The following is a 71,565-nucleotide window of genomic DNA, read 5'->3' as shown; positions in this document are numbered from 1 at the left end:
GCAGATAATTATAAGAAATGGGATCTACAGAACTGGCTTTAAACATGATAATGGTGTGACAATTTGTCTACAGGACTTGCCTTGCAAGTGTAATCAGAGAGGGGTCTCACCTCAGTGATTTTGGCTGTTCCATCCCTGAGCTATTGCTCTGTCAGCCAAGCAGCAAGAGCTCATCTGGATTTTGTTTGGTAAATATTAAACTAAACTGATCAGATATTTTATTTTCCCTATCAAGGACTCCCAAACTCCCAAGACATGGATGGGAAACCTCATCCTGCCTGTATTGTCTTCACATGCTGTTTGTGTATTAGAAGTACATCCCTCACTGGGAACAGGAAGGTCCTTCCCTCAGACATCCAAATGTTTCTGGTGGTCCAACATGGACAAAGCAGCGTGGGCTGACAGGGGGTCAACGCCCTTCCCTGAGTGATGGGACAGACATTTTTTTCTTTCATAAAGATGAGATGAGATGAGATGATGAGATGAGATAAAAAAAATGCAGCAAGGGCCAAGGAATGCAAAATGCTGAAGATGTGGAGTGTCTGCTGGGGGATAGAATTTGTTTTTCTGCAAAGCAGCGACTTCTGTTGAGTTTGAAGGTCCACAGGAGCTGCTGGAGAGAGTCTTTAGATGCTCTGGTTGCCAGCCCAACACTGCTTGTGCTTCCACAAGCGGAAGATTTATGGATCTCTCCAGGGAGTGCTCAGTTTCCCAGACAAATGATGTGTCCTTATTAGTTGTGGTTGTCCCATCCTTGGATGTGTCCAAGGCCAGGTTGGAGCAACCTGGTCTAGTGGAAGATGTCTCTGCCCATGGCAGGGGGTGGGATTGGATGATCCTTAAGGTCCCTTCCAACCCAAACCATTCCATGATTCCATGATTCACATGGAATTAAATTGCCTCTGGTATGGGACTGCAGAAGCAGATACAACCTTTTCCATGGCTGGGCTTCCTCAGCAAGGGAAGTATTTGCTTTCCTCCACATTTGAAATTTCTGGAAAAAAACCCAAAACAGAGAATAAACAAGGGTACCCAAAGGGGTGGTCTGGTATCTTGATCACCCCACTGTAGGTTTTTCCTCTAAATCTCTACAAAAATACATTCCTTATCATACCCTAAGGTAATTTTAATCCAGGGACAAGAAGTCCAAAGGTCTGATTCATTAGGGAAAACTATACCTTTATTTCTCTGGTTTTATTTTCTCCATGAAGGAGACTTGGATGTATTTATTAAGCTTCTGTATGACGGAATTTTACAGGATCACATCCTTGGAGGTCCACTGGTCCACATGAACCTGGACTTTACCGATACACTGAGCTACAAAAATGCAGCTTCCTGCATCCAGGTCATTCCTGCCCTTTGGAATTTGGAATTGAAAAGGTTGGCTTTCTGATATAAAATGCTGACCATCCTGTTGAGCATAAACTGGAACTTATCAAGAAGGAGATAAGGAAATAACTGTAACCACACACTAAGAACAAATCGATAAACAAAGGAAAAACAACGAAAAAGAGATGATTTGGGTTCTTTTTTTCCTGTGTAGAATGTTTCAAGCAGTTCCTTTTTCACATTCTGTTACTAGTTTTGAGCAGCAGAGACTGAAAGGAGAATGTAGGTTGATTTTGGAGTAGGATTAGCATAGTGAATCAATTATTGAGGAATCTTTTATAATAGCAGTGAGTGCTTTTTCCATCTTTAGATTTCAAAAGTGCTCAATGCACGTAAGAAAAAACAGCATTTTAAGAAGCTCACAATGGGATTTTCAGCTGTGCTGCCCTGGATCTATCACTTGATCTTGCAGTTCACATCCCTGTCGCATATCTCCATCAAATCCTTGAATAACTTTTGGCAATAAGAGCATATTTTTTTCTCTTTTACTCTGTGATTCACTTTTTACCCCCAAAAATGAGCACCAGGGAGTAACATTTCTTCTGGTTCCTAACAAGTTTTAACTACACTTCAAAGTCAGGTCAGGCACAGCCATCCTATTATAATTCCCTGGTTCCAGAATAATTGCATCTTATACTTCAATCTGTGTTTAACAGCATATTACAGATGAACTTGGAAATGTAAAACAGCGTGGCCTTCTACTGCAGCAATTTTTCTTTTAGCATTGATGGGAAGAGGTTTTCCAGATGCTAAAGTGGCAAGAAGATCCAATATAGAGCTTGATAACAAACCACAGAAATTTAGAATTACTCCTTTCTCACATCATTCCATCTCTACACTACACACACACACATGAATTAGGTGGATAATGTCTTAAATCTAAACTAAAAAGGACAGATTTAGATGAGATACCTGGAAGAAATTCTTCCCTGGCAGGGTGGTGAGGGGCTGGAATGGGATTCCCAGAGAACCCCCATCCCTGGAAGTGTTCAAGACCAGGTTGGACAGGGCTTGGAGTAACCTGGGATAGTGGAAAGGGTCCCTGCCCATGGCAGGGGGGTGGAACTGTGTGGTTTTCAAGGTCCCTTCCAACCCAAGCCTTTCTCAGATGATTCTATGACACGACCTCCAGAACATTCATGGAAGCTCCAGGAACGAGTGTCTTCAGCAGGATGGTAATGGATTATCCAAATATCCTGGGAATATACTGATCTGGCTGTAATGATGTCTGTTAAACACTTCACAGAAAAATAATCAAATTAAAGAGATTTACAAAATGTTCTTAACATAGTCTGTGATAGAGACATAGACTTCTGCTTCATCCACTTCAGACCCAGGAGGACCATAAACTTGTCTGTCCTATTTTTTCCAGGAAGGCCATCTTTTAGTGCTATTTTATGACAGTTTATCACCTTACATATGTTCCCTGATATTTCCTTGATCTGCTTCTGGATAAATCAATGTTCTTCATGGCAATTTTCTTGGGAGTCTTTCACTCCATTTCACATTATTTTCTCCTCTTGTATTTCCCTTTAAATAAAGAGATTCCATCCATGGCAATCCTGTGTTTGCCACCATTCATTCTCCAAAGGAGAACATATTTTGAGGGAAAAGAAGTATTCTACACAAGTAGATTTCTCAGAGCTGATCCTGTACTTGACTGGACACAATTAGCACTCATCACACAATGGTCTTGTCTATTCAAACCCATATTGAAGTATCTTTTTCTAGTATCAACAACATCTCTTCACCAATTATAACATGTTCTCTGACCATTTTAAAGCTCCTTTAGATCACAGAATGTCTTATTTTCAAAAAAATTCAAGAAAAAAGCAGTATGATACTGAGAAAGTAGAGCTGGGAGGTGGCTGAAACATCTCAGTGTCTGGACTTTGTAATCTGTAAAAGTTGGTCTTTGGTACAATTCCAGACATCACCATCTCACATCACTACAGATCATCTTTTCAGGAACAGAAACGTGCAAGAAATAGTTCTGCAATTGCATCAACCAACTATTGGCAGGAACATCCCAAATTCACTTAAGTGAAGATTCCCACTAATATTTGAAGGTATTTATTGCCAGCTCCAATCTCAGACCTGGAGCAAAGGAAAGCCAAGAGGGAGTTTGACACTCACAGGTGACTTCAGAAGTGGCCCCTCCTTCACATGGAAGTGTGATGCAGATCCCACTGAAATCCATGGAGATCTTTCCAACCAATTAATTACACCTTGGGGCAGACCCAGAGGTTTTTGTTACAGACTCTTAATACACCTGGGCTGGAGCCAGGGATTCCTGCGGTTGCTCAAGCTGTATTAAAACCTTTTCCAGTGTGTTCCATATCTTTTGGACCCACCCAAACTGAGGCTGGAGTGGTGTTCTGTCAAAGGTTGGACTTGATGGTCTTGGAGGTCTTTTCCAAATTTAATGATTCTATGATTCTAAGTGATTTCAGCCTGTTGCTAAATCTGTTCAAGCTTCAAGCACACCTGATACCCTCATCAACCTGGGTTTTACTGACCAGGTGGTGTCTTCCAGGTTTTAGATCTCATCCAAAATGCAAAGCTCAATAGCCTCCCCCATATCTGAGGTGAAGTTGGCCCTAAGAAGGGTATTTGGGTCTTGCACAAACCTTTCTCTGCTCAAAGGGGTCTTATAAGAAAGGTGGTAACGAGTTTTTGCAGGGCCTGGTGTGACAGGAGAAGAAGTAATGGTTTTAAACTTAAAAAAAAAAAGAGATTTAGATTGTATACAAGGAATAATTTTTTTAAAGTGAGGGTGGTGAAACACTGCCACAGGTTGCCTGGAGAGGTGGCAGATGTCCCATCCCTGGAAGTGTTCAAGGTCAGGTTGGACAGGGCTTGGAGCAAGCTGATCTAATTGAAGATGTCCCTGTTCATTGCAGGAGGCTTGGACTAGATGACCTTTAAAGGTCCTTTCCAACCCAAACCATTCTATGATTCCACGATGTTCTTGTAAAACAACCTTCCTCCCATAATGTTCTATTATGATTTTCATATATATTAAAAATATATGTTTGCTGGTCTTAAAACTCATAAATTTTGGACACAGGCAAATAAATGATAATAAATACCAAATAAATTTTGTCCTTTTGGGAAACTCTCAGTGCTCCTGGGGCCTTGATGATTTCTGATTGGGGCCACTGGGATTTTTTGAGCTTGGTATAGTTCCACCCTTCTCTTCAACTGGCCACAGCACTTAAAAAGAGAAAGCAAAGATAAAACAATCAACTGACAAAAGAATTTTATTTGGGGTTGGCAGCAGTGACTTGGCTGAGGTTGGTTGTTTGCTGGCACATCCTCTGATCTACCTGAGCAGCCATTTCCTTTGGCTCACCTTGGGTTTTTGGCAACTGAAGCATTCTGATATATTAAGTAGCAAGACTCTATTTCTTTTTAAGGGTGAGTCCAACTGAATGACCTTAGTAGAAAACTGCCAACAAAAGCACAAAAAAAAAAAGTTTAACTAAATTAAGTCTAAATAATATGATCTTGAAGTTTTAACACAGCCTTATCTGTTGGCATTGTCTTGCTGTTACAACAAAAGAACAAAGTCCTTGTTCTGCTCTTCTGCAGAGCAGGCAAATTTATAACAGACAGCAAAAGGAATCTGAAAGGCAAAGTCTTCATATAATCTTTAATCCAATATTAGAAAGTGAACAACAAAGGTACTGCTGAAGTGTGGAAACCATCATAGACCAGGGTGTTTGGTTCCCACCAAGGTAGAGCACAGGGCACATGTTCCTTATTTCATGTAATAATGTCCTATGGCTACATTTTCTTACCTGTGGTCTCAGCACAGGTCTGACATATATTTAAGATTATCTTCCTTTTCAGAGGAGGGGGAAGTAGTTGGAAGGTGATTTTGGTGTTTTGAAGGCTGAGTACCACTTGGAATATTGGAACAGCACCAAAAGTGCTCTTTGTTCAGACAGAATGTTGTGTGATGTGTGTGTGGAATGACCTGCCTGAACCACCCTCAGTATTACATATATATAGATTATATATCCATTACAACTTTAACTCTACTCTTCAACTCCACACATCTCATCTTTCTATTCTTTTCCATGAGATCTGTGTCTCTGTTCTTGCTTCTGTAAGATCACAAACCTTTAGAGAGAGGTTGGACAAGGGTTGGCCATTCACCACCTCTTCTGCCAGAGCTTGGTGAATAAATGCAATGACTGGAAGGCAGATACAAAACAGACAAAAGGACATGATTTTTAAAAGAAGATCTTGTGGTTCAACCTCAACCTTGGTCCCACACAGCCCCTCACTTGTCCCTCTCAGTGTGATGGAGAAGAGAATCAGAGAGGTAAAAGTGTGGAAATCCCTGAGTTGAACTGAAGAACATCCTCCCTTCCTCCTTCTCCCGGATTTTACCGCTGAGCACAACATCAGCTGGTGTGGAATAACATCATCTGATATGGAATAACACTGTCTGGTATGGAATAACATCATCTGACATGGAATAACACTGTCTGGTATGGAATAACATCATCTGACATGGAATAACACTGTATGGCATAGAATAACATCATCTGACATGGAATAACACCGGCTGGCATGGAATATCCCTTTGGCCACTTGGGATCAGCTCTTCCAGTTGTGTCCCCTCCCAGCTTCTTCTGCACCCTCAATCTTTTCGCTGCTGGGGTGGTGTGAGAGCAGAAAAGGCCTCGATGCTGCGTGAGATCAACACTCTTTTCACCCCAAATCCAAAACACAGCTCTATAAAAGCTCCTACGAAGAAAATGAACTCCATCCCTGCCCAAACCCATAGACCTGAAAAGCTTCTTCAAGGCAACTTTTTTTGTTGTTGCAAAATGGTAATCTGGGTTCAAACTAATCTTCGAAGTTGTATGAACCCTCAGAGAAGATTCCTGTTGCAGATCAAGGTAAGTTATAAATAAAAACTTATTAATAAAAATAATAACAAATAATAAATTAGTAGACGAGCTCAGGTATGGAGCTAAAAATAGCTAGAAAATGGGAGAAGATCAAGTATGGATCATCTCTACCTTCTCTGTTCTTACTCTTTCCCAGACATTCATATTTGACTTATTTTGGAGATGGGCTGTGCTCAGGCTTAACCTGCTCCTCTGCTTTTCTGTTCTCGTGACTCCAACCCAAGCTGACAGAAACTCGTGTGAATACTGGGCCCTGATGAGACAGGTGAAGCTTAATCCTGTTTTGATGATTAATTTCAGGAGCAATAGTGGGCAACTGCTCTTTGTTAATACACATATTTCCCCACGCTGTTGCTTCGGAGAGAAGGCAGCTGGAAATCAAATAATAAAAGTTAACATGAAGGGATTATTAACAACCCTGATTAGGACTTGGGGGAAATTATCCTACAAACAGATGGTACTCTGAAAAAGTGTTCAGAATACTTCAGAATAATTTGATTGACAAAAAGAATCGACAATAAGGAAAAAGAGAGATAAAATGTATGAGAGAGGAACCAATTTTTTATAATCCCTCATGGACCTGCAGCATTCCCAACTTCTTCTTTCTGGTTTTTGCTCTGCTTTCTTTTTCATTTGAGACCTCAGACTCTAGTAATAATGGGAAAATTGCCAAAGTTTTATTAGACAGTTGGGATCTTGGTGATCAGAGCAGAGTCTTCTTACTTTCCATCTGTAATTTCAGCCCTTAGTTTTCACCCTCTGTTTTTTCTATGATCACCTTTCCTTATTTGCCTTATAATCACCTTTCTTTACTTGCCTGTTTTATTGTACAGGGCTGGATGAGTCTGTAACAGCCTCTGCTAATAATTGGCTTTCAGGCTAAAACCACTTCTATCAGCTCACGGGTATGATGTCAAATTCCAAAGGGTAATCCCTGGTTTCTGCTGGAATCCTGGACTTCCTCATCTCCTCCCACCATTTTCACTGGATGAGAAGTGGATGAAGGAGGACAGACACCTTCACCCACTGAGGGTGTACCAAGGATAGGACACACAACAGGGAAACCATCTGGATGGAGAGAGATCCCCCTCCTGTTGATCCTACAGTGGTGTAAGATTAGAAGGAAAAATCATAGAATCATGGAATGGTTTGGGTTGGGAGAGAACTTAAAGATCGTCCAGTTCCAACCTCTTGCCATGGGCAGGGACGACTTCCACAAGACCAGGTTGCTCAGAGCCCTCTCCAGTCTGGCTGGATTAAATAAAGACAAATAAATCCCTGTTCTCACTGAGGTTATAAAAGGATGAATCTCAAGGAGATGTGTTTGGCCTGTTCCCTGGACAGTTCAATCTTACCTGCATAAACTGGAGGAGGAAGAGGAATGAAGACCAGAGTCAAAACTCTTGCTAATTAGAAGAACTATCATGGCCTAGAAATTAGACCCAGATATGCAACACCTTGTGAATGGTTTTTCACTGGGTTGGCTCAGTCAGGTGTAATCCTTTAGTTTTATGGAATTAGTGAAACTGAAAAGGGAGAGAATTAAGTCAGATATGAGGAAAAAATTCTTTCCTGTGAGAGTGGAGAGACACTTGAAGAAGTTTTCCAGAGAAGCTGTAGTTGCCTCATCCCTGGAAGTGTCCAAGGCCAGGTTGGACGGGGCTTTGAACACCCTGCTCTAGTGGAAGGTGTCCTGGCCCATGGCATGGGAGTTGAAATAAGACATTTTTGAAGTTCCTTTCCAACCCAAACCATTCTATGATTATATGATAATTCTGTCCCTTGCTGGATGCTGCTGAACTCACTTTCCTTCCACGTAACCTTCATTTTATTTCTCTTTTTTCCCACGTTTTCTCGCTGAGATCACCTCCCTGACCTTCTAATACTTCCAGCCCAAGAGGAGAAGATGAAAATCCACCTTTCTGCATCTATTTGTGCACATCTTTCCCATCACCAGGTGTCTGAGACAATTAGTTTCCTGGGCAAATGAATGTCCACCTTTAATCATTCTCCACCAAATTAATTTCTACAAGTGTTGCATTATTACCAAGGAGGGAGATGAACAAAGGGAATGAAGACAGACAGAAAATCCCAGGACACCAGTGCCTTGCTCTGAGAGGGAACATAATTAATTGTAGTGCTTTAATTTCTGCCCCTTCTGCTGCTCCCATGTCAAAGCCCACGTGCTTTAACTGGCTGCTTAATTAGTTCTGTGGGAGCAAATGGAGGCACCATGATTGTTCAAGGCATAAAATTGCAACAGCAAAACGCTGCTGCCCTGGGCCAGCTGACAATTACCTGCTGGATTTAAGCAGCTCTGTCCAGAATACAGAGGTGTCTGAGGAGAATAAACATCACAGAGGCCAGGCCTTGCTTGTTCCTCTGGGTCCCTGTCATCACTCATTAATCATGAGCTGATGTTATCTCAGAACAACACCAGTGCAGCTTTCCCATCTCTGACCTGTCACTGATTTAACTGTTTCCTAAATCCATGTGGACTGGGTGGATTGGAGGGAGCATGGCCAGCATGTGGATATAAGAATATTTGCACGTGTCTTAATTACACTCCAGGGTTGATGGATTCACCTAAAGCTGCCTTTGGATCCTCTTCAGTTTGCAGCACATATGACAAAGCACCCCAGTGACAGGACAATGGCTTTAAGATGAAGGAGGGTAGACTTAAATTAGATATTGGGAAGAAATTCTTCCCTGTGAGGATGGGGAGGGGCTGGTATAGAATTCCCAGAGAAGCTGTGGCTGCCCCATCCCTCGAAGTGTCCAAGGCCAGGTTGGATGGGACTTGGGATAGTGGAAGGTGTTCCTGCCCATGGCAAGGGTTTGGAATGAGATGATCTTTAAGGTCCCCTCCAACCCAAATCTTTCAGTGATTCTCTAAAATAGGAAAGGAATTTCTGCAATTCTCTTTATCTTCACCATAACCTCCCTTTTATTGATGTCTAGGGAACTGGGACAACAAACTTTTCATTTTGTTTTGCCACTGTTCTTACAAAGATTCTCTGACAAGGCAATAAACTGAATCTCCCCCTGTTTACTCTTGATACCCATGAAATATTTTCAGAGGCAAGGCTGGATGGGGCTTGGAGCAACCTGGTCTAGTGGGAGGTGTCCCTGCCCATGGCAGGGGCTCAGAAACACATGATCTTTAAGGTCTCTTCTAACCCAAACTATCCTGTGGTTCTGTACTTTGATAAAGCCACATTCACAGATCTTCTCTCACACTGGAGGAGCCTTTCACAACATCCTCTCCTAAGCACAGGCAAATAAAGCTAAAAATTCTTTGGAGTGACAATGACCAGCTGAATTTTTGCTTTAATACAAGAGGATTCTACACTGAAAATAGACAAGACCACTGGCTATAATGTGAAAGAGTTAATAGAAAAGCTGAACTGGTGTACGTGGTGTGAAAAGGGAACTTCACCAGTCCCTGTATTTATGAAGGTACAGCAAAATAAACTGAGGAGCTTATTCACACTTTTAATATCTCTGCTTTTCATGCAACCCACCGATCGTTCTTCAAATAAAAATATAATTGAAAAGGAGCAGATTCTTTCTATTTTCACAGTGATGATGGAGTAAAAACTAGAGGATTTTTAAGGCACACAACACATAGATCCTACAGGCTTTTTCCTGGTGAATTCTCCCATCAATATGGAAATGAAAACTTTAAATTCATTTTGTTTTCACAATGGGAAAGGTTCAGTCTCGTGGCATTGAGGCTTTATGAAGTATGCGAAGATTTACTACCCCAAAGCAAAACCAGAGTGATATTCTATATGTTCCAAGAATAAAACATCCCCTTGGAAATGAAACAATTCGGCTCTTTGAAAATCAGAGTGAGGGCAGGAGGCATCATATGGAAATCTAATATTGCAGGAAAACATGGAGAAAATGCCAGTGCCATCTATTGGTGGGAAAATGTAAAGGTGGAAGAGAAGCCGAGCTCGTCTGCCTGGATCCCGAGCGGAGAGGAGGCTGTTTGTTTTAATCACGTCAAGTCAAGATATTTGTAAATATGCAGTTTCATGTTTAGTCTTTTTAATGATGTTGTATTTTGGGTAAATATGTTGACTTTCAAATTAATCACCGTTGTAATCAAGCTGCAGCAAAGATGGGGGGATTTGCCTGTGCTGGGAATTAGGAGTCACTGCTGAGTGGATAAATGCTGGCAAACTGTCTAATGCTCTGAAACGGGTTTGAGGTGGCATCACAGGCTGGATCCAGGTTTAAATCTCCCCTGGAATAAAAGGCGGAAGAATCCTCAGTTCCTAAATCCTTCCTGCCTTCCCTGAGCAGCTGCAACCGGGAAATATTTTCATGTCTGTGTCGGGACTGAAGCAAAGAGGGATTTCCATTCCCAGCCAGCCAAGGGGGGCATCCGACCTGGGAATTCAAATAGCTCATTTGGGGATCAGGGAGGCTGGATTGGCATCACATTATCCTCTACTTTCCAAACTCAAATTAACCTTTCTCCCTGCATTCCCACTTTGCAATATGTGAATAATTCCCATTCCACTGTGCTCAGGCTGTAAGGTGTATCCCTGGTGGGATGTCCCTGCGACCACTCAGGTATTTCAGGAATTTTCAGCTCTCCAAATGATTCCTTTCTGCAGAAAAAAAAAATGCAATGTTTGATATCAAAATCCTTTGGTTTTTGAGAAGGAACCTTTTCTCAATTATTTTTCCGTTCTAAAACTTAAGATTTAAAATCGGGAAATTAAATTTAATTAAAATAAAGGAAAAAATAAATTAAATTTAAGAAATAAATTAAATTGAATTAAAATTGTAAAAAATTAAAGCTTCAAGGGACTTGGGGACATAGCATGGAGCACTGAAGTCATCCGTGCTTTTATATGGAGCCACTCCATTCTGATGGACACAGAACTTTTTTTTTTAAGAGTGGCTTAGACTGAAAAGTCAGGAGCAATCTTTTCCCTACTCAACCTTTTACATGAAAAAACAGTGAGAAAATTGGTGAGAACAGCGAGTGTTTCCCTCATTTTGTTATTTCAATATTGGCATTATTTTAAAACTCAGGTGGAGGGAGGTGGAAGATCTTTGTCAGGACACTGGGAAGGGGGAATCGGGTTTTATGAAACTCATCCTGATTACTGGGGTGATTTTGAAGCTCACCACTGAGCAAGTCTGAGCTCTTTCATTTCCCAGCCCAAAAAATGGTTGCAATAAGAAATTTTTTTTGCAAAAATAACTCACTTTGCAGGAGTGATGAGGGTTTTGCTGTTCTTTGCACTGTGCTTTGCCAGAGGGCTCCAGGGAAGGACAAACATTTGTATCCACCAAAATGCTGTGACATTTTCCCACTGTTTAAACACACTCTCTTAGGTACCTGCTTAAAAAAAAGCCTTAAAATGAGATTTCCAGATTTATTTGAGTCTGTGTATCAGCACCTTCCACCCATGTTCTTGTTTCTTCTGTGTCTCGTTGTCCATCAACCCCTGAAAATCCAAAGGGAATTATTCCCACTTCCCCAGTGAGCAGAAGCACAAGGAGAGGATCCAACCATCAACCACATAAATTTTATTTCCTGCATCCAAAATTCTGCATCCAGCCAAAGAAGGCCAAAGGTTTCCTCTCTGGAAGGCACTTCTTTTTGGCATCTCAATGCTCTTGATCTTTTCAATTTAGTTCAGAACCGATGGCAACAAATCACTCTCTAGAGTTGCAAATAAACACCCTTAAAGATAAAGGATGTACAACATAAATAAGTGTATGAGTTGTTGCCTGAGTAGAAAAATGTAAATCAGAGTCAATGAAGGAAATAAAATGTGTCAGCCAAAAAAGCCCCCGCAAAACAAAGCATTTTTAAAATAAATCAGGGGCAGAACATGGTGTGCAAACTCTCCTCCTCCAGGGGAAGCCCCAGCAAGGATCATGGAATCACAGGATGGTTTGGGTTGGAGATATTGGAGTCTGTGTATCAGCACCTTCTACCCATCTTCTTGTTTCCTGGGGTCCAGGACCACCACTCTGGTCTGTGTCTCGTTGTAACTCAATCCCTGCAAATCCAGAGGGAATTATTCCCACTCCCCCAGTGAGCAGAAGCACGAGGAGAGGACCCAACCACCGACCCCATGCACACACACAAAACCTATATTTTACCTTCTGCATCCAAAATTTTGCATCCAGCTAAAGAAGGCTAAAGGTTTGCCTCTCCTTTTGTCATATCAATGCTCTTGATCTTTTCAATCTGTTTCAGAACTGATGGCAACAAATCACTCTCCAGAGTTGCAAATAAACACCCTTAAAGACAAAGGATTTATAACATAAAGAGCAGTAGGAGTTGTTGCCTGACTAGAAAAATGTAGATCAGAGTCAATGAAAAAAAAAATAAAATGTGTCAGCTGAAAAAAAGGCCTGGCAAAAAAAGCCATTTTAGAAATAAATCAGGGGCAGAACATGGTGTGCAAATTCTCCTCCTCCAGGGGAATCCCCAACAAGGATCATGGAATCACAAGATGGTTTGGGTTGGAAAGAATCTTCAAGATCATCCAGTTCCACCTTCCACTATCCCAGGTTGTTCCAAGCCCTGTCCAACCTGGCCTTGGACACTTCCAGGGATGGGGCAGCCACAGCTTCTCTGAGCAACCTGTGCCAGGGCCTCACCACCCTCACAGAGAATAATTTCTTCCCAATATCCCATCTAACCCTGTCCTCTGTCAGTTTGAAGCCATTTCCCTTTGTCCTATCACTCCAGACCCTTGGAAATGGTCTCTCCTTCTTTCTTGTAAGCTCCCTTCAGGTACTGGAAGGCTGAAATTAGGTCGCCCCAAATCCCAGAATCCCAGAATATGCTGACTTGGAAGGGATCCACACGATTCATCTTTAACCATTCCATCCATATAACCAAAAACAAAGTAGCTGAAACCATCTCTCAGGACCATCCCCCCACCTACTGAACTTTTAAGGCCGTGAGACCATCCCATACCTTAATCCCACACCTTCCATGGCTGCACTTCTGCAACTCCAAATGTGCCACCGTTTCTCTGCAGCCTTTTTATGAGCCACAGACATGAGGTCTCAATGTCTGCTTCACCTTCCTTCACTCTTCCCCACCCCAGGTGCAATTTTGGCTTTGATTATGCTTGAAGGTATTTTGAATGAGTGGGTTTTGCATAAGCCCAGAGTCAGGAATTGTTTAAACAGTCTCTTCTCCCCGAATTTCCCCTCCCAGTGAACCAATCTCACTCTTAACTCCAGCCAATGCACAGACTGTGAACCAGTGAGGGGTTTTGGCTTGATGGACCCAAACTGAGTGATGGGAAGCTCTGGAGAACCAAGTGACATCCCCGAGTGTTGCATGGAAGTGGCAGGAGCAAGCCCACACACCGTGTGTGTGCTGAGAGAGAGGGAGAAGAGAGAGAAAATGAATGGATTTGGACCATGGCATGGAGGTCACCCCTCAAAGCATCTCCTGTGCATGGTAACCTTCTCCCCTGGAAGCTGGGTAGTACAAAGGAGAGCTACAGAGGTGATGGAGCCATCCTGTAAAACAGGGAAAAGTGGGGTAATAGAATTGTAGGATGGTTAAGTTTGGAAAAGACCTTTAAGATCATCAAGTCCAACCCTCAACCCAGCACCATTTGATGGTCACCATCAAACCATGTCCTCATGCGCCACATCCACACGTTTTCTGAACACTTCCAGGGATGGTGACTCTACCACTCCCCTGGGCAGCCTGTTCCAAGGCTTTACAACCATTTCTGCAGAGAAATCTTTCCTGATATCTCATCTAAACCTGCCCTGGCACAACTTGAGGCCATTTCCACTGGTACCTCGAGCCAGCTCAAGTATTTTCTCTATATCAACCAGGGCAGCTGACACTGGAACTGTTCATGAGTAGAATTTCTTGAAGATTTGGGGTTTCTTTCCTGCAGTTGTTCCCCCAGGGCAGGTTGCACATCTGGTGTGGTAAAAAAGCAGGCAGAAAACATTGGGAAGGTGGTGAGGCCCTGGCACAGGTTGCCCAGGGAAACTGTGGCTGCCCCATCCCTAGAAGTGTCCAAGGCCAAGTTGGAGGGGACTTGGAGCAACCTGGGCTAGTGGAAGGTGTCCCTGCCCATGGCAGGGGGTTGGAACTGGATGATCTTTAAGGTCCTTTTCAACCCAAACCATTCCATGATTCTATGATTTATCCCAAAGGTGGGAAATGCCCTGGAGAAAAATATCCTTGACATGTTCAGATGAGTATTTTGGAAAGTGCCTTTAACACAATCTCAGACCACCAAATTCTGTGTCTGAAGAACCTCCCTTGGTGCAAATCAGCCTTTTCTCCCCTGTGCTTTGCTTTCTTGTTTGATGTCTTGACCTCTCACCTCTCCATCTCTCACACCTCACTTCCCACGGCCTCCATGCCTGGTGAGCACCTAACCAGGAATTATTGCTGCAGGCAGCTGGGATGCCCAAGTGAGCTTTTGAAATCTGTGGACCTTGAATTTTCCCTCTCGTTTCCCACAGGGAAATATTTACATATTGTTGAACAGGCTGAGCTTGTTGTTATCCTGTAGTTACTGTGGTTTACAAAACATTACCAGGAAAGATGATAATAATAATAATAATAATAATAATAACAGCAACAAACACCAGTATTTGTTGGGTACAGTATGAGAGGGTGCCTGTGACATTCACCTCCCACTCATGGGTCCCTTCTCCACCTCAGCTGTGGGAATTTATTCATACACCTTGAGAAATTAAGATTAAACCTCTTAGGAGTTTGTGAATATGCCAAGAAAAAGAGGTTACTGATAAGCAACAGTCAATTTATACACAAGGGTGAGATTTATAATGTGAGAGGAGGTGGAAGAGGGGAAGGCAGGGTGATCTTTTGTCTTTCCAGTCCCATCAAATTTCATATTCACAGCACCAAAGTGGCCTGAACACCATTTTTTTTCTCTCCTCTTTTTCACATTGGTTTCTGTCAAATGTTAAAGAGGGAAAGATAACACCAAAGAGGGAAAAATAAGGAGCACAAACACAACACATTCAGTGACCCTCAGTCTGGGCTCTTGACAAGATCTCTCAGCTCAGGGAGTGTTTGCTTGGTTGAGAGGGAAAAAGTGGGAAGAGTTTTTCTGGATATACTGAGAAGGAATGTGGTGTGCATTATTAGCTGGAATTTGAGATTGCAAGTGAAATTTCTGTTGGAAATGTGATAAGAACGTTCCTTCTTGAAGGGGTTCCCAATCACACTCAAATTGCGGGAGCAGGAACTGTCTGTAGGAGTCTGAGAAGCTCCTTTTCATCCTGCTTTCCACAGCTAGAAAGGCAGGATTTCTTAAAAGGATTAAACACCCAAATTCGAATCACAGAATCACAGAATAGTTAGTTAGGTTGGAAAAGACCAACCAACGAGTGATCACCACCCTGTCAACCAGAGCAGAGCACTCAGTGCCACATCCAATCACTTCCTAAACTCCTTCAGGGATGGGGACTCCACCACCTCCATGGGCAGCCCATTCCAATGCCTGACCACCCTTTCTGTGAAGAAATTCCTCCTGATGTCCAACCTGAACCTCCCCTGGTACAGCTTGAGACTCTGAAGGTCCAGAGATCTCCCAGTGAGTTGGTTACAAACGCTACCAGTGGACTCTGACCCATTTTCCCAGTATTGTTTTGCTGCTTCTTTGCTTTGCACCCACCTGAGAGCAGGTTTGGGGTCACATCTTTACTTCAGGAGTATCTGTGAATACAGAGCTTTGTGAAGTCCTGGAGATGCCAACTGCTGCTATATTGCAGGTATCAAAAATCTATTAATTACCCAATAATTACTATATTTTTAGTATTTATCATTTAGTAAAACCACAGAATTGGAGTGATCTGGAGACTTTGAGACCATAAACCCATTCAGAGGAGAGAAACAGTAACATTCTGAGTGTTACAGCCCTGAAGTAGTTGCTGCAGCCAGGGAATATTCTTTTATTATGAACTTTAAATGAGCTATTCCTTAGTTCATTTGTTTTTCCTGCTACATGGAAAATGTATATTTTAGCATAACTTAAAGAAAGCAAAAAGAAAGCAAAAGACATCTTTATAGTTTAAACACTGAACACAAGGTTTTGAGAAAACAAGTTAATAATCCACAAAGTCATTCAGACAATTCAGACCCCCCAAAAAAGTGAGGTCCTGCTTGAGCAGGTCCCATCTGCAGTAGCTGAATCCTAAATCGCACAGATTTATGTCACAGCATAAATTACTGTCACACAGTTCCGAGCCTCCTGTTTTCATCCAGCTGCTGCTCTACCCTGGGAATGAAAGATGAGATGGGCCCCAGTTGTCAGAGGTTGGTTTATGACCAACCTGGACCATCCCCCTGTGCCCAACAGGTTTCCATGTCCCCTGGAAGAGGTTAAGCCTTGGAACAGGCTCCCCGGGGAAATGGGGGAGTCACCACCCCTGGCAGTGTTCAAAACTCAAGTAGATGTGGCACTTTGGGATGAGGTTTAGTGGAAATGGCGGTGTTGGGTTGAAGGTTGGATTTGATGATCTCAGAGGTCCTTTCCAGCTTTAATCATTCTGGGATTAGGGGTTATTACTTGAATCTGCTAAAAGTAAGGAGATATAGTTCAGTTCCTGGGAACATTCAGCTCCCTCTGCTTATGGAGTTCACCCAAACTAGTTGTCCCCCCCAACCATCTCAGCATCCCCAACATTCAACGTGGCAGAAATGGCCTCAAATCACTGTGATTAGTCCCTGAGAGCTATTTGGGGGGACCCTTCCAGCTGCTGGTTGAAGATCACAAAGGGTTTATTACTACCGACCTCATCACTTATGATTTCTGCCCCAAGAGTTGATATTTCCAGCAGGGTTCTGTGTGAAAAAGAGGGCCATGAATAGTCCAGAGAAGGGCTTGCTGATATCCAGGGTCCTCTCCTAGAGCTTCTGGGATCCCTGTGGTCCTCCCCAGTGACCAGGAATTGCCTCATTCCTCTATCCATCTGGGTAATCCAAAACTGATTAATATCTACTGGAAACATGAAAATGTTCCTTCTTGAAGGAGGTCCCACCACACTCAGATTGCAAGAGCAGGAAGTGCCCGAAGGGGTCTGAAAAGTCATTTTTTTTGTCCTGCTTTCCACAGGTATTAAGCAGGATTTCTTAAAAGGCAACACCCAAATCTCTCATAAATGAGACAGGGAAGGAAGACAGGACCTTCTGGAACATCATGAACAGATGTCGGGAGAAGAGATTTTTTTCCTTTACTTCTTGTAAGGCCATGGAATGATTGGACCAGGGAGCTATTACCTTTAAATTGAGTGAGAGTAGGGTTAGGTTGGATACTGGGGAGAAATTGTTCCCTGGGAGGGTAGGGAGGCCCTGGCACAAGCTGCCCAGAGAAGCTGTGGCTGCCCCATCCCTGGAAGTGTCCAAGGCCAGGTTGGATGGGGTTTGGAGCAACCTGGACAGTGGAAGGTGTCCCAGCCCATGGGGATTGGAAGTAGATGATCTTTCAGATCCCTTCCAACCCAAACCATTCCATGACTCTATGAGTGTGTGACCCAAAAGGGAGAAGGGCAGACTGAGGGTGTCTGGGGGCATCCCAGACTTACAATGTGTCCAAATTAAGGGCAGAGCTGTGGACATGCTCAGCAGTTCTCCTCCCTACAGAAGCTGGAGAGATGGAGACTGAAAGGGCTTAAGATGCACCAAGACTGGGTTTGTAGCAGATATTTTGCCTAAATTAGAGAGGGTCTTCAGGTACTCCAAGAAATTAAAGCAGGAACAGCAGCCTTTGGAGATTGTTCACATTTGAGATCTTAAATAAGATGAGGACCTATCCCATATATCACACCCAGTGAGTGACATCAGAGGCACAACCAGAACAACCAAAAGAGGAAACAATAAATCCCATTCTTTATTTATCAGTGCCTTCAAATACTTAAAAGTAAGCTAAATCCCCAGATCTGAGGCTTGACTCCTTCCTATTCTCAAAGAAAGATGAATGTCTTGAGTGAGCTGAATGTCTCATTCTAAATTTGGGGAAGTATTTAAACAGGGCACAGGAAAAGTTTCACCTGGGGAAGGGTCGATGGACGTGGCCTCAGGTTGTTTCCTTGCACTGCCTCTGCAGGGCACCTGCAGTTCCCCGACCAAGAAAGGCAGGAATTGGGATACAATCCTGACCCCTTTTGCCTTCCCTCAGGGCCCAGAAACAGCAGAGCACTTCAAAATTCCCATTTTGCTTCGGAGCTTTACTTGGAAGTGTCTACAACAAGCATTTGCCTTTCTGAAGCTGCAACTTTTCTGTTACCCTGAGCCCAGCAACAAACCAAGCAGAAAAGCCATATATGAATAATAACTATTTAGAAGCCTTTGGAAAGAGGTTTTTATGTTTTTCTTTGAGGAAAATGGGCCTACGGTGAATAACATGGGGAGCAACTAATTAATTCACATGGAAATATTCTATTTTGAAAACATTTATGCTTAAGAATTATGACTTCCAGTAGAAGAAATCTCAAAAATTGGACTTAATACCCATTTCAAATTCACTGGCAATGGCACAGCAGGTTTCCTGGATGTTGTGATCCAGGTATTAAACAGTATTAGTGATCTCCTCAAGGTTATTTTATTCCTAGAGTGACTTTCCCAAAAGACTTGCATGATGAAGGAAAAAACAGAGGCAAAACACCTGGAGAACAACGACCCTTCATTGATGTAATTGGCAGTCCACGAAATGTAACTTCCTCTTTTCTTGTAGTGGTCATTTGCTTGTATTCCCTGTAAACAAGTCTGTCTGGGGACTGTTAGAAAATTCTCTCCCCAAACAACTGGACAATTCTCTGGGATTAGAGAGTTCCAGAAGATGAATCCAACAACCCAGCACATTGTGGTGCTGTGCCAACTCTTAAACTCCCTAAAGAACAACAAAAAAATTATCTAATGGGGTGGTTTTTTTTTTAATTATTTGGCTTCTCTCGTGATCCTGCCTTTCATGGTGGATCCCTGGAATGCTCAGATCTCAAAACCACTTTGTGATAGAGTTTAGTGGACATGGTGGCATTTGGTTGAAGGTTGGACCCAATGATCTTGGAGGCCTTTTCCGACCTTAAAAATTCTATGATTCTATATCAAAAATCCCTTTGCTTTGTGGGCTTTGCAGTTCAGACCTATTACCTGAGCTCAGGAAGGACCCACACACAGCTTGGACCAACCTCAGGAGTTAATGAATGGAGTTATCCATAAGAATTCCATGAACTCCTGTTTCTGCAGATAGTTGGCCGTGACCAGATTTGTTCTGTGCCTCACTTTCTCTCTCTTTTTAATAGGATTATTCATTCCAGACTCTCCTCATCACATAAACTTGCCCAAGCTCTCAGTATAATTATCTTGAGGGGCTTCAGTATTCCCTGCCACTCATCCTGCTGCCAGCTTCCTTTTCCCTTCCTGCCTTATGTTGCCAGAAAGACAAATTGATTTCAGCTCCCCAAGACTCAGGCAGAGCCTGGAGTTGACAAGGAGTTAATTATCCCTTCCAAGGTGATCCCAGTGAAGTCAGTGGAAGAGAAGATGATGGGCTATTTGGAATGACAGCTTGAAGTGACAAGACAACTGAATAGGAAGAGGCTGCAGAACTTGCTGTCCATGAATTGTTCTCCCACCTAATTCTTGCAGTGTTGAGTTCACAAAGTTACTGTCAATTAAACAAAGCCTTGGCGAAGTGTTAAATTGCAAACCCTTGCTGATGGCAGCTCAAATCAAACTTTACAGTAGGTAGGAGCAGCTATGTGGGCTCAGCAACCATTAAGTATCTCAGGGAACAAAACGTGCCCTCTCAAGGCTGAATTTTGTAAAACAGTCAAAATAAGAGTTATGAGGGATTGTGGGATCCTAACTTGGAGGAAACCAATTAATGCTTTAAATCCCTGCACCAGTTTTAACAAAACACACTGAGATTTTGGAGAGATGCATTTCTTTACCAGTATTTGTCCTCATCCCTTCTGAATTTTGAGACAACCGGGAAATAAAACTCAAGAAAAAAAGCTGATAAAGTAAAATCTTTGCTTTCTCATCATGTGACTTGTGGAGAAACATTAAAATGCTTCCATGAACACTGTCAGAATAAAAACTGGTTTGTGTTTGAAAGGTATTCTCCAGGACTATAATAAGGGGAAAAGGGGGAACGACCTTAAGCTGAAGGAGGTTTAAGCCAGATATTAGGAAGAAATTCTTGGCTATGAGGGTGGGGAGGCCCTGGCACAGGTTGCCCAGAGAAGCTGTGCCTGCCCCTGGATCCCTGGAAGTGTCAAGGCCAGGTTGGACAGGGCTTGGAGAAACCTGGGCTAGTGGGAGGTGTCCCTGCCCATGGCAGGGGGTTGGATGATATTTAATGCCCCTTCCGACCCAAACCATTCTTTGATTCTGTGATAGACATCATTTCTAGCAGTGCAGGGATGAAGTCTGGAGCAGTCCCAGCACACATGGCCAGGAGCAGGGGGAGGATGGGCTCATTTCCCAGTTCAGTCCGTTGCCACTCCGTTGCTGGGCGCCTTCTTTTCCTCCCTGCTTTGAGATGGTCAAAACAATTCCTATCAGTTGCTATGAGTTCAAGAACTGTTCAAGGACTGGAATGGGCTGTCCAGGGTGGATTCCCCTTCTCTGGAGACATTTCAAACCCCACCTGGACTCATTCTTGTGTCACGTGCTCCGGGTGACCCTTCCTTGGCGGGGGGGTCGCACTGGATGATCTGCAGATGTCCCTGTGTGTCAACACTGGGCTGTCAACCCATCCAAGCCGTGTGCTTCGAGCCTTGTCAGTCCTACAGGTGTGTCTGAACCAGGTCAACTCGAGCTGTCCAAGCAGAGCTCAAAGATTGACCCCTTCCTTGCAGTGAGCACGGCAGGAGGGCACTCAGGTTGGGAAGGCACTGGGACACACAGTGCAATTAAGGAGAGCAGCTCTGCTGCAGTGTTCAGGATGGTCACCCTCACTTCCATATGTGTCCTGCCATCTGAAGGGGGCTGGAGGCCAGCCGGGCATCCTCTGTGTTTGTGTTTCCCTGGCACAGATGACAGGAATAGGGTTAAACAGCTCCGCTGGATCCTAAGGGTTGGGTCGCCTCTGAGACTGGTGATGGGACAAGGATTGTCACCTCCTGAGGACCAAGGAGCCTGAATTTGTGTCCACCCTGGGCTTGATTTACCATGTTTATTGGTTTGTGGTCCCTGGGGATCACTGTGGATGGAGATGGTGTTCCCCTCTGTGATTGCTGAGGGGCACACTCCCTTGTGTCAGTGGAATAGGCAAGGAATGACAGTGCAGCACAAAAACAGTGTGACAGCCAGGCCAAGGATAGGGATGATCTACAGCTCTTGGCAAAGCTGAGGATTTTTGAGGATTTTTTACCCTTCCTTGGCAGGGGGGTCACATCCTGGGGTGAATATAGAAGAGCATTGCCAGCAGGTCAGGGAGGTGATCCCGCTCCTGCACTCAGCCCTGGTGAGGCACATCTGGAGAGCTGTGTCCAATGCTGGGCTCCTCAGGACAAGAGAGACATGGAGCTCCTGGAGCAGGTCCAGGGGGAGGAAACAAAGATGGTGAAGGGACTGGAATATCTCTGTGACAAGGAAAGGCTGAGGCAGCTGGGGCTGTTCAGCCTCCAGAGGAGACACTGAGAGGGGACCTCCCCCATGTCTGTCTGTGTGTGCAGGGAGGGGGCAGAGGATGGACCAGGCTCTGCTCGGGGGGGCCCAGCAATGGCACAGGAGGAACAGGCAGGAACTGATGCCCAGGAAGTTCCACCTGAACATGAGGAAGAACTTCTTTGCTGGGCAGTGACCTGGCACTGGAACAGGTTGCCCTGAGGGGTTGTGGAGTCTCCCTCACTGGAGATGTTCTAGACCCATCTGGACACAATCTCCTCCAACCCAAATCATTCCCTGATTCTCTGATTCTGTGAGTACTCCCCAAACCCTCTACCACATCAAACTTTCAAATCAGGTCCCTGACAGAAAACACGACAGATATTGGTAGATAACTAGAGAGCACAATAAAAACCCAAGCATGTTGGTCAGCCACGAACCTTCCAACACATCAGCTGCTGGTTCTGCTGGTGAGTCCCCTTCCCTGGGGGGAAGAATGAACTCTCCTCTTCCATTTCCATGTGCTTGAATTTAGTTGCATAATTCTCCTTGTTTCCAATTCACTTTTCATTCAAGGTCTCATCAAAGGCAAGTAATTTGGGGGAAATGTGCTTTAAAAGATGCTTTAATGCCCTTCACTGCAGACTGCCTGAGGCACACCGGGAATGGAGCAACTGTAATGCTCATTTTAAGATGCAAGTTGGGGAATATTTACTGCCTGTTACAAGCTGTTGATGCCAAGGTGACACTTGTCTGTTTTGTTCCAACCTGACACTCCCCGACTTTCCTTGTTTCCACCTTTACATCCCCTGAAAATGTCAGGTATATCCTCTTTTGTTGAAGGTGTCAGTCAAAACACGAATAAAGTGCTCATATTTGCAGCAAGTCTTTTGCCAGATTTTATTCTTGAAAATAAGCATTTCTGCTCACAAATAAATGATGGGTCTGCTTTGGTACAGACCTTGAGGAATCAACCCAAGATTTTTAGGCATCTCCATATTAAGGCAGCTCCCAGCCAGCTGGTCCTGCTAAAAAACACGTTCACAAGTATTTAGGTGGGAGATGGAAAGCTGATGGACCCTGCTGTCCATTCTGCCAGCTTGTTACAGTCATCACTTAATCCTAATAGGTTTTTGTTCCAGTCCAGTCTAAACACCCTGAGAAGCCCCAATGACTTGCAGGGAGCTCAGGAGGAGAACAGATTGCAGTTTGGATTGGTTTGGGGAGGCACCAGGCTGCTCACTACCAAAGGGAGCCTCTTCAAGCTCCATAAATAGCTGCTTTCATGGAGAATTTGGGTTTCACAAGAGCAGAAAAGCAGCACAAACCACCAGAGTCTTCAGCCAGGAGGAGAAAATCCCACAGTTTAACAGAGCTTCATTTTTACTCTCATGTTGCTTTCCCTGAAGGCCATTCCTCTTGTGCTCACCTCAGCTCCTGGTTCCTGGGAGTCAGGAGGAGCAGAGGTGTAAAATCAGCTCAAATTTATCCATGAATTATCAGTCTGAAGGCTTGAAGTTTGTTCCCCAAATTCAGATAAAATAAAATTCCAGCTGTGTGCGGGGTATCTCCTTAGATCCTCTCATCTTATTAAAAGCATACACTCGTTAAGTTTGGAAAAGATCTCCAAGGTCATCAAGTCCAACTTTCCACCAAAAATCCAACCTTCAGTCGAGGGTTGGACTGTCTCTCCCTGTCCTGGAAAGGGAACATCTGCAGAAACACATAAATCCAGTTGGATTTTGGGAGAAGGTTAAAAGGATTTTGAGTACTTCAAATCAGTAGGAGCAAGACAAGAACTACTGAGAAACATTAAAGTACAGAAGAGTAGTGTAAGGTTTTCAAGTTCATTTTTCTTTTTCCCAGTAGATAAAAAAGATCTGAGGAAAAAACAAAAGCAAACCCATGTTTTTAAGTAGATTTTGCTTCATTTAGCCACCTTTGGATTCTTTTATTTCAACCAGGGCTACCGGCATAATATTTATCACTTAATTTTCAAACACTGCTTTTACCCACGTGATGAATTTGGCCAAGTGAACCAAACTTTTCTCCTGTTTAAACCAAGCCCTGCTGCTGCTGCCTCCATCTCTCCATCCAATATTGGAGGTGTGGAGGCAGAGGGAGGAGGAATCTGACCACATATCTTGAATTTTGGAATTATATTCCTGTCAAATCAGCCCAGGATGATCCTCCCTTCTCAGGTCCTCTCTGCTGCAGGAGGTGGCAGCTCTATGGCTGAATTCCTTGGGGGAAAAAAAAAGAGGTTTGCAGCAAGAGAACCACTAAATAAAGCGGTTTTTTAGCACACCTGCAAATGGAACAGCTCCAGCTATTGGCAACTGCAATTATTTAATGAAGCAAGGAGTTTCTATTGATTTTGTGACTCCAGTTGGAAATTAAAAGGCCTGTTATAATTAGCCCTAAACTCTTCCATTTATTACTGAGCTGAGCTGTGCCAGGAAGGAGCTCTGTGGTTGGAAGTGATGGAGCAGCTGCACCTTGTGCTCAGGGTGTTGATAATTCAGGATCAAACCCACATCAGGGTGACTGTGTGGGGTGCAGGAATTGGTTTTGGACTTTGTCAAATGCTCTTCTGTCAGAAGCAGCTGCCTCATGTGAGGAAAAGGAGAGGAGAATGTTCCAGGGAGACCTCAGAGCAACTTCCAACACCAAAAAGGAGCACCAGAAAGGGACTTTTTAGAAGAGTGTGCAGTGACAGGACAAGGAGCAAAGCCTTTGAGTTGAGATAGAGTAGGATTAGACCAAATTTTAGGAAGAAATTCTTCACTGTGAGGGTGGTGAGAACACCAGGACAGGTTGGGTTTGTGATGCCTCTCTTAGTGAAAGGGAATCACACGTTAGACCTGGATTCTTGAGAGAAATGTCTTTAAAAGGGGAAAAAGTGCCCAAAATCCAAGCTGGGTGTATAAACTCTCAGTAGAGATGAAGATGGTCCTTCAGATGAAAATTTATGGAAACACCTTCTTGGCAGCTCTGAATCATCCCTGGCTTTGCTGCCTCTTGCCCTTAACAAAGGAAAGGCTCCCAAATCAGGAGAGATCTGCAAGGGGAGAACTCTGTCACTCTTTAAACAGGAAACTTTAACCTTTTCCACTCCTAGAAGGTGCTGGCAAAAATGCCAGTGGAACAGCTGGGATTTAAAAGAGGATTTGAGAGGGTGTAGGAGAGGCCAAGGATGGATCTGAGGTGGTGTGAACTGGGTTTGAATCTCGGTGAGCAGTGGAACAGAAGGAAACCTGGGAAAGCCCAGAGTGGGATTCACGGTCTTACGTCAGAAGCAGCTGCCTCATGTGAGGAAAAGGAGAAGAGAAGGTTCCAGAGAGACCTCAGAGCAACTTCCAACACCTGAAGGGGCTCCAAAAGCACCAGAAAGGGACTTTTTACAAGCCCTTTACAACGATAAACAGGAGTGTCATGGTTTGAACCTTGTTTTCCCCCAGAGGCTAAGAGAAGTGGTAGACCCCAAGGGGTGGAAACCCCTAGAAGTTTTGAAGTTCTGCCCAATGGGCGCTCCTGCAGAAATGTAAACATATCACAACCAGACCGGAAGAGAAGAGTTGTAGTTTTTTTGGTTGTTGTAGAAGTGGTGGCCATGTTGTGAGCCACGAGGTAGGGGCTCTGTGCCCCTTGGGGCCTCTGGCCCCCTCCCAGCCCCTGGCTGGGGGGCTGCAGGGACCTGGAACAGCATAAAGCTGGGCTAGGTGCCTGTAGTTATGCCGGGAGAGTGTTTTCTCCATGGGCGCAGAGCAGCAGCAGGCACCGACCAGAGAAAGGTGGCAGAGAGCCAAGAGATAAGACCTGAACTGAAGAAGCAGCAGAAACAACATGCAGCACCGGAGAGAAGACTCCTGGAAAGGGAGGAGAAGAAGAGAGCAGCAGAGAGACAGAGTTTGGGGTAAGAGACTGTACCAGATCCCCCAAACCTCCCTTGGAGACCCTCTTGGAGAAGAGGGACATGGACTCCTATTTTAGAGGAGCCTTGGAGTATGCAGCACTGGAGAGAGAGAGGAGCTGAGAAGCTCAGAGCGTCCCGGAGCTGGACCAGGACGGCCAAATGGAATGCGGGGGGAGTTGACCTTGGCTCCCCCCCCCTTGCACTGCTGCCACGGTGGCAGCCTGAGAGGCAGTGGCACAAAGGCCCTGCAAGCAAGGAGCTGAGTCTCCTGCAAGAGATACCAGACCTTCACGAAGACCCCCCTGTGTCTTCGTGATATGACGTGGTGATACGACCTTGTCTGGGGTTACGAAGCCCACGGAAGACCCCTCGGTTGAGGCGATGGGGCCGGGGGAATTTGATACCTCCCTCGTGGAGTGCTGGCAGAAAGCCAGCTATCAGCTGCTGCATGTGGAGAAGACAGACAGAACCTGCTGCATTAGAAGATCCTGCTGCTTAAGGACTGGAAGGGATCTGTCCTTCTTTCCCTCCTGGACTTTTATTTGGAGGGGAGAAGAGATCTGGTCCATTGTAAATACTATATGTCATGGTAGAGATAGTTTGTGATCGAGTGTATAATGTGATATGGTATTTATTTGTACAGTCACTGTAATATATTCCCTTTCCCCCACTTTGAGTCTGGTGTGTTTTGTCTGGAAAAGCCCATCTCACATTAGGTTGAGATGTGGGAGGGGGGATGGAACTAGGGAATTGGATTTTGGGGACTATCTCAAACCATGACAGGAGTAATTGAATATCTTGGCAAAGGCTCAACCCTGACACTGAATTTCTGAGGATCCTTTCAGGGATGTTTAGAATTCTTTATCCCAAACTTACTAGCTGGACAAGATGTCTGGAAGTTCCTCCATCCAGCCTCTGACTTGGAGCAGGATTATTGGCAGTGCTGGGGCAGGTCAGACATGGTTTTGTTTAGTTAAATCCTTAAGATCTCCAAAAAATGAGTTTTCATGAGGTGATCTGCTGCTCTGCTGCCTTACCCTTCTACGGAAAAAAAGATTTCCTCCCCTAAAATCAAGCCTGAATCTTTCTATTGTAGAATTAGAGGCTTCTCATCCTCTCTGGAGTGGAAGGGTTGATGGTTTTAAACCAGCTTTTGTCTGTATCTGGTGCCCAAAGAAGAACAGTTGCAAAGCTCAAAGTACCATTAATATTTCTCATGATAATTAAGGTCAAGTTTTATCAATCTGTTGTCAGGGAGCTGCAGTGGGAGAAGCCAATCAAGCAGAGAGAATGTGTAAATTAAATTATACACTACAAAAGTTAATTAAAATAGGCAAAAATGGAAGGGAAGAAAGATCCTCCCCATGTGTTCCGTGTGTCCATCACAGAGCACGAAGGGTGTGGTGAACAGAGGAGTGAGGGAGGGAATTATGACACCCTGACCTAAGAAAGGAGCACAGTTTGGTGTCAAAATCATCTTTTAGAAGAGGAAGATGGAGATGTAAGAAATCTTCAGGGCATGTTTCTAGGTCACGCAGGCTAATTTACCCAGCCCCAGGAAATAACTGAGCTACTGAGGGTAGCAAATAATCAACAAAATGTGAATTATTGATAAATACATCTTTACATCCACAGGCACTGTGACAACAACTTCTTGGGGGAGAAAATTGAAAATCATAGAGTGCACCATGCAATGAGATGGAGGGAAGAAAAGAGCAATTATGCAGATGCAATTTAATACTGAACTCTATTTAATCACTTGGGGGTTTGTGCATGCATAAATGCTGAAGAATTCTGACATTATACTCTGAGATTAGGGCATGATTAATGTGGGGAAAAAGTTATTTAGTTGAATTCCTGTGATTTATAAATCCACAGGAGAGATTTCTCGGGGACCTGAACAGTGACACTTCTCTGGACAGCACAGGAACCAGCTCAGATGTTGGGAAGGTGACTGAGGTGAGACAATAAAATCAGGTCAGGAAGAAAGACCAGGATAAACCCTCCCAGAAAAAAAGTTGGAAAGTGGGAAAAAATGTCCTCACTCTAAAAGGACATCCCCCACCTCTTATTCTTCAGTACATTGTGTTTGGGCATTTTTATTCTAGGTCAGACTGGCATTACTTTGCACTATTCCACCTTCCTCCTTCCTTTTCTTCACCAAAACTGTGGGATTAGTTTTTTTTTTTCCTCTGCTTTTAAAAAATATAATTCAGGACAGCTTGTGAAATAGAAAACATGGCCAGAGGAAAAAAAAAAAAAATATATATATATATATATATATGTCTCTTTTTTATTATTTTTTTCTATTCTTCAAAAGGTAACAAAAATAAGAGTGAAGCTGTTGGGAATAGCTTGGACATATGATGGGAGATTGATGTGAAGTTGGAAGATAAGACAGACAACCAGGAACATGATTTCTTTAGTGAAGGAGTAGGTTGCAGGCTCTAATTTCTTATCAGATACTTGTCTTGAGTCAAGCCAAAAAAAAAAAGGGCATAACAGGTTCCAGTGGATGGAAATTTAAGTCAGCAAAATTAGAACTAAATTAGAACTGAATTCAAGGTGTACATCTTTAATCATGAAGTTAAATCAGCCTTCAGAACAGACAATCAGTGGACATGATAAATTCTCTCATCATTTAGTCACTTTAGGGGAAGATTATTTCTCTATTAAAAAAAAAGAAGTTTTCTACGCAGTTTAAGCAGAAATAAATGGGATATTTTCTGGATATTGCTGAGGCAAAATTTCATGCTCTGAACTGTGGAGGTCAGAGAAGTTTCTCAGAAGGGTTTTGTGATGTTTGAAACCAAATCTGGGTTGGTTTGGAAGGTTCTATTTAACACCATTCGGGCCCTCAGCAGTGACCCTTAATTTGTTAATTTATTGAAGCTGCTGAAAAGCCATCAGATTATGGATTTGCACCTGGAGTGTGGCACTACAGCCCTGATTCAAGGAGTTTCCATGTGCAAATCCAATACAAATGAGGACTTAAATATTCCAGGACCTGCCAACCACCAGACCCCAGAGCAAGGATAAGGGATGTGCTCCATGGACAATGTCCATGTGGAACCTGCTTGCAGCAGGGTCTCCTCAAGATTTTACCTCCTAGAACTTGTCAGTTCCCAAAAGACAGTATATTCTGGCTGGTTTTGCTTAAACTGGGAGGTCTCCAAGTGTCTGGTGTTCACGTTTTATTGACATAGGTGGGTGTTATAAAAAAAAAGTGCCCCTGCTTAGCTGGGGTGCTGGAAAGGTCTTAAAAACAAGGCTGGACAAGAAGATCAGGGTAGAAGAAGGAATGAGTGGATGTGGATGAATCTCTGCCAGGAAGTTACACACACACAAAAAGCACAGAACCAGCTGTCTCCTCAATTAACCCACCCCTGCTGCCTTCATAAATCACTTTGTGCTGCAATATATTAGTCTCAGAAATCCAGAACAGTATTTGCACACTTAATTCCCATTTAAGTAGCGAAATCCCCTTCGAAATCCTTTGTCTGATAAATATTTTTGTGGATCTGAGCCTTCTGGCTCTAATCTCACAGAGGCTGAAACAAGAAGATGTTACCTGTTATTGTGTAAGTGCACGAGACAAAGGATAAACTGAAAGGAAAATACTGAACTCCCACAATGTCTCTGTGGGGGATTTTAGACAGTGTCCTGGAAAAGTCACTGTGGGAATGAATTACACCTGAGTGAAGGTGGAACCTCATAAAATAAGGGATAACCTGACCAGGACTAAACTGGTCTAGTGGGAGGTGTCCCTGCCCATGGCAGAGGGGTTAAAATTAGATTGACCTTTAAGGGCCATTCCAACCCAAACCATTCCAGGATTCTATGAATCCATGATTATTTTGGCACCCAGGATTTAGTGTCTAGTGTGGCAGTGTGTTTTCCAAGCCCATCCAGAGCTCTCCAAGGACAAGAACTGGATCTGGATGAGTAGGGAAAACCCACAAACTCTGAATCAAATGGCACCTTTTGCCCAAACACGCTGCAATTCCTGCTTTCAGTGTGTTTTCCAAGCCCATCCAGAGCTCTCCAAGGACAAGAACCAGGTCTGGATGATGAGGGAAAACCCACAAACCTCAGAGAGATCAAAGGGAATCTCTTGCCCAACCAGGCTGCAATTCCTGCTTTCAGTGTGTTATCCAAGCCCATCCAGAGCTCTCCAAGGACAAGAAGTGGGTCTGGATGAGGAGGGGAAAACCCACAAACCCCTGAGAGATCAAAGGGCATCTCTTTGAAAGCAGGAATTGCAGCCTGGTTGGGCAAGTGTTTTCCCAGCCCATCCAGACTATCCAAGGACAAGAACTGGATCTGGATAAGTAGGGGAAACCCACAACCCCTTCAATCAAAGGGCATCTCTTGCCCTAACACGCTGCAATTCCTGCTTTCAAAGTGTTTTCCAAGCCCATCCATCTCTCAGCTCATTCCCGTCTCTGTGGCTGGACCTCACTCCTGGTCCCGTGTTTGTACAGAACTTTGCACAACAGGAATCTTGTCCAAGGTGGACCTGAGGCCAACTAGTGAGGAATAATTAGTGCAAATCTTTCTCCTTACCACGTTAATCATGTCTGGGCCCACCACATCTGTCTCAGCAGCCAAATGCTGATGATTCCCAACAGCAAATTGAGTTACACCGAGCACGAGTGAGAAACCCCAAGGAAAGGGAGATTTTGGCAGGAGGAGAAATGGGAGTGATTTACACACTTGAGCCGAGCCCAAAAAGTGGGAGAACATTCCTCCCCACCTTCACATCCCTGTGGTACCAAACTAAAAGGTTTCACAGAGACCTTCAAAACCCTGTGAATTTGTGCAATTTGGTTGGAGGAAATCTGAGATTTCCCAACTTGCCGTTAATATTTTGATACTTTCCATGGAAAACACTTTGCTGAGCACAAGGGAAATTTAATTAAACCAACACATTTTGACCTTATTTCAGTGTGGATGGTGTAATGCTGAGCTCACTGATTTGCAAAACTAATGAGTACAGTCTGACCCAGAGTCGCTTTTCACAGTGTCAATTCACCCAGGAAGTCTGGAAATCTGGGGCTCCTTATTTTTCCTTTTTTTCACTGTTTGATTTGAATGTGCTGAGCTGAAACTCCAGTTAAAACCCTGCAAAGCAAAAAGATTCCAGAATACTGAAAAAAAAAGCACAACTAGAGTTCAAAGCCCCTTTTTCCCTCCTTTCTTTCCTCAAGGATGTGCTGTGGGGTCTAAGCCAAGTCCTTGCTTTGCAAGTTTTTAATCAAGAGTGGGAAGAAAGGGGAAGAAATAGGAAGGAAAAAAAAGTGAACAAAGCACAAATATTGATGAAGGAAATAAAAATAAAAGAAAAAAACTTCAGACACAATTTACAATTTTTTTTTCCCCTGACAAAACCCATCTCCTTCCAAAACCAGAGTTGAATTCGTTTTCTCCTACAGCTTCCCCTAAAGAGAATATCGAAGTGTTTTCCAGGAGTACTTTATTTCCAATGACTTTTAGTGATTTTTTTAAAGAAACAACTTCAGATGGATTTCTTTTGCCCCTTTGGTGCACTCAGATGTTCCCTTTTCATTTTAGCTACACATTACATTATATTAATCATATCACAATATACAGATTACAGAGGGTTAATGTTTCTTTCAGGCCATTAATGTGTTTCTGAATTAAGTTTTCAAGGTGTGGTCCAGTTAGAGAAGAAAATAATATATATACATATAAATTTTAGAGAGTTTAGTTACTTAACCTTTAACCCAAGAGTAAATGGGAGCCTAAAGAAAAATATGCATCCAAATGCACTTCATTTCATGCCTCTTAAACCTAAAATCTCAACTAGTCCTCTGAGTCAGAGGAGAGAAATGAGCTTTTCTAGGCAGTTCACTTTTGATTTTCTGTATCTGTTTAAGATAAGACAAATCATTCCCAAGGAAACTCTCACGTCAGGAAAGGGATGAGTCCCTTTTCTGAATCTGTTGATGAACAGTCACCAGGCAAATACCTCTGGAGCTGCTCCAGGTGGGACCACAAGTGGTGCAGGCACACATCAGACCTGCTTTTTTCCTTGCAGGGACATGAGTTTTACTTCTACAAATGAATTTTTAGGCCCAGGAAAAGCCATTTCTCTGGGTTAGAAGTGATGGAGGTGAAAATCTCTGAGGCAGGATGAGCTGACAGGACACAAATATCAACCCAGATTCATTCCCAAAAGGAATTCATTTCCAAAAGGAATTCATTTCCAAAACGCTCTAATAGCTCTTCTTTAACCCTCACCTCCAAGAGGAGGGAGCAGAGAGAGATGGTGGAGTGAGGCTCTGAATATTTGGACTTTTCACAGATCTGAATATTCAGGTTGAATTTGGGAAGTCCCAGTCACAGCTGGATGGGATTTCATCCCACACTGTTCACAGCAGCCCAGGAAAACAATCTCAGGGAGTGGACTGACAGGAGAGAAAGCACCAAAAAACATGGGAATGTGGGACTAGGAATAACCTGGTGGCTCAGGGTGTGTGAAATGATTCCACAGCAAAACGTGGGAGGAAAACATTCCACCAGGGCCAGTGTTACACACAAGGATATCAAGGGCTGCTAATTTGTCTCAGCCATAAATATATTCAAGAAAGCCAAATAAAAACCTCTCTCTGGCACTAATTAAACTTTGCCCTGATTTGCAGGGCTGAATTTTAATTGCAGTACAACCGCATAGCTTTGATTTAATTTCCTTCTGTTGGATGCAATTGTGTTTAACCAAATCACATCCCATCGATTGCTGGTTGTTTGCAGTGAAGGCTATTTAGTTCCTCTGCAGCAAATTATTTTTAATGAAATTCCTGGAATTGCGTTTATCTGGGATGCAGTTGCCCAAAATGGATTGAATTAGGGCAAGTTGAAGGAAAAGCCCACTGAAAAGGGGCTGGGGTTAAGCTGCACTGAATTTTGGTGAATTGAATGGGACAGGGAGCTGCATTTCCACTGAAGCAAGGACAGGGAGGCAAGGAGAGCAAAATGAGGGTCGAAGGGAAGGCATCAGGGAAGGTAGGAAGCTGGAAGCAACTGGACAACAGGCATCAGTCCCACCTGGTGGATGAGGAGAAGGTGGTGGGTGTGTCTACCTGGATTTCACCAAAGCCTTTGGCACTGTCTCCCATGGGATACTCCTGGAAAAGCTGCAGCCCACGGCTTGGACAGGAGCACTCTGTGCTGGGTTAGGAACTGGATGGATGGACAGGACCCAGAGAGTGGTGGGAACAGAGCTGCATCCTCTTGGGATCCAGTCACCAGTGGTGTCCCCAGGGATCAGTGCTGGGCCCAGTCCTGTTTAATGTCTTTATTGATGATTTAGATGAGGGGATCGAGTCCACCATCAGCAAATTTGCAGATGACACCAAGGTGGGGGGGAGTGTTGATCAGCTGGAAGGCAGGAGGGCTCTGCAGAGGGACCTGAACAGGCTGGATCCATGGGCTGATTCCAACGGGATGAGGTTCAACAAGGCCAAGTGCTGGGTCCTGCACTTTGGCCACAACAACCCCCAGCAGCTCCACGGGCTGGGACAGAGTGGCTGGAGAGCAGCCAAGAAGGAAGCGACCTGGGACTTTGGATGGACAGGAAGCTGAACAGGAGCCAGAGTGTGCCCAGGCGGGCAAGAAGGCCAATGGATCCTGGCCTGGATCAGGAAGAGTGTGGCAGCAGGAGCAGGGAAGGGATTGTCCCCTGGACTCAGCGCTGGTGAGGCCTCACCTGGAGTGCTGTGTCCAGTTCTGGGCCCTCAGCTCAGGAAGGCCATGGAGGGGCTGGAGCAGGTGCAGAGAAGAGCCATGAGGCTGGGGAAGGGTCTGGAGCACAATTGCCATGAGGAGAGGCTGAAGGAGCTGGGGGGACTGAGCCTGGAGAGGAGGAGGCTCAGGGGAGACCTCCTCACTCTCTGCAACTCCCTGCCAGGAGGGGGGAGCCGGGGGGGGGTCGGGCTCTGCTCCCAGGAACCAGCAGTAGGACACAAGGGCTCAGTCTTCAGCTGTGCCAGGGGAGGTTTAGGTTGGACATTGAGAAGAAATTCTTTCCAGAGAGGGGATCAGCCTTTGGAATGGGCTGCCCAGGGAGGGAGTGGAGTCCCTGTCCCCGGGGGTGTTTAAGGTGAGACTGGATGTAGCATCAGTGCCATGGGATGGGAACCATGGCAGGGTTGGATCAAGGGTTGGACTTGATGATCTCAGAGGTCCCTTCCAACCCAGTTGATTCTATGATTCTATGAATAAGGAGCTGAAGGCAGTGCTGGAATATATTAGACATAAGTGCCACACATTATTACATTAAATACATCTAAATACTTCTCTGGAAGTCTTCAGGGACAAACCACCTCCATCCACTGTCTGAGGGCACCTTGATCTCCTCAGTGGACCTTTCAGGCTCCAGTCATGCAGGGCTGCTGGGAATGGAGGCTTTCACAGCATCCATATAAAAGTACTGTCATGAAATCACAGAATGTTTTGGGAGGGAAGGGAACTTCAAGATCATCCAGTTCCAATCCCCTGCCAGGGGCAGGGACACCTTCCACTAGCCCAGGTTGCTCCAAACCCCATCCAATCTGACCTTGAACACTTCCACGGACATCCACAGCTTCTCTGGGCAACCTGTGTCAAGGCCTCCTCACCCTCACAATAAAGAGCTGCTTCCTAATATCCGATCTAATTGCAAATTCCAGAGGGCAGGATCTGATGGACAAATCAATCCCTGCTGAGCTTTATTTCTCCTGTTGGAAATTACACTGATGGGAAATAATCAGTCAATACACCCTCCCAAAACTTGTCCTCTGGGACTCACAGGCACTGGGAAGCTCATCTTCTTGAAGCAAATTAAATCTGTGTTTATTGATCATGAGGACATCAGGATGTGCCATGTTTGTCTCTGGGATACTGTGGGAATGTGGATTATGGAATATGGAACAGAAATAAGAGAAGGGCTTCTTTCTAGTGACATCTCAACCAGGAGAAGAAGAGCAGTTGAAAGCAGAGTAACTGCAGCTGGAAACCAAGGTGATTCCCAGCCTATGGAACACTGAGACAAGGTAGAGAAGTTTGCAAGGATGTATGGAACATTTCCTTACTTTCTTTCTTTCTTTCTTTTTTTCTTTCTTTCTTTTTCTTTCTTTCTTTTTTTTTCTTTCTTCCTTTCTTTTTCTTTTTTTCTTTCTTTCTTCTTCTTTCTTTCTTTTTTTCTTTCTTTCTTCTTCTTTCTTTCTTTTTTTCTTTCTTTCTTTCTTTCTTTTTCTTTCTTTCTTTCTTTCCTTCTTTCTTTCTTTCCTTCTTTCTTTCTTTCTTTCTTTCTTTCTTTCTTTCTTTCTTTCTTTCTTTCTTTCTTTCTTTCTTTCTTTCTTTCTTTCTTTCTTTCTTTCTTTTTCTTTCTTTCTTTCTTTCTTTCTTTCTTTCTTTCTTTCTTTCTTTCTTTCTTTCTTTCTTTCCTTTTTTCTTTCTTTCTCTTTCTTTTTCTTTCTCTCTTTCTCTTTCTTTTTCTTTCTTTCTTTCTTCCTTCCTTTTTCTTTTTTTTTCTTTCTTTCCTCATTTCCTTCTTTCTATATTTCCTTCTTCCCTTCTTTCCTTCTTTCTTTCCTTCTTTCCCTCTTTCCTTCCTTCTTCAGGAAAAAGGCAGGGTTGGGGGAAGGCTCTTGTTATCCAGCTTGGATTTTGATTGGTAATAAGATTTATTTCCCCAAATTAATTCCCCAATTAATTGCCCATGATGGCAATTGCTGGGTGATTTCTCCCTGTTGACCCATGATCTTCTTGTTATATTTTCCCTCCCCTGCCCAGCCGAGGAGGGGAGTGACAGAGGGGCTTTGCTGGGCACCTCATGCCCAGAAGGGTCAACCCACCACAGTTTATTTTGATGCTTGACATGAGGAATTCAAGACCAAGAGAGTAACTGGGAGAAGTCATGGACAAAACACAGACTGAGCAGTGTCAGAGAGGAGAATGATCTTCACCAGGGGCTGCAGGGGAACCTCTGCTCTGGTGTCTGGAGCATCTCCCTCTCTCCTTCTCCACTGCCCTGGGTGTCTGCAGGGCTGTTTCTCTCACATATTCTTCTTTCTTAGGCTGCAGTTCTTCAGGTCTTTTTTGCCCCTATTAAAATGTTATCCCAGAGGTGCTCTCACCATTGCTGCTCTCACAGAAATTACCCCTGTAGCCCCTTGCTGCCAAAAAATTGTCCTGCAAATGCAATATTGCAGAAGGTCTCAGCACCACGGACAGGGATGCTGCTTTTGGAGCTGGTTTCTGCTCCCACCACCTCAGCAGTACCCACTATCCCCACCAGATCATCCCTCGTAGCTGAAGGAGGGATTACACCACCCTGACATCCAAAACTGGCAGCCTGTGTTCCTCTGCCATCTGCCAGTGCCAGGTGAGAACCAGGACTGGCTGCCAGGCTGTGCAGACACGTCTCACCAGCAGAGAGCTTGCAAGTGAGCAGCTCCATTGAAACCCGTGTCAGAACATTTCAAAAGCTTCAGGGGACTTTTTTTTATTTTTTTTTTTAAATTATTATTTGCTGCTGTTAAACTTTTTCTCTGCTACTTTCTTCCTGCTCATCAAATTAACTACTTTGAAGGGAAGGCTTCTCTTCTCCAGGCACGTGGCAGGGGGTTGGAACAATATGAGCTTGAAGGTCCCTTTCAACATAAAGCATTCAATGATTCTATGAATAAAATAACAGTCTGTATTTCTTACAGCTCCATCTGAGCTGTGTGATTCCTAAATAGGAATATTTAGTGCTTGCTTGTAGATTTATTCAGTTATAATTTTATTTTTTTTTTAATGTGTAAATGGCCCTTTTCTCTCACTGTGGCCACATTTCTGCTTAAAAGCAGCCAGGTCTGACATCACAGGCAAAGAGAGGGAAAAGTTCAGTCAGTCTCTCCTGTCAGCAAAGGATGATCTCCCTTCCTGTCCAAAGCATCACTTTTTAGCTTCTCTCTGTTTAATTCTCCCATTTTGAACATTGTGCCAATTTTGGAGAGCTCTAAATGTCAGCATAATAGAACAACAACAGTTAATATCATCATTAACTGCCAGGCTTAAGGGAATGGGAATCAGAGAGCAGCAATTCATTAGCAACACTGCTTTATTTCCTGCTGGTAAACAGGCTTTGGCTCTGAGCAGCTCAGCTGAAACTCCTTTAACCCTAAAAATGAGGAAATCTGAGATGAGATCACTCTGTGTTCTTTTGGCCTCTCAGGCTCTGTGAGTAGTTCCTGTGGTTGCTTCTCCAGAGCCCCTCGGAGATCAGAGAATCCCAGAATGGTTTGGGTTGGAAGGGAACTTCCAGAACATCTGATTCCAACCCCCTGCCATGGGCAGGGACACCTTCCACTAGCCCAGGTTGCTCCAAGCCTTGTCCAACCTGGCCTTGGACACTTCCAGGGATGGGGCAGCCACAGCTTCTCTGGGCAACCTGTGCCAGGGCTTCTCCACCCTCCCAGGGAAGAATTCCTTCCCAATATCCAATCGAAACCTACTCTCTGACAAACAGCCTTCCTTGTCCTCAAATTTAACTTGGACACCTGCCTGCAGCCAAACTTTTACATCCAAAGAGGTGGTGGAAGCTAATCAGGAAGAAGACTTGTTTATCTGCAACATTCCTTATAAGAAAACAACTTCCAATGTCCCCAAAAGCTGTTCTTTATGCAGAAGCCTCAGCAGGAGAGCAACAGCAACACCACTTTTGGAGTCAAATCCCAGTGGAATGAGCAGGCAGGAAACCAGATGGCAGGGACTAATTTTGTTTAAATAATTAGGAATATTAATAGGTAAGTTGATAGAATAAAAGCATCAGAGGACATGGAGGGATGCATGGATGGACAGGAACGAGAGATGTGTCTAAAATAAGAGAGATGTCACCTTGTTTCTGGCCCAGGAGACACCAACTCACACAAATTCTATTTTACAAAGTGCCAGAGCTTCTGCTTTATGTCATATAAATTCTGCCTGCAGTGCCATCTTGGACTCACATAGCAAAGGTTTCTGGCTGACATTTTGAGAGATGAAGTAAGGAAATACTTAAAATAGTCTTTGTTTTTAATTAAAAATGAATTAGTTTGCATAAGCGCAGAAGCACAAGGAATAAATGAGTTTCTGTGTGTATCTCATTGCACTTTGCACAAGCTTTGCCTTTCCAGCCCTCTAGTGGAAAAAGAGAGGTATGAAGAGAGGATTTTCAGGATTCTCATCCTGGCAGAAATACTGTTTTATGGAATTATTAAGGGCAGGAAAGACCCCCAAGATCAGTATTTTCAGTGCATGTTGCAGCTTCTTCCCGCTTCTCACCTCGGAAACTGCTCTGGAAAACTTCACAAAGAGCTTGGCTTTTTGTGACAGTGGATTCATAGGATCATAAAGGTTGGAAGAGACCTCCAAGATCACCAAGTCCAAACTTTGGCCAGACACCACCACGTCCATCAAACCATAGGATGAAGTGTTGTATCTCCGTGTTTTTTTGAACACTTCCAGAGGGAGTAATTCCATCTCTTCCCTGGACAGGCTCTTCTGATGTTTAACCACTCTTTCAGTGCAGGAATGTTCCCTAAAATCCAACCTGAACCTCCCCTGGCAAAAACCTGAGGCCATTTCCCCTCATCCTTGTAGCTTGTTGACTTGGGAGAAGAGGTCAAACCCCCCCAGGCCACGACCTCCCTTCAGGGCAAATTCCTCACTCAAATCCCTTCTGTGTGCACACATCAAACATGTCTTGTGGATCCACACATGTGCCAACATGCGGATGTGTTGGCATCTGAGTCCATGCCAAAGGCTCTCAGATTTGGGATCAAGCAAAGTGAAGTTTCCCTTAGAAAACTTTGCAAGCGGCTGCTCACGAGAGCAGCACTTCCTGAAGGAGTTTTGGTGTTTAAATCTCCTCACAAGTTATGCCAGGGCCGAAGCAATAATTAGAATATAAATATCTTTTATAGAGGCTGCAAAGTGTTGGTGGAAGGGGGGTAATATGTAAAAATTGAGTTAGTGATGTAGTGAAAAGCGAAGGATTATTTGTGTGATGAGGAGGAAACCTGGCAAGAATGAAAATCAGAGGACTCGGAGTTAATAGTGCTGATGGATGAAATGCCACTGGCCCGGCACAGCCCATCTTGTTATGCCTCTGCTTTGAGGCAAACAGAGCCTGAACAGCCTCTCTCCCCCAGAGAGCAAATAAAAGAGATTTAATTCAAACAAAAGCTGCTGAGGACAAACAAGGGGAAGAGATACAGTGAGAAAGGGGGAAGGAAAATGAAAGGAGAGAGACAGGCAGTGCTAAATGAACCAATAACACACTGGCAGTGGGATTCTTGTGCAGGGGTGAATTACCAGGAGAACAGGGAAGGAGCTGGGAATGGCAGCCAAGAACAGACTTTGCTGGCAGATGGAAAATCATGGAATCATAAAGTTGGCAAAGACCTCCAAGGTCATCAAGTCCAACCTTTGTCCCAAGACCACCATTCCCACTAAACCATATCCTCAAGTGCCACATCTACTCCTGTTTTGAACCTTTCCAGGGGTGGTGCCTCCACCACTTCCCTGGGCAGCCTGTGGAATTGTCCCCAGGCCATCCTGCTTCCGTTTTACCACTGTGAGAAGATCAGAAACATCCCTGGACCCTGACAGCATCTCCTTCTCTGCCCATCCCTTTTTTTCCTAACCCTGGGCTGCAGTTGATTGCATGAGGGCAGAAACCATGGGATGTTTGGTGGCTTTGTGCACAGGGAATGTGGCAGGAATCTCTCTCGGTCTCAAACAGTCCCTGATCAGCCCTGAAGTTTTGTGGGAAATGATTGTGTTTAAGTTCAATCCACCTCACTGTCTTTCCTCCCTTTATTGTTCACTGTTGGCATGTGAATAGTTTGACACAGGCTGTGCATAAGAAAATTGAGTTGGCTTTTTTTTTTCTTTTGCTTATAAACCATAAAACCCCCCAACTGTTCAGAATTTGCTTTTCTCTGCTTCTCCCTTATCGCTCCACTTCTTCAAGAAGCACAATTTACTTTGCACGGGAGCTCGAGATTTTTGTCTGTGAGCAGTTTCATGGACAAGGAAGTGGAATTGAGGGGGGAAAATCAAATAAGTCACTACTTATTCAAGCCTGAGGGAGAAGAAGGGAAAGCAGGAGGATGACAGAGCTTCAGCAGTCACAGAGCCCGGGCTCAGTGAGGGATGGCTGGCTGGTGATGTCTAAAAAGCTAGAAACCAAAGCTTATAAGCATTTACCAAAACCAAATGAGGAAGACCACAAAACAAACCAAAACCAAAGAGGAATTAATCCCAGGGGTGTGTGGGGGGGAAGGGGATTCTGCCTTGGTGGCCTTCTCCCTGATTCTGATCCATAAACACTCAACCCTGTCACCACCATAATGAAGCTCCAGACAACCAAAACCACCTCTAACACCCCCTGTCCTTCCTTGCTTGTCCCTTCTCAGGAATTTATATCCACCCACAGCACTGCTCCAGCTGTGCAAGTCATCCCACTGTGTTTCCATGGTTGGAAACACATCATATTTTTCCAGCTACACAACGTCTTCCAGCTCCTCCTGTTTGTTACCCATGCTGGGAGCATTGGTGCAGATTCAATTCTCCTGGATCCCACAACTTTGAGGGGAAGAAGCCCTAATTCCTTCATGACCCCTCTCAGGTGTTTCCATGGTCTTTAACACATCATTAACCTTGGCATCTTTCCTGGCACATGGATGTCCATCCCCTACTCCACTGAGACCGAAGAACCTCAAACAATGGTGAGCTGCTCCCAGATTTATCCCTAGAAATTCTGATTTTATCCCTTTCCCCCTTCAAACTTGGTTTCCACGACCTCTTTCCATGATCCCCACAAATGCCTGTGCAAAAAACCCTTTTTCCCCTTTGAGACAGGTGTGTCTTCCCTCTGTAATTGTCAGGGATTTAAACACCAGGGCACTTTGTGTCCCTGGCACCCACTGGCACCACTGCTTTCCTCCCAGCCAGATCCCTGTCCAGACAGGCTGCAAACAGGAACTAACTGGCACCATTAACTCCAACCCTGCTCTATCCCAGGAAGCAACTTGGAGCCTCTCAGAGTCTAATAAGGGTGAAAGATGTTTTGATACCAGCTCAGGGCACGAGTGCAGATGCCACAGGCATTGTTTTTGTGTCTGGGTTTGTGAGGTTTATTTTTAAATTCCTTTCCTTTTTTTCTTTTCTTTTTTTTTTTCTCCCCCCTCTCCCTTCTGTCTCCCATTTTTTTCTTGCTGTTTTATGCACTTTCCTCAGTTTTAATTTGAACCATCTCCCTGTGGAGTTTCTGCCCCTTTTCCACCACACCTTGCCTTTAAATAAGATGCTGATTTTTTTTTTTTTTGGTGCCTCTGTGCCAGGGGAAAAGAGTTTAATTCAAACCTCAGGGCTCAGAATCATAATCCTGAGTTTAGAGCTCAAGTTTTTCCCAGTGCTAAGGCAGCAGAGAGTTCACAACCTGTGTTTCCACTACAGGGATTGGGGAAAATGGCAGGGAAACATCAGGTCAAGCAGTGTCCACCAAGAGGCAATTTTGGGAAAAAACCCTACAAGCTGTGGGGTTTCTTCCTTTTCTTTCTGGCATTTCAGCCCAGGTTGAGCTGGCACTGTGTCCTTGTGGCCTGTAGGGACAGTGGGATCCTGGGATACATCAGGAAGTGTGGCCAGCAGGTCCAGGAGGTGATCCTGCCCCTCTGCTCGGCCCCAGTGAGGCCACACCTGAACTTTTGTGTTCAATTCTGGTCCCCAAAGTTCAAGAAAGACAAGGATCTACTGGAGAGGGTCCAGTAGAGACCACAAAGATGATGAGGGGTCTGGAGCTTCTCTGATGAGGAGAAACTGCAGGAGATGGACCTGGTTAGTCTGGAGAAGAGAAGACTGGAAGGGGATCTCATCAATCCATATAAATATATCCAAGAGGTGACAAGAGGATGGTGCCAGACTCTTCCCAGTGGTGCCCAGTAACAGGACAAACTAAAACACAAGAAGTCCCAACTCAACATGAGGAAGAAGTTCTCTCCATGGAGGGAGGCAGAGCACTGGGACAGCTGCCCAAGGAGGGTGTGGATTCTCCCTCTCTGGAGATATTCCAAACCCACCCGGACACATTCCTGTGTCACCTGCTCTGGGTGACCCTGCCTTGGCAGAGGGCTTGGACTGGATGATCTCCAGAGGTCCCTCCCAACCCTAAAAATTCTGTGATTCTGTGAAACCAGTTGCTTTCCTCTTTTTCTTGAGACGTTTTCTGCTCTTTCTTGAGAACCCAAGACTCTGTCAATGCACAGATTATATTCACACAGTGCTGGACTCAAAAAAGTGCCCGTAAACCCATTTACAGAGGGCAAATCCCAACACAGAGAGGTGCCTGGTCCCACAGAGTGTCATTCAGAGACCTATAAAAAGTGGAACCAGGTCTACAAACCCCAGGGCATTCGAGATGCGTTCCAGTTTATTTTACATTCATTAACTCCAGTGTCAGAGTATTAACTGAGCCAGGATGGAATGAAGCATGAGCTAATTGATCCTTCTTGTGGGATTTTGCAGCTACTGTCAGCTTTGTGCTGCATGGCTGCTTTGAGCCAGCTCTGATATCTTTGTGCTCCCTGACAATCCTGCAGCTTTTATCTCCTGCTCCATCCAGTGGCTTTCTCTTCGTGTTGGGTCTGGCTGGGATGGAGTTAATTTTCCCCTTAACGGCCCTTGTAGTGTTCTTATTGCGCTTGAAATGCTGGAAAGGTGTTGATAACACAGCAGTTTATCAAGGTTGTCTTTCCAAAATTCTCCTCTGGGGCTGGGCAAGAAAGATCTCGGGAAGGGACATAACCAGGGACAGTTGACCCAAAGGGACAAAGGGAATATTTCAAACAGTATGAAATCTGCAATAAAAACTAAGACAGAAAGGAAGAGGAAGGAGTGACTTCCATTATTTACAATCTTTGTCTTCCAGGGCAATTTCTACAGTTTTGGAAGTCCTGCTTCCCGGATTTACCACATAAAGGTGAAGGATGCTGCTGATAACACTGAATAAACCTCAGAGGACACATTAATTCCTAACTCTGAATTAATCTGAGATCCCGAAGTGGACAACATCATATAAGGGTATCTATAAGTACCAACATGTGCTCAAAATATGTAGACAAGCACATAATTCTGAAGAGATCAGTAATAAATCAAAAGGAACCTATCCTGAATTCCCACTTAGGGACACTGAATTGAACAAAAACCCTGTCAAAGGCACTGGGGATCTCCCCAGAGAGTTTTGGGTCCATCCATTGAAAAGTTTGCAGAACTGAGGCTAAAGGGAGCCTTTTCCAGGAAAGGAGGAAAGTGTCAGACCCCTTGTCCAGCCTGAGGTCAAAGATTTCAGGGTTAGCAAGAATTATTAATTTAGTCTTTTAGGTTCTCTGAGAATCCTCTCTCTGCCTCTCTATCCACAGAATCAAGGAATCATTAAGGTTGGAAAAGACCTCCAAGGTCATCAAGTCCAACCTTTGTCCCCACACCACTAAGCCATGTCCTCAAATGCCATATCTGCTCCTTTTCTGAACCATTCCAGGGATGGTGACTCCACCCTTTCCCTGGGGATACACATATCCATGTATCCATATAATTTCTCTACATAATCATGCCCACAGTGTCTGATTTTACAGCCACAAAGCATTTCCTTCTCTTTTATTTTTTTTTCAGGAGGGTTTAGGTCATTGAATCTCTGTGAAATCAAATGACAGGGAAGCTCTCATCTCCCTGTGTAAGCTGTTCAAACATCTCACTATTTTGCCCGTAATACGAAAAAAAATTATGCATTTTGAGCATCTATTCTGCCTCTTTTAAACATCATTTTGATCCCAAAGACAACTCATTGCAATTCCAGCATGGTCAGGAGAACTGTGCCAGCTTTACATCACCGGGAGTGAGAGGAGGATTTTTCCATACCCACTGAAATGCATTCCCACCCCCAAGGTTGTTTTGACTTTATTCATACAAGCCCCAGGATACACAGTGGATGTGTAAACATTTACATCTAATAAATCAGTCAGGGAAAGGCAGTTTAAGCACCATCTTTACACAAAGTGCATCTTCTTATTAAGTCAAAACATATTATGCAATGACTCTAATGTGCCTCAGGTGCACTTTAAAATGTATATATCCATTTTCATCCCGTGCTCTGTTATTTATTACATGTAGCAATGGCTGTTCTTTCCCAGCCACGGGTTGCCTGATGTGTTTTGATATAATTTATAAACAGCTAATAAAACTCAAATGTTTATAGAGGCTGCCTGGGAGGGGTGGGAGGTCTAACAACTCCTCTCAGTCAGCTGGGCCACAGGAGAAGACAAACAGTGCAGGGTGATGAGTCACTAAGAAGTAATTTTGCATAGATGTGGCTTGATTATACAAGCACAAACAATTCCAGCCTGTATTCCCAGCTTTTCTCTTTGGTGGCCAGTGTGGAAAGAGGCAAGAAAGAAAAGGTATTTCTTGTATCAGTGGGGCAAAGTGATCAGCTCTCACTGCACAGGATCTTTTATCTTCTTAGACGTTTTTTCACTCAAAACTCATCTCCTGGAGCCTGAGTGTTTCCCAAAATATTCCTTAAATTGCTGGCAGAAGATGCTTTGGTTTTCCCAAGAAGGAAAGAAAGAGGGAAATAGAGAAAGAGAGAGAGAAAGAAAGAGGGAAAGAGAGAGGGAAAGAAAGAGAAAAAGAGGGAAAGAAGGAAAGAAAGAGGGGAAGAAAGAGGGAAAGCAAAAGAAGGAAGGAAGGAAGAGAAAAAGAAAGAAAGGGAGAAAGAAATAAAAAGAAAGAAATAAAAAGAAAGAAAGGGAGAAAGAAAGAAAAATAAAGAAATAAAAAGAGAAATAAAAAGAAAGAAAGAAAAAGGAAGAAAGAAAAAGAAAGAAAGAAAAAGAAAGAAAGAAAGAAAGAAAGAAAGAAAGGAAGGAAGGAAGGAGAGATAGAGGAAGGGAGGGAAGGAAGAAAGGAAGAAAGAAAAAGAAAGAAATTCAATTTTCAGGAAGTGCAATTTTTTGTTCTGTGTGTGAAATTCCGTACCAAGGCAGGACAGTTTGTAATTCAATACCTGGATGACACTGGGTGTCTCTCTAATCACCTGAGTTCAAGAAACTGTCCCAATTGTGAATATTCCAAGTGTTCTTGGCAGACAAGACACAATGGATGTAAAACGTGGAGACATCCAAAGTAATTAATTTTATCACTGACCCTTGTAATTTACTCAGCAATTTTCATATTATTTTTGTTTTATCTTTATTTATTTTATCTATATTTTTATTATTATTATCTGTATTTATTTATCTATATTTATTTTCATTTTATCTCTACTAATGAAAATCTACATAGAAGGACTTATATAGGTATGACCACTCAACTTAAAAAATTAGGAAAAAAAACTCCAGGATTTGACTATTTTCTCCCTCAAGACAGAATTCTATGGAACACAAACAGTTAATTAGAGAGACATTCCAGCCAGCAGGAATTTCTTCCATATTTTTTAGCTTTCCTCTTGTCACTAGTTTTGTTCTAATCACCCAGAGAAGGAGACATGCACCCTTCACTGGTCAGAGACAAGAGTTTGGCTGCCTAAAAAACACTGAGAGTGCTCCTGGACCGGTTGTTGTGGGTGGGAAATAGCCAAGCTTGGGATAAACAAGCAGCCTGGATTCTTCAGGGTGGTGGAAAGAGCAACATGAAGGCGCCTGTCCCCGTCCCAGTGGGGAATTGAGGAACATTTCTCCTTCCCTGAGTTCACCCTGTTCCTTTGAAGCCGCTGCAAAAGCCCGGATTGACGTCAGCGGAGTCAGGAGATCACCCCTGGATGAGGCAGTTTGGGAACAGGGCACGGAAAAAGCTCTGACAGCTCATTTAATGGCTTGAATTGAAGGCAGGACGTCCACACACCCTTACATGTGTGTACCCACAGATAGAGGAAAAACAGCCAACGTGTTTTCCTTGCTGAATAACTCCGTGGGATGTGCCTCCAAAGACGAAATCAAATTATTTTGTTCTGCATTCGGGTCTCAAGCTGAGAGAAAAACCACCTATTTCGATGTAATCTGGCTTTTGAGTCTATTGAAGTGGAAGTTTAAAGTGTGAACTTTCTCTTCCCTCTCTTTCTCGCTGTGGAGGAAACTGCTCCTGACACATCCCGTGGCTTCTGCTGATCAGTGATGAATGATCCTTAAAACATCCACTAATTTCAATTCCTTCGGGTTTTAACCTGTGTCAGGGGGGCCAAGTGATAATGAACACGTATTAAAGGGACTTGCAAAATTAATTATAAGCAAATTTTAAAAGGCTTTTGGCCTTCTGGATAGCACTGTCAACAGGAGCTGCTGTTCATTGCCAGGAATTTGAAAGGCCATGAGGGCAGGGAAGACACCAGGAACTGGTCACATCTTCCACTGTGACATCCTTGACTTGGAATAACCCTGGAAACACTCAGACACATTCCTGACCTACTGCTGCTTATGGATCAAAGGAGGAATGCGGGCAGTGTGACCTATTTGGGTTCTCCAGTTCAAAAAAGACACTGGGATACTGGGGTGGGTCAGCCAGGATGGTTGGGAGAGCTGGGCCACGAGGATTTAGGAGGAGAAGGTGGGAGAAGAAGGTGTGTTCAGACTCAAGGTGAGGGAAGATCTTATTACTTCATGAAACTCCTTAAGGGGAGGATGTAGAGAAGATGGATCCCAACTCCTGGGAATATAAAAATTTGACTGGAAAAGCCATTGGCCCTGCTTGGAACAGAGTTTTGGATGAGATTCCTCAAAAGGTGATTTCCAACCTAAACTATTCTGTTTTATGTAGAGGTTCCATCTGAACTAGCCACCAAAGGCTTCCTCTGGAGCCAGTGAATGTTGAATTTTGGATATAAAATCCACTGGATGCACTGAAGATTCCTCCATTTTGGGGGACTCTAGAAGTTTAACTTAAACAGAAGAAGAAAGGCTATGCACTAGACACAAATGTTATAGGAAAAAAAAAGTCCTCTATTTTTGTTTCCTCAGTCTTCCTACTTTCTCTCTGCTATCCTTCACTTTTCCAGGGATCTCTCAGCAACCTCTGTCTCCTTTTTCTGTCCCACACTCCTTTAAACTTTAAAGACTTTAAAGAGAAGCATTTAAAGTTCTCCTATCCCTGTGTTAACACATGTTTTGGTTTTGAGTGTCCCAGGACATGCTCTTACAAATCACTTTGTGCTGCTGCTGCTGTCTCCTGGAATGATTCCACTGCAGCAAGAGCTGGAACAGCTCATGTAAAAACATTTATTATCCATTTCCTCCTGTCACTCTGCTGCTGACATGACTCTTTCTTCATCTATATGGATGGAGAAACAATGTTCTCTCTGAGGGCACAGAAGGGAATAAAAGCTCTGCTCTGAAACTCCGTCCAGGATGAGAATGTGAGGAGGAAGAAATGCCTTAAAATCTGTTTTTATCTGCCTAAACTTAGCCAGAACTGGGGTGTTCTCCCAAGTAGTGCCATGAAGCCACAGCAGAGGAAAGCTCTCATTGCTGACCTCATTTTCCTGCTGTTGAATATCCTGATATTTTTCTTTAGCCTTACAACATAAAAAAGTGGGATTAATCTCCTCTTCCTGCTAAGAAACCGAGGCCCAGGTGAAGAGTGGAATTCATCTGCACAGCTCTGGGTGTCTGGGCCTTAGTTGTTTGCATCTGGTTAATTATCTTCATTCTCATTATGGTTAAAGACAATCAAATTAACAAACTGAACGGAGTTTAGGGTGGGAATGTCCCTGTCTAGTTTAGGATGAGATAAATTATAGAATCACAGAATGGTTTGAGTTGGAAGGGACCTTCAAGGTCATCTAGTTCTCCACATTCTACTGTGTGTGACCTTGGCACCAGTATTTATTGAAACTTAGTTAACTCATCTAATATGTCTACATATTGCTGATCAACAGGACAGAGAACCAAGAGGAAATCCAGTCCCTCCATCAGACATACAGGACCCCTTGAGACACCTCAAACAGCTCCAGAAAACAATGATCAGGCCAATTAACTGACACAACAACTTCTGCAAAGAGGAAAAAGGGTCCTGGAGGATCAGCTCAAATCGTAGAATCAAAAAGGTTGGAAAAGGCCTCTGAGATCATCAAGTCCAACTGTCACCACCACCTTGTTCACCACTAAATCCTCAAGTGCCACATCCACGTGGCTTTTAAACACTTCCAGAGATGGTGAATCCACCCCTTCCCTGGGCAGCCTCTTCCCATGTTTGACAATGGATGTTAAATCTCTCAGGTTTTAGTACCCTGGATAACTTTCCCAAGGTAACTCCACTGCCTAAAGACACTGAAACCACATCTTGCACAACTGAGTGTAATGTGCTACTTGGTGTCCCCCATGGTACTTGATGGGTCCCTGGAAAAAAGAGGAAAACAGCTGGAAAAGGAATTGCTCATCCCTTAGTCACTCATTACCGAGGAAGAGTTCAAAAAGGAGAAGAGGAGGCTCAGGAGAGACCTCCTTGCTCTCTACAACTCCCTGAAAGGAGGTTGTGGTGAGGTGAGGGTTGGTCTCTTCTCCCAGGTAGGAAGTGATGGGACAAGGGGAAACAGCCCCAAGCTGCACCAGAGGATGTTCAGGTTGGATAGGAGGGAAAATTTCGTCACTGAAACAGTGGTTAAGCCCTGGAACAGGCTGCCCAGGGAAGTGATGGAGTCACCATCCCTGGAAGTGCTCAAAAAATGCGGAGATGTGGCACTGGGGGATATGGTTTAGTGGGACCGGTGGTGTTCGGTCAAAGGTTGGACTTGATGATCTTGGAGGTCTTTTCCAACCTTAACGATTCCATGAAAACAGAGCTCCTCCAGAGCCTCCAGCTCCCTGGCAGGCTGTCACTCAGTGTGTGGCTGTCTGGGCTGTGAGCACGAGGCACTTGGAAAGTCTGTTTATTTGGATTATTTATTAAGCAAATGATTTCTGCGCTCGGCATCTGGAAACACCCCATAAATAAAACACAGCAGAGGCTTAAATTTCATTGCTGTTCACAGACAGCCACACAAATGGCCCCCAGCCCTCTCCTCCCTGCCACAACAAACCTCTGGAAATAACATCCAGGGTTTGCTGTCAGTGCCATGAGACAGATGCACTGAGGAGCAAATCCAGCCTCCTGCCATCTTCTGGAGGAGGATTGGCAGGAGTCAGTGGCACCAAACACTCAGGAAAAACTTTCTAATGAGGAGAATGGAGCACAGGAAGAGCTCTTTAAATTGGGGGTTGAGCTGATGACCTCTAAGGACACCTTCTATCTGGCTTGGCCTGTCTCCCAAATGGTTTGATCAAGGTGCTGAGAGGGAACTTTTCAGATGGGACTGTTTTCCCAAGGAACTGAAATCTCTTATGACCTACAGCACAAAAATCCACACTTTGGGTCAGGCTGGGTTCCAGGCCCAGCCTAATGTCCAGACTCATCCACTCCACACCAGCATCACTGAAGGATTTAATAACCAGAGCCCAGGAGCTCTGCAAGAAAGGGAGAGCTTGAATATTTTTGTGCTTCAAAATGAGCCCAAACTCATTTATAAAATCTGGATCATCCAAGGGGAGCAGACTCAGCCCAGTTCATCCCAAGAAACGCTTTGTAAGAAGAGTTCAACTGATGTTCCCAAAGCCTAGAAGTCAATCTTTTGCTCTATTATCCTTTTGGAGTGACCCATTTCATGTTTGTTTGGTTGGGCTTTGTGCCTTGATAAGTTAACACTGTCGTAAACAATTCCAGGGTATGATATGGGTGAAGAAATTTGTACATGATTACCCCGTTTTTCAAGAAAAATAGGTTTATCATAAAGCCTCCTGGCTTTATTAAGACTGATAATCTAGGAAAAAGGAGAATAGTTTCAAACTGACAGTAGGTTTAGTTAGATATTAGGGACAAAGTCCTTCCTGTGAGGGTGGGGAGGCCCTGGCACAGGTTGCCCAGAGAAGCTGTGGCTGTCCCATCCCTGGAAGTGCTCAAGGCCAGGTTGGACGGGGCTTGGAGCAACCTGGGATAGTGGAAGGTGTCCCTGCCCACGGCAGGGGGTTGAAACTAAGCGATCTTTAAGGTCCCTTCCAACCCAAACCATTCTGTGATTCCATGATTCTGTGACTCTGGTTCTATGTTTCTATGGTTCTACGCTTCTATGACACTTGCTCTGTCCTTCTCACACTCACACCTCCTCCTAAACTGGAATTGTTGCTCTGTGGCTCATCCCCATCCCAGTGCCCCTCCTCTCCTTCCAGCCAGACCCCCAGGGAGGCACGGCTCACTCCCGAGCTCGTTACTCAGGTACAGCTCAATGGGCTCAATAATTAAGGGCCCCCTGAGGAGCCAGGGCTGCAGACACACCGAGCTCCCTGTCAGTGCGGGAGTACCAGGGCTTGAAGGGAAAGGACTTGTAATTAATGTCCTCTAAAACATGCAAACGAGATTTCCTTGCCCTCAGACCAAATTAGTCTAACAGAAAGGGAAGAAGAATGGGAAACAATGTTTAAATTAAAGAACAGAGGGAGGACGGTGCTTTTATTCCACGGTAATTTAGATTACAAATCCACTCTCCCCTGGATCAGTTCTGTCTGCTCAGTTGCCTAATTTGTGCTTGGCTCAAAGGAGAAAGTTATTTTCTTTAATTTTTTTTTTCCTTTTCTTCCACGACTCAGAAATTCTGGAACGGAAACAGCTCTGGGAAGGCACAGCCAGGAAAGCAAAGCAAGGCAACACAGCAGCAATCAGTGAGGTGATCTCTGAAAGCAAACAGGAGCTCCTGGGATTCTTTCAATTAGCTGGTTCGAGGAAAATCTTTGGGCAGAGGCAACAAAAGTTGTCTTTTGCAACTTGAATAAATTCACTCTGCTCCTCACAGGAGGGTGGAGAATGGGGTAAGTAATTCTCTGAGCAGGAAAGGAAAGGGGTGGATGTGTCTTAGAGCCACTGAAAGGGAGAGGCAATATTTAGACATACAGGGATAAAAGAAGGTAGAAAAAAGAAAGCCCAGGATGTGATGAACACACAGTGGGGTCCTTGAAGAAACTGGACCTCTCTTGCTTCATCGTGTTACCTCGTCACTGGTTTCATCCTCCATGGCCTCAGAAACCTCCCTGGCAGCATCAGGGTTAATCTCTCCCCTCACACTCAACTGCAAAACACTGGAGGGCCACAGACCTGCAAATCCCTCTTGAATTCAGTGTTTTCTTTCCCATCTATTGAGTTCTGCAAATATCTCAGTGAAAGACAGTGGGGCCCTGTGCTAAAACTTGCAGAGAACCCAAGAACAGGTAGATCTGGATGTTCTGGTCCATTGAGATGGGTTTCATCTGGATAGATGTTGACATGTTCCTCCAAATGAATGGATAGAGGTAGGTTATTTTTAAAGGAATTGAGGGAATTTGGTCTTTTTAGTAAACAAGGCACCCCATGCTAAGGATAGTGTCTAGACTAGGGAAGATGAATCTAAAATGGCTCCCAAACTCTGAGTGGGCAGGTGATTTTAGTTGTTTTCAGGCTGTCTCTGATGCCCAAGTCAGGAATCTGGAAACACAGAATCATTAAGCTTGGAAAAGACCTCCAAGATCATCAGGTCCAACTGTTGACCCGGCACTGCCAAGTCCTCCGTGAAACAATGTCTTTAAGTGCCACATCTACACATCTGTTAAACATCTCCAGGGATGGTGACCCCACCACTGCCCTCAGAATCCTGTGCCAGGGCTGGACCAGCCTTTCAGTGAGGAAATTGTTCCTAATATCCAGACTAAACCTTTCCTGATGGAATTTGAGGACGTTTCCCCTCATCCTGTCACTTGTTACCAGGGAGAAGAGACCAACCCCCACCTGGCTCCAACTTCCCATCAGGGAGTTGTAGAGAGCAAGAAGGTCCCCACTGAGCTTTCTCTTGTCCAGGCTGAGCCCTCCCAGCTCCCTCAGCTGCTCCTGGTGCTCCAGCCCCTTCCCCAGCTCCATTCTCATCTCTGGACATGCTCCAGCCCCTCAATGTCTGTCTTGTCCTGAGGGGTTCACATCTCACACTTCGGTGACGTGTTCCACTGTCACACTTTCCCTGTTAGATAACTCCTGGTTTCCTCATAAAATAGATCCACAGGTTTCTCTGAGGAAATTTTCTCCTTTTTCTGGCACTTCTGGGTGATGTCCCTGCTAAGAGAGCTCAGGTTTCCTCTCTCCAGGAGGCAGGAGAAACTGCTGAAGAAGAGGGCCGGGGTTGAATATAACTGACTTTATGGGGCTGACCTGATGTACGATCTTTCTCAAATCACTTGTTCTCTCCATAATGTTGTTTTCCTTCCCTGTCTCCCCTAGAGTTTCTACTGGGACTGTAACTCTTTCCAAGGAGGAAATCAGCTCAAAGGAGGAAATCAGCTTTTTTTTTTTTTTGTCCTTTTTTATTTCCTTATTTAATTCCACCTCTCTCCTTCTCTGGGGCCAGTTCACTCGCTGCATTCCAAGGGATTCCTCTCGGCACAAGTTTCTGCCTTGCCCACTAGATGTCATGAAATGCTGAGCTCTCAGAGCAGTGGGAGAAGGGGGACTTGGGGGCTGTTTTGTAGCAAATTGCTGGAGTTCCTCCCTGGCCATCTGCTTTCTGGAGGGAGCCCACTCAGTTGGGAGCTGTGAGCAAAAGCATCAGCTGCTGCCAGCACCGTTCCTATTTTCAGCTCCGAGGAATCACGACTGTCGGCAGCTCCGCCAGGAACAGCAGCACTTGGCATTTGCTGTGGGCTGGTGAGTAAAGGAGAAAACCCAGGGAGAGATGGGTTTGGCTTCAGCTGACCCACCATTAGACATAGGTAGCTCTGCAGCTCTTCCAAGTCTTCTTATCCGCTGCAGGAATGACTTTGCTCCCCTCGTTTCCAAGCTGCTTGGAGGAGCAGGTGGGCTGGGAGAAGTTGTGCTTGGGATTGCTGAAGGCACCTTCCTGGAAAGGCATTGGGAGAAGAAAAACACGAAGTTTACAGGCTGGAGAGATGACTCATCTAGAGATGCAGACTTTGCATACAAAGGGCTTCAGACTCTAAGCGTTCCTTAATTGGTTTTGGACGCTTTCCTCAGTTTTCAGAACTGACCTTTGATTTTTCTTTCCTTCTTCACGTGATTAATTACCATTTCTCCACTTGCCTCTCTTCTATTTTAAAGCATTGTCTTCCCTTTGGACTGGCCTTCCTCCAGCAGGGTTAAGGTGTGTGGGATACTTTGCATTAGTTGCTTGACTTCAGATAAAAATATGTTTAGTGGAGCTCTCTGCTTGTTTTCAAATATTGCTGGTATTTCTCTCCTTGCCAAAGGGAGAGAATTTCACCCCTTTGACTTTCAGCTGAGGGCTTTCCAAGACTGAGTTATTCGAGTTGCCTGCATGAGGTCAGTTTGTTGGGAAGATCCTCTCTCTTCCAAAGGACTCACAGATCCACCTGAAGTTCCATGTGAAGATGCCACGTGAGTTGAGGAGTGAGCACATTTTCCCCAGGAATCATGTTCACAGCTCAGCAAATGTATGATTTTTCTGAGCCAACATCTTGTCAGACCCAAGTAAGACTTTCCACATTTCCAGCACTGCAAGAAAAACTTTCAGGATGTTTTGTAAAGTTTTGTTTTTTTTCATGTCAAGCTCTCCCTGTTGATGTTCTGGCCTAGTTTGTAAGTTGGCTCAAGCCAGACGATTCTCAGGAGGTGACAGGGATGTGAGTCCCTGGTTTGAGGGGGAAAAGGAGGGTGAAAGTTTGTCCATATGGACAAAATCTCTGTAAGACACTTGGATTCAGGATTGAGAACAAATGCCAGCTCATTTTCTTTGGTCTTCTGGCCCTTGGCCTGCAGTTGTAGAGATTCAGCAGCAGAGGAGAACAACAGAAAAGGGGAACAAGGATGATGGAGGGACTGGAGCATCTCTCTTGGGAGGAAAGGCTGAGAGAGCTGGACATGTTCAGTCCCAAAAAGAGTTGCTGAGAGGGGACCTCATTCCTGTCTGTCCGTGCCTGCAGGGAGGGGGCAGAGGATGGACCAGGCTCTGCTCGGGGGGGCCCAGCAATGGCACAAGAGGAACGGGCAGGAACTGATGCCCAGGAAGTTCCACTTGGACATGAGGAAGAACTTCTTTGCTGGGCAGTGACTGAGCACTGGAACAGGTTTCCCAGAGAGAGTGTGGAGCCTCCCTCACTGGGAATATTCCAGAAGAGTCTGAACACAATCCTGTGCCTTGTGCTCTGTTTGAGCAGAGAGATTGGACCAGATGACCTACTGTGGTCCCTTCCAACCTTTCCCATTCTGTGATCACCTTCCTGGCCTTTTGATGGACTCTCTCCCACCTGTCCCTGTGTCTGTTGTACTGGAATCCCAGCCCTGGGCACACAAAAAGGGCAGGAAAACCCTGCTGAAGCCCGGGATTGAACCAGGGACCTTTAGATCTTCAGTCTAACGCTCTCCCAGCTGAGCTACTTCAGCCCTGCTGGGGCTGCAATTGTTGCAAAACCTGTTGAAATATGATGATCTTTCAGCCTTTTTGAGCAGCCTTTAGTTGATTTTGGCTTGGGAGACAAAGAAGTTGTTTCAGGGAACAGGATGGAGACAGACTGGGCTCAAAGCAATGCCCCAAGGTGCCAACACAGCCTCCCTGTCAGTGTATGAACACGTGTTCTGCGGCACACAGTGGCTGTTGGCAGAAGAAAGGAGAAGTCATTGCAAAGCTCCAGCCCTTGACAGAGGTACAAAACCTCCAGCAAATCTGTGGAAGGTCAAAAAAAGTCTGATTTTCATGAAGAAACACCTGAAATCCCTGTTTCCCCAGCTGGGAATAGCCTGGGTGCCCTCTACAGACAGATCCTGCCATCCCTTGCCCACAGAAGCTGTGGCTGCCCCATCCCTGGAAGTGTTCAAGGCCAGGCTGGATGTGGCTTGGAGCAACCTGGGATAATGAGTGGCATCCCTGCCCATGGCAAGGCATTGGAACTGAATGATTTTTAAGGTCCCTTCTAACTCAAACCATTCCATGATCCCTGCAGAGTGACAAAATCCCGGGAAGCAGGAGCCGCTCTGCAGGACCTCAGTGGCTGTGAGGATGTCAGAGGAGCGTCTGCAGGCAGCGTGGATTTGCCCCAAAATCGTCAGCGGGCTGTGCACACACACCCCCCACACCCCCGTTGTTCCTGCACTCCCTGCTGTCATTCCCGTCCTTCCCAAGCCGAATTCCTCTGGTTTTATCTGCTTTGGAGCCGGGAGAGGGCAGCAGTGCTCATGGACAGACAAAGCGGTCCCGCTGCTGTCCCCGCTCCTCCGCTGCGTCTGGAAGCGACATCCCGGCACCCTGGGGATGTTGGGATGGGCAGCAGTGCGGACAGGGTCCTCTGGCACTTCCCGCTCGGCTAAAGCCGTGTACAAATCCTTTTCATTCCAAAGGAAAACTCCTCTGCATCTTGGTTTGCACAGGGCTGGGATTTAAGGACTCCTTCCATGATCCCAGGCTGTGACCAATCAGCCTCTCCCTTGTCTTCTCACACTCTGGAGATCTGTGCCTGGAGCAAGTGCCTTTGGTTTAATTACATCTCTTGATGAGCACTTAAAGCCCCCTACGTCTAAGCTAATTAAATAAATAAACCTCCTGCTCCCCCTGCCCCCAAATAATGAGTGAAAAATTAAGAGAGTCTTCTGAAATAAAGTCTTTCCCTTAATGAGCATTGACTAATTAGAGTCACATATTTCTGCCAAGCAGTGGGAGCATGAATTGAATGTGGGCATGTCAGAAAGTTTTCATCTTGATATAACAAAGAATTTTTTCAATCAGTGGAACAACCTCCACAGGGAGGTGGTGGAGTCCTCATCATTGGAAATTTCCAAAATGCAGTGGGATGAGGTGTTAGACAGTCTCATTTAGGAGCCACAGCTCACAAGCGGTCCTTGGGCTGGTCATCACCAAATTCATGGGCCTGTCATCTGTGATCCTGTGGAATTGCCTTCCTTTGGCTCCTTCACCATTGGATTCCACTTGAAGCAACTTGGTTGGAGACACTTCCCTGGTAGAAATAGGATATTTTTGATCACTCTGACAATTTGAGGGCCAGCACACTCCTGGAAGCATGGAATCATAGAATATCCTGAGTTGGAAGGGACCCACAAGGATCATCAATCCAGCTCTTGTTCCTGCACAGGAGCATCCCCAAGAATCCCACCATGTGCCTGAGAGCTCTGTCCAAACACTCTTGGAGCTCTGGCAGCCTTGGTGCTGTGCCCATTCCCCTGGGGAGCCTGTTCAGTGCCCAACGACCCTCTGGATGAAGAACCTTTTCCTGAGGTCCAACCTAACCCTCCCCAGGCACAGCTCCAGCCATTCCCTCAGCTCCTGTCACTGCCCACCACGGAGAAGAGATCAGTGCTGCCCCTCTGCTTTCCCCTCTGCATGATAACCTGTGTTAGCTCAGTGTAAATTTTGGAGTGCCTACAAAAATACAGTTTAATAGCTCCAACTCCTAAATGGTAGTTTTTTTCTTGGGCCTTCCCAAGCTGCTGGGGGGTAACAGTGTGACACCCTCAGACCTGCAAAGCCCCAGTAATCAAAGGAGGGGTTCTCACATTGGACATGAGAGCTCTGGCCTCTCTCCCACTTAAAGATGCCACTTTCTGGGCATGGGTTCAGTATTTAAAGCATATTCCAGTATTTGTACTGATTAGGATGGTACAGAGGTCCCTGGGAATGTCCCCTGAGTGAGTGACCTTTTGTGAAGGAGTCTGGCCTTGGATTGTGGCTCTGCCCTTGTTCTTAGTAGGTGGTGGCTGCCCTGACCCTCCAAAATGTCCCTCTGAGTTCATGATTCATCTGCCAGAATGAGCCACAGAGACTTCCCTGCCCCCTCTCCTCCCTCCAGCCAGGATGAGCCACGGTGGCATTTGTTTTAATATTCCAACAAGAGAGATCCACAGGCACAAAACCTGGGCTGTGGAGCTGTGCCAACCCAAAGGTAGGCAAGGTGAGAGGGAAATGCCAAATGCCTCATTGATTCCAAAACTGCCACACGATCCTGCCTGGGAGGATGTGAAGCTGTTAGAAATAAAAGGAAAAAAAAGTGTTTTAAAAGGACACAGTGTTGATGGGAAGTTGGCAGGTTGCTTTGGGCAGGCTGTTTATTCTCATACAAAGCATTCCAAATGCAGACTGTTTACCCAATGGAAACCCCTTGGCTTTGTGTTTCCCTCACACAGCTCATTCCTCACCAGCTGGAGCTCTGCAAAACACCTTTCCTTAGTCACCGGTGTCCACCCACAGCCAGATGCCACCAGTTCCCAAAGAGCTCGAGGAACCTGAACACCTTTTAAGTCAACACTGAGGGCCTCTGGCTTCCCTCCTGCCCTTTTTCATAGAATCACAGAATCAACAAGGTTGGAAAAGACCCCTGAGATCATCGAGTCCAACCCGTGCCCCAACCCCACCTTGGAACTCAGCCCATGGCACTGATGCCACATCCAGGCTCTGCTGCAACAACCCCAGGGACAGGGACTCCACCCCCTCCCTGGGCAGCCCATTCCAAGGGCTGATCCCTCTCTCTGGAAAGAACTTTTTCCCCATGTCCAACCTAAACCTCCCCTGGCACAGCTCAGGGCTGTGCCCTCATGTCCTACTGCTGGTTCCTGGGAGCAGAGCCCGACTCCCCCCCAGCTCTCCCCTCCTGCCAGGGAGTTGGAAGAGAATGAGAGGGTCTCCCTTGAGCGTCCTCCTCTCCAGACTGAGCCCCCCCAGCTCCCTCAACCTCTCCTCATAGGGCTTTTCCTTCATATCCCTCTTTAAATTAACCAAAGCCAGGAGGCACGTTGGGTTGGTGGTGGGTTGATACTCAATTCCCTGCTGTTTGATTCCCTTCTCTGCCCCTACTGTCTCACATGACAAAAGTCATGTCCTTAAGGCCTCAACCCTGTGATGGGCAGGGATGACACAGAGCTTTGCATCCACTAAAACCTGTGGAGGTTCACAGGAGGAACTGGGGATTTGTAGTGCCAAGCCTGAGCAAATCTCCTCTGTCTCCCAACATGGGCCATTAGCCAGGGCTCAAGATTAATAATTTTCCATCAACCAGGAATGTGGGCAGAAGCAGCTGATAATTATAGACATCCTGAACCTACTCCCTCACCAGTTCAGGAAATTCTTTAGCAGAATAAAGTTAATAAGAATGCTGAAGTGTTCCTCTAATGATACAGTTATAACAGTTTAGTGAAAAATCCTCTGTAATGGTGTATATAGATAATTATAGAATCATAAAATGGTTTAGGTTGGAAGGGACTTTAAAGATCATTTATTTCCAACACCCAGCATATGTTGCATAAACGGCAATATTTATTTTCCATGGCTTTTTCTTCCTCTTCTATAATTTGCTGGCCACTCCTGCCACTCTGAAAGATTTATCCCTTACCACAATTTCACTTTGTCTTGGAATAAAAAGTCTCTCCTTTCCATTGAAAGTGCATTTCCTCGGCCCTTTCTCTGGTCCTAGAGAAGTCCTGTTGTTCTGCTGCCCCTCTCAAAAGTGACACAGGACCTTACTCAGAGCCTCTCTGGGGAGCTGGGCTGAGGTTGGGATGAGAGGAAAACCCCCTTCCTGCACACACACAGACATCACCTCAGCATCAACTCGTCTAAAGACTGTTGGAAAAATTCCAGCACTTTATAAAGAGAAAAGGAAAAAAAAAAAAAAAGGAGAAAGTGAGAGAAAGGAGCTGGCAGAGGTAAAGGAATGTGCCAGAAATTAGTGTATCTTTTTTTAATTTGTCATTCTGGTGGTTCTTTGGGGTTTTTTTTTCCCTCCTTAATTCTGCTGGTTTGTGGCATTTCACTGCTTAAGCCCAGCTTAATTTTTTACCTCCTGCTCCACTTAGTGATGGGGGAGGAAGGAGAGAACATCAGACCTTCTCATGGAATTATTAACGTTGGAAAAGAGCTCTAGGATCATCAAGTCCAATGGTTAATGCAGAATCACTGTGTCCACCACTAAAATATATCCCCAAGTGCCACATCCACACTTTCTGAGCACTTTTGAACACCAAAGTCCATTTGAGCACTTCCAGGGACGGGGATTCCACCACTTCCCTGCACAGCCCGTTCCACTGCCTGGCCACCCTTTCAGTGAGGAAATTTATCCTAATATCCAATCGAAACCTCCCCTGGTGCATTTTAGGTCCCTTCCTCTTGTCCCATCACTTGTTCCTTGGGAGCAGGGACTGATCCCCACCCGGCTCCAACTCCTGTCTGTTCCAGAGTCCAGGCAGTTGCTTCCCAGCTGGAGTACAGAGGAGAGTCCTGGATGCCCAAGGAAATGCTCCACACACTTGAAGGACACACTGGATCCATGGCAACTTTCCAGGCTGTTCCAAAGGACACGGAAAGGGGCAAATTCCAGAGGTCAGGATGGCCGAGCGGTCTAAGGCGCTGCGTTCAGGTCGCAGTCTCCCCTGGAGGCGTGGGTTCGAATCCCACTCCTGACAACTTGTTTGCTGCCCAGACTCATCCCAGAGGGAATTCTGCCTCCCAGTGTAGGAGGCATTCCCAGGAATCTCCCTGGTTCTTGTCCAGCCCTTGGATTGGTGCCTACTATTGGTTGTTCAGGTTGACAGTGATGAGGTCAAAGAGAGAAGTCTCTCCCACCTGATTAATCCCTGGATCAGAGAGAATTTTGGCTTTTTCCCTCCTACCTGATTAACTCCTGGCTCAGATGGAATTTTGGTTTTTTCCCTCCCATGTGACTCACACCTGGATCAGGTGGAATTTTGGCTTTTTCCTTCCCACTTGATTAACTCTTGGCTCAGATGGAAATTTAGCTTTTTCCCTCCCACCTGATTCACATCTGGCTCAGATGGAATTTTGGCTATTTCCCTTCTACCTGATTCACACCTGGCTCAGGCGGAATTTTGGCTTTTTCCCTCCCACCTGATTAACACTTGGATCAGGTGGAATCTTGGCTTTTTCCTTCCCACCTGATTTAACTCCTGGCTCAGGTGGAATTTTGGCTTTTTGGATCACCAAATCTGCTGGTGGCAGCTGGGTTTCGCCATCTCAAAGTGGGAAAAGGATTCTGTCCCATGAGTTGGGGGTTGACTGTGAGGGCTTTAAACCAGGTTTGAAGGGGAAGGGGATAAAACCAGGCTTGCTAGAGATGGGCCTAAGGACAGCATGCCAGTGTGGGGCTTGAAATCCATCTGCTTGTGGGAAGGAAGGACCTACAGAGGGATCTGGACAGGCTGGATTGATGGGCTGAGTGTTCCAAAAATGAGGAGATGTGGCACTTCCCTACGTGGTTGAGTGTGAAGGTTGAGAGACTGAACCTGATGATCTTGGAGCTCTTTCCCAAACTTAATGATTCTACGATTCCCTGAAGCACAGAAATCCTCTTCCAACCTAAACAAGGTTAAGCTGCAGCAGTTCGAGGCAGAACAATCCTTTTTTGAATATTTTTTTCCTGATGAGTCTGTGGCTTTAAACTTTTATGCTGCAAGTTCTTTGAGATGATGTCTTTTATTTTGATAGTCTTTTATACAGCACTGCAGTGTCAGTGTGCTGCTGATGATGGAAATATTACCCTCTTCTGTCAGAGCAGTGACTATCAGCTGTAACTGCTCGGTTGCTCTTTCACAAGCTCTTTTCTGGTCATTGCAGTCAAGCCCCAGGGCCTGGATTTCTCCCACCACTCATTTCCCAAACCAGTGGCAAGTCCTTGAGATCCTTGTGCCTCCCAGGCAAAAAGGGGAGTCCAGCAAACCGAGGTGCACAAAAAGAGCAGGAAAAGCAGATTGTCTTGACGGACAAGGAAATCAGACCAGGTGAATCATCCCATCTTTATTTTGTTAATTAAAACAACCCAGCAGCACTTCATGCAGCCTCAGGTGGCACCTCCCATTAGGTACCAGCACCAAAGGACCTTTCCTGCTGAGGGGAAGAGAAATTAAGAGTCCAGAGCTGACGTCAGTGATGAATTTCAAGCTTCAAGTGAAAAGATGAAGTCTTCCTTTCAACTAAAGACATCACTTTGCGGAAGGAAAGAATGTGAAAACGAAACCACGAAGGCTGTTCCTGTGTCATGGTCAGGACTGGTGACTCCAGCAGTGCCCTGGGCAGCCTGTTCTGATGTTCAACCACTCTTTCAGTGAATATTTGCTTCCCAAAATCCAACCTGAACCTCCCCAGCACAACTCGAGGCCCTTTTCCCACGTCCTACCATTAATTTCACGGCAGAAGAGGCCGAGCCTTGCCTTTAATTAAATATCTCTTTGCAACAGCTCTGTCAAAATCACATGTTCTGGTGCAATCAGGAATGAGATGTTTCTTCCCCAAAATGCTGCTGAGCAGCCAGGATTGAGCATGTACCTGACTCCCACTGTGGAATCGTGCTCGTTGAGCACATCAAAATATCAAGGCAGTGTCGGTAAACTGCAGAGGATGGTGGAGAGCAACTCCAAGCATTTAAAAAGTCAGGAGGGAGATGAGATTAAAAGGAAACAATATGTGCAATTTGTCTAATCTATGACTAAGGGGACCAGAACTGTCTACAAGCCTTTGCAGAGTGGAACAAACAACAAAGAAGGAGAAAGATTGGTTTAGATTGGAACAAAGAGTATTATTAGGAGCAGTGGGAAGTGAAGGAAAGTATAGCCTGAACTGCCTAAGAATTTAATGTATTCCATTGTAAACCTTCACATTATATAACATTTCTTTAAACACTTAATTATTTTATTTTTTTTTTGTGGAGGGCTCTGGCCTTTTCCAGAAATATCTGGGGTTTTACAGAATATCTGATGATGATTCATCATCTTTTTTTTTTTTTTTTTTTTTTTTTTTTTTTGTATGTGTGTTTGTTTTTAAATAGAAACAATAGAAAAAGTAGTTCTGACTTGCAGTGACTGACTTGGAAAGCAACACCATCCATAGACTAATTACTAATTTTTAATAAACAGGATTACACAGGAAAAGGCTTTTTACAGGAGCTCACCCTCATTCCTGGGTTCTTGGAAAGGCAGGAGGGCACCAAGAGCTCCTCTGAGTCCACTTTAGAGACACCTGAGAAACAGGACCATGAAGGGGAAATGCTGGGGAGTTGATGGGAAAGAAAGAAAAAACATTCACTGCAGGAGAAAACTATCTCCCCAAAAATTTATTCAGTGCCTTCCCAACTTTAAATACATATATATATGTATGTGTGTATGTATATACACACATAGATCCACATATACATATTTATATTTACACAGAAATATGTTTATACACGCATATATAGGGAACTGATTCTCTCCACAAGGAATTTCATAGGGAATTTATAAAATATTTGCCAAATCTGGGTTGCAGAAGCTGGTTGATGGGGATGTCTTTTTTTTATGATCCCATAAGGTTGAATATTCTCCCCACAAACTGATGCAAGGTGTTCCAGGAGGATTTTCAAAGCTCTTGAGGGAAATGAGCTGCACAGACAGACAGACACATGGACTTTGTTGGTTCCAACACCTTCTAAATGGACTCCAACTTGAAATGCTTCACATAAACAGTTGTCCCTTTTCTGATTGGCTTTAACTTTTGGATTCAGAGGAATTTTGTGCTAATCTCAGCAGCACCTTTTTAAAATTCCCTTGTTGGTTGGTTTTAGAACGTTTTTTTCTCTAATGAATTTACTCTCGGGCCCATGGTGTGACTCTTGAGAATGGGTGCAGGGATAGGAGTTGGACTCAATGATCCTTGGGGGTTCCTTCCAACTCAGCATATTCTGTGATTTTGTGACTCTGTGACATGTAATCTCATGATATGTCCAGAAATTATCCTTTTTTCCCCCTCCCTGGAAATCTCCTATTTTTTAAATGGATGTCAATACTTCCACTCAGAGCAGAAAGGATTTGGGGAGGGGGAGGAAAATGCCACAAATTTGAGGTGTTTCTAGAGCAGGAACTGCTCTTTGAACCCGTGGTCCAGGCAATTAAAGGGTGTTTATATCATCCCTTGGAGCACCCGTGCCTTCTGGGAGGCTCCGTGGTGGGATCCAGACAAATCACCTCCCACACACCCCGACTAATTACTGTTCTTTGCCCAATTAGCACATGCCAACGCTCCAGGCAAAAGCAAAACAGCTGCACCCACTGAAATGAAGGCCAGGAGCCGAATCCAGAACGTGGCTCCTCTTCCCAGTTGTCCTTGTGGGAAATCCGTGGAAGTTGGAGCTTTGCTTTCCCATTCCAGCACAAAACCAAGCAGGAGCTGCCAATAAACACACACACAGCTCTGCTTCTGCTCCTGAAACACAGCGAGGAGCTGACACGAGGAAGTCAGAGGGATTCCAGGCCCGAGGTTTATTTTGTGCCCTTTTTAATTGCTTCAAATTCACATGAGAAACCCAGTAATTTCTCCTTTCTTTCTTAATTGCTCTCAACATTAAGAATCCAACTGCATTTTCCCCCCTTTCAATCATTGGACCCAACTGTTATTATGACATGTTTGGGGTTTTTTTCCCTTTTCAGTGTTATTCTGCCGTTGATTTGCAGGGTGGATGGTTTATATTGCTAATTAGCAGCTATTAAAGCTGGTATCCCATTCAGGCCTTGATGAATGGAGATGGAAAGGAATAAGGCATCAGAATAAATCAGAGTATAAGGAACTGATTTTTCCTTCGGGAAATCTCTCTGAATTAAACTTGAATGTGCCTCTGTGTGTGCCTGTGAATATTATATATGCATTGTAGCACTGTTGTTATGATATTTAACGTGTCTTTCCAGCCTGTCATTTAAGATCTGGATACTATAAAATATAATAGTTATCTGGGAACAGAATCCTGTCTCCAGGATCCAATGAGCAACTGCAGATATCCAGGAGAAATATAAACACCGGGAAAAAAAAATAAGAGGAACTTATAACCAGTGTTCAACAATCTTAAATTCAGTGACTTTCCAAGCCAGAGGTGTTAATAGTCCTTGATGGAAGTCACAGAAGGTATACTTGGAAATGATATCCTGGGAAAGAAGAATTCCTGGGAGAAGCAAAGGAAAGACCCTTTTGGCTCCTCATGGAGTTGGGGAATTGAATCTTGGAAAGAGTAAAGGTCAGGGATTCAGGAATTATGATTATTATATAGGAAAGGGGCCTGCAGGTAAAATCACTGGTGAAGGGAAAGTTATTTCCAGGGACAACCCATCAAATGGACTCTGAGAAGCCTCAGAGCCCAAAGCTCTGACTGAGCCTTGAAGTCCTGACACAGGAATCTTTATCCCCCTAAAAATATGAATTAGAGCTTCTTTTTAACAAGACATTTAGAAAGAAAACCAAGGGAAATATCCTGCCCCTTTGACTTCCCAGTCTTTCTCCTGACTGAGAACCCTATTTCTGGGATTTAGAGGGGCAGAGGTTTCTTTCTTGTTGTATCTGATGTGTCTTAAACCCCAGCAGATCTTTATATGAACATTCATCCAGAAGAAACCACTCTTGTGATTCCATCCCATGGTGGAACATCAATTCCAAACCTTATCTCGTGTCTTTCCTTTTCTTTTGAAGTCTGTGCCCTCTTGGTGGGATACATCAAAAACACATCTGCCTCCAAATTCCCTGAAGTGAGGATTCCTGCCTTTATTGGGACAAAACAATTCCATGTTTTCCCATGGAAGAAGATTCCACATGTGGTGGAAGCTGGCAGAGCTGCAAAAAGCCTGGTGAGATGGGCCAACAAATGTGAGCTCTGGCACTGGGGTGATGTTCCCCTGTGTTGGAGATTTTCATGTGTCTCCATCTGTAGAAGAAACTAATAAAAAAGAGTTGATGGATGAGGCTGGAGCAGGGAATCAAAGCCCATCTGGAATTAAATCTGATGAGGGACAACAAGACAATTTTCTACAGGCATATTAATGGGAAGAGTAGGAAAAAATGCAGGCTTGCTGCTCAACAGGGTAGGAATTCTGGTGACAAAGAGCATGGAAATGGCCCAGGTACTCAAGGTCTTCTTCACTTAAGTCTTTACTGTTAAGATCAGCCTTCAGAAATTCCTGGACCAGAGCAAGGAATATTTATACTCAGTGGAGGAGAATCAAGTTAGGGAACACTAAGACAAACCAGACATGTAGAATTCATGGGCCATGACAGGATGAATCTGTGGGTACTGATGTCATTGCAAGGTCACCTCACTTACCTTTGAAAGGTTGTGGTGGTCAGGGAAGGTTCCTGGGAGCAGAGGGAGGCGAATGTCCCCCCTGTCTTCAAGAGGAACAAGAAGGGTATCTCAGGCCAGTGTTGGGAAGGTGAGCCCCCCCAGCTCCTTCAGCCTCTCCTCATGGGAATTGTGCTCCAGACCCTTCCCCAGCCTCGTTGCTCTTCTCTGCACCTGCTCCAGCCCCTCCATGGCCTTCCTGAACTGAGGGCCCAGAACTGGACACAGCACTCCAGGTGAGGCCTCACAGGTGCTGAGTCCAGGGGAGAATCACTTCCCTGCTCCTGCTGCCACACTGTTCCTGATCCAGGCCAGGATCCATTGGCTTTATTGCCCACCTGGGCACACTCTGACTCCTGTTCAGCTTCCTGTCCATCCAAACTCCCAGGTCCCTTCCTGCCTGGCTGCTCTCCAGCCACTTTTTCCCAGCCCGTGGAGCTGCTGGGGGTTGTTGTGGCCAAAGTGCAGGACCCGGCCCTTGGCCTTGTTGAACCTCATCCCGTTGGAATCAGCCCATGGATCCAGTCTGTCCAGGTCCCTCTGCAGAGCCCTCCTGCCTTCCAGCAGATCAACACTTCCCCCCAGCTTGGTGTCATCTGCAAATTTGCTGATGGTTCACTCAATCCCCTCATCCAGATCATCAATTAAGACATTAAACAGGACTGGGCCCAGCACTGATCCCTGGGGACATCACTGGTGACCGGATCCCAACTGGATACAGTTCCCCGCCACTCTCTGGGTCTGGCCATCAGCCAGTTCCTAACCCAGCACAGAGTGCCCCTGTCCAAGCCGTGGGCTGCAGCTTTTCCAGGAGTATCCCATGGGAGATGATGCCAAAGGCTTTGGTGAAGTCCAGGTAGACACACCCACAGCCTTCTCCTCATCCACCAGGTGGGACTGATGCCTGTTGTCCAGTTGCTTCCAGCTTCCTACTTTCCCTGATGCCTTCCCTTCAGCCCTCATTTTGCTCTCCTTGCCTCCCTGTCCTTGCTTCAGTGGAAATGCAGCTCCCTGTCCCATTCAATTCACCAAAATTCAGTGCAGCTTAACCCCAGCCCATTTTCAGTGGGCTTTTCCTTCAACTTGCCCTAATTCAATCCATTTTGGGCAACTGCATCCCAGATAAATGCAATTCCAGGAATTTCATTAAAAATAATTTGCTGATGGTAGACTCAGTCCCCTCATCCAGATCATCAATAGAGACATTAAACAGCACTGGGCCCAGCACTGATCCCTGGGGACACCACTGATGACTGGATCCCAACTGGATGCAGCTCCATTCCCCACCACTCTCTGGTCCCAGCCATCAGCCAATTCTTAACCCCAAGTTGTCAACCACAATCTTTTCTTCTGCAAAACCATGAAATTTTACTTGAGAAATAATTACCAGAAAACCCATCAATTGGGAAAAGAGACAACACCACATCCTGCCTGACAGTGAATAAGCCAAAACTGTGTGATATCAACCAGAACATAAATAGTTAAAACTGATACTTATTTTTAAGTGTCTAAAAACCCAAAACCACTGCAACAACACTATAAAAAAACAACTGCAAAAATGGTTCTGAAAAAATTGCTGGTTGTTATGTTAAAGAAGGTTATGAGTCCCTGTTGTGAAAAAGCAATTCCTGTCTTCCTTTTTTTTCTTCCTTGTGCTTATGGTTCTTAGGAAGTTTTGGGCAGAGAAGTTGGAAGAAAAGCAGTTTGTTTGATTGACTTTGTGCTTAGCTCTTTGACAAGGGAATCTTCCACTTCCAGCTACACATTGAAAACAGAGATAAAATCGGGGACATTTGGTCAGGTGGGAAAGTCAGAAAACAGGGGAACTCACGGAAATGTGTGACCAAACCTCATGAGATATAGAAGAGAAGAAGCTTTTCCTCAGGGACCCCAAAATACACTTTTGTTGCAATGCAGAAAACCCTGGAAAGTGCTGGACTAATGATGGGAGAAATGGATCTCTTTTCTAAGACAGTAATCAAAGAATAAAATAACTTTGCTTTAAACAATTTTTTTCTCCTTTTCCCAGCACACCCAAAGACCTTTCTTGAAACAATGCATTTATGTAGCTGGAGTTCCAAAAAGAAAATATTTATAGATTCAAAGACAGATCTGTGGGTTTTTTGTGCTCACTTTAATTCAAATTTTGGGTAAAATCCACTTCAAAGCTCTCTCTGACCCAGGCCCCATCACATTGGCACTGAAGGGCCTCTCCAAACTGGACTGCGCCTAACAGTTTGTAGAATCACAGAATGGTTTAGGTAGGAAGGGACCTTAAAAATCATCCAGTTCCAACCCCAGGGACACCTTCCACTAGACCTGTTTGCTTAAAGAAAAAATTACGTGTTTGTGAGTTTATTTATATAAATATCTCCATTTGAATTGCTCAGTACATTTGTGTTGGCTCTTAATTGGTAGATTTTGTGAGCTTTGCTTTTTCTTTATTTAATTTCGCTTCTTTCATGCCCCAGCCCCTGGGAGACACCAGCAGGTGAAACTTGCCCTTTGGTCTAATGGAAAAATAATGATTCCCTGGAGTAATTGTTTTGGTTCCTGCAGGATTATGGAGGCAGCCTGCCTTTCTTTCTTCCTTTCTTCCTTCCTTCCTTTCTTTCTTTCTTCCTTCCTTCCTTCCTTCCTTCCTTCCTTCCTTCCTTCCTTTCTTTCTTTCTTTCTTTCTTTCTTTCTTTCTTTCTTTCTTTTGCTCTTTCGCTCTTTCGCTCTTTCGCTCTTTCTTTCGCTCTTTCTTTCGCTCTTTCTTTCTTTTGCTCTTTCTTTCTTTCGCTCTTTCTTTCGCTCTTTCTTTCGCTCTTTCTTTCTTTCGCTCTTTCTTTCTTTCGCTCTTTCTTTCGCTCTTTCTTTCGCTCTTTCTTTCTTTCGCTCTTTCTTTCTTTCGCTCTTTCTTTCGTTCTTTCTTTCGCTCTTTCGCTCGCTCTTTCGCTCTTTCGCTCTTTCTTTCTTTCTTTCTTTCTTTCTTTTTCTTTCTTTCTTTCTTTCTTTCTTTCTTTCTTTCTTTCTTTCTTTCTTTCTTTCTTTCTCTCTTTCTTTCTTTTTCTTTCTTTCTTTCTTTCTTTCTTTCTTTCTTTCTTTCTTTCTTTCTTTCTTCATTCTTCTCTCTTTCTTTCTCTATTTCTCTCTTTCTTTCTTTCTCTTTCTTCCTTTCTTTCCTTCCTTCCTTTCTCCCTTCCTTCCCTCCTTCCCTCCTTTCCTCCTTCCTTCCCTCCTTCCTCTCTTCCTTCATTCCTTCCCTCCTTCGTCTCTTCCCTCCTCCCTTCCTCTCTTTCCCTTTCCTTCCCCTCTCTGACAGTTTTGCTGACTTTTGGGAACTGATTTTGCTTCCCAGCCCTCACTTCAATATTCCTATATTTTTAAGCTGCAAATGGAAATCTTTAAAAAGCAGCATCTGGCTGAGGAGGGAACTTCAAGACCAAAGCATCCCAGATCAATGGAGCAGAACAACCTGGGGGTCAAGGAGATGCAATTCCTCAGTTTTGGAATCTGCCTCTTGGCTGCTGGCTTGGAGAAGCCTTCCCTGAATCTTTGGTGTCCCCTCCTCAGAAAACCCTGGAAACAAAGAGTCAGAGCTTGTGTCGGGGTTATGGGAACTGAAAAACACTCCACAGCCTTGGGGAGTGCTAAAACCAGAGGATTTATTTGAGAATCCATTGAAATGAGCTATAATGATATGAAAAACCCATAAAAATCAGATAAACCACCACCTGCATTCCTGAAAAGGCGACTTCTCCCTGTAAACTGGTGTATTGTGAGGGCAAACACATGGAAAGGGGGAGACAACTGTATCTCTGAACACAAGGTTGCATCTCCCAGGATTCTTTCCAGTCCCTCAGGACACTGCTCAGCTCAGCTCATGTCTGCATTCCCAGTTTCTCCCAAAAGAAAGTGACTGTATCCAAAATATCTACTGGACATAGTCCTTGGCCTGTGCTGTTCTCCAAACCACACACTGGTTTTGTCCTGGCTGAATTCCCGTTGGCACAGGTCAAGCATCCCAGAATGGAACAGGATGGACCATCACAGCCAGGATTTGCTGTTATGTGCCCTTCCCTAAAGTAAGATCATGAAATCATAGAAGGGTTTAAGTTGGAGGGGACTTCAAGATCATCCAGTTCCAAACCCCTGCCCTGGGTAGGGACATCTTCCACTTCCCTTCACAACCTTTCAGGTTGCTCAGAGCTCCATCCAACCTGGCCTTGGACACTTCCAGGGATGGGGCAGCCACAGCTCCTCTGGGAAACCTGTTCCAGTGCCTCCTCCAAAACATTCTGTGGGACCTGACCTTCATGAAGGCTTCTCTTTGAAACCAAACTATTTTATTCTGACAACTTCCCACAAGTAATGGGATTTAACCTGCCCAAAGAAGGATCTATTCCTTGTGCCTCTCTCTAACCAAGCCACTGTCCAAACAAGCAGCAGTTTTCCTATTCCAGTTTGGTTTTACTCCAAACAAACAAACAAAAATATCCCACTGGTTGCTTTGCCCCGACGCCTGAGAAGGATGGTGCCTTCAGAGGCTCGTTTTGTCCTTCCTGCAAAGGCAATAAGTCTGGCATTTACAGGAGAGTGTTATTTTTAGTTATCCCCATTGTGTATCCTCTTCTTTGTGTGTCATTGGCACTGCTGGGTGTTACCACTGAGTGACAATTTTGGCTCCACAGCAGCAAATCCACAATTGTTGCACCCCAAGATACCTTGGTTTACCCAGTCTTCCTGGGTTTTGTTGCTTTCAGAGCACCCAGTGCTCCCCAAAATACGCAAATGAGGGTGATTATTTGCAGAAAACGAAGTTCTACATTTCTCTTTGTGTCTTGATGCTTTGTGGACTTTATTTCACGCTGGTGAATAGAAGGAGAACATCCTGAATTAAATATAGACAAGTCTAGGAAAGGTGACAGCTAATAAACACCCCAGCAAACAGGGAATCCCACCTGCTGGCAGGTGCCTCTCTCTGGTTTTATGGGATCAGAACAACGTGCTCAGGAATATTACACCATTCTGAGCCATTCCAAGGAATTCCCAGAGCAGGAAATTGCCAGGATGTAATGGATGTTGCCACAGATCTCTCCCAGCAGAGTTCAAAGTGGAACACAAGGATATGAATAGATGAGAACACAAACTGAGACACTCAGGTTAAATTGGTCCTTGGAATAAACCAGGCAAGAAATTATGGTTACTGAACTATTATTTGTCACTATTAGTAGAAAAAAAAAGAACCCCAAAATATAAAAAAGATTATTCTTCACACCTTTGAGGGAGATATGGAGGGATTGTTGCTTCCCCAACTGCCAGATATTAAGAAAATGAGAAATGCAAAATGATTGTTGTTTGAAAACTTCACCATTTTTCTAGTTACCCAAGAGAATTTTGGGGAAATTTGAAGGTATTCAACTCCAATAAATAAAAATTACAAATACAGACACTAGGAAGTGTTAAAATTCTTGAGAGTGAGATAGAGCAGGGAGTAGAAATCCTACTGATGGTGGATGAATTAACCTAAAATATTGCATCTGCAAAAAGGACCCACCATTTGTTGATGAAAGAAAGCCCTCCTAATATTTTCCAGATACGGATTATTGATTTTTTAGGCTGGGAGAACAAAAAATATGCAGCATTTAGGCTCAGTTCTACCCCTGTGATTGGTCTGGTTTCACATGCTCCGTGAATTCTTACGGTGACTTTGGGCTGGATTCCTCTCCTTGAACAAACACAAAAGCCTGAGGTGACAATTCCATGAGCCACAGGTTAAAAAAAATTAGGCAAATTCACTAGTTTTGGTGAGGAAAATCAGTGTGTCTGTAGGACCTTCTGCCTCCATCAGCTCTTCACTGAGAAGGAGGGAATGAGATCTCTCAGCTTTCACAGGGACACAGCATGGAAGGCTGAGAGTGATCAAAGCAGCAGGGAAATCAAAGCTGGACTTTGATAATACAATTCACAGAGATGGAAAGGAAAAGGTTCTTCCTCCAGAGGGTGGCTGGGCAGTGAACAGGCTCTTCAGGGAATGGGCACAGCCCCAAACCTGACAGAGCTCCAGGAGAATTTGGACAACGCTCTCAGGGACAGGGTGGGGTTGTTGGGGTGTCTGTGCAGGGCCAGGAGTTGGACTCGATGATCCTTGTCGGCCCTTCCAACTCAGGATATTCCCTGACTCCATGACCTCATGAGGTCAGTTATCCCAGGTTTTGCCATAAGAAATGGGCAGTTCCACCTGGGTCCACCCTGATCCACTTATGTAGGAATGTTGTTGTTCTTCCCACACTTAGCACTTCCCACAACAATCAATTCCCGAGCCTTCCTGAGGAAAAGATTTTGGGAACTTCCAAGCTTATCTCATTTCCTGGGCCATTCTCCATGGATCTGCCCTCTGGATTGTTCCCTTTGTTCCAAAAAAGGCTTTTACATACCTGTTTTATCAACTCCTCCTGTGACACATCTGAGTTCTCTACGTTTATTTTTAGGATTTTTGTGAGGATTTGAATAGTGGTGCAGGAGAAGTTAAGACACATAACACTTGTTACA

General features: G+C 44.7%; 2 long non-coding RNA genes and 2 other non-coding genes across 7 annotated transcripts in view; 2 read left to right on the top strand and 2 right to left on the bottom strand.

Moving 5' to 3' along the window:
- Positions 1 to 50,034: 50,034 nt before the first annotated feature.
- LOC135415296 (uncharacterized) lies at positions 50,035 to 61,367 on the top strand. 2 transcript variants are annotated; one of them, XR_010431103.1, is made up of 4 exons: positions 50,035 to 50,170; positions 50,542 to 50,760; positions 59,121 to 60,679; positions 60,760 to 61,367. It is a non-coding gene; the product is annotated as an uncharacterized LOC135415296 (long non-coding RNA). The 2 variants fall into 2 exon arrangements; XR_010431091.1 differs by having other exon boundaries at positions 59,121 to 61,367.
- Positions 54,256 to 54,328, bottom strand: TRNAF-GAA (transfer RNA phenylalanine (anticodon GAA)). The gene has a single exon. It is a non-coding gene; the product is annotated as a tRNA-Phe (tRNA).
- On the top strand, positions 59,265 to 59,347 carry TRNAL-CAG (transfer RNA leucine (anticodon CAG)). The gene has a single exon. It is a non-coding gene; the product is annotated as a tRNA-Leu (tRNA).
- A 7,004-nt stretch (positions 61,368 to 68,371) lies between the features above and the next one.
- The window catches only part of LOC135406568 (uncharacterized), a 9,667-nt gene continuing 6,473 nt past the window's right edge, over positions 68,372 to 71,565 (bottom strand). For all 3 annotated transcript variants that reach the window (XR_010426370.1, XR_010426357.1, XR_010426390.1), the window contains one exon: positions 68,372 to 68,592. This is a non-coding gene — a long non-coding RNA (uncharacterized LOC135406568). The remainder of the gene's footprint in view (positions 68,593 to 71,565) is intronic.

This window comes from Pseudopipra pipra, chromosome 1 (assembly GCF_036250125.1).
Source record: "Pseudopipra pipra isolate bDixPip1 chromosome 1, bDixPip1.hap1, whole genome shotgun sequence".
NCBI lineage: Eukaryota > Metazoa > Chordata > Aves > Passeriformes > Pipridae > Pseudopipra > Pseudopipra pipra.
Note: the sequence above shows the minus strand (reverse complement) of the source record. Positions and strands in the feature narration are given on the sequence as shown.